This window comes from Medicago sativa, chromosome 8 (genome assembly GCF_051527215.1).
Source record: "Medicago sativa cultivar Bolivia chromosome 8, Bolivia_mono, whole genome shotgun sequence".
NCBI lineage: Eukaryota > Viridiplantae > Streptophyta > Magnoliopsida > Fabales > Fabaceae > Medicago > Medicago sativa.
Genome location: NC_140756.1, coordinates 26,578,945 through 26,641,868, shown reverse-complemented (window position 1 = coordinate 26,641,868; position 62,924 = coordinate 26,578,945). Strand labels below are relative to the sequence as shown.

At 34.1% G+C, this 62,924-nt stretch overlaps 3 protein-coding genes, 2 long non-coding RNA genes and 1 pseudogene across 14 annotated transcripts; 3 read left to right on the top strand and 3 right to left on the bottom strand.

Annotated features, from left to right (window-relative positions):
* Positions 1-2,409: 2,409 nt before the first annotated feature.
* LOC146897972 (protein GAMETE EXPRESSED 3-like) lies at positions 2,410-7,928 on the bottom strand (annotated as a pseudogene). Its single transcript, XR_015021291.1, has 9 exons — positions 7,689-7,928; positions 6,198-6,527; positions 5,855-6,101; positions 4,719-5,003; positions 4,542-4,628; positions 3,998-4,030; positions 3,860-3,919; positions 3,631-3,773; positions 2,410-2,950 (listed from the first exon to the last, which is right to left on the bottom strand). The product of XR_015021291.1 is annotated as a protein GAMETE EXPRESSED 3-like (transcript).
* Positions 7,929-11,619: 3,691 nt separating this feature from the next.
* On the top strand, positions 11,620-15,816 carry LOC146897971 (serine/arginine-rich splicing factor RS40-like). 5 transcript variants are annotated; one of them, XM_085731947.1, is made up of 8 exons: positions 11,620-11,733; positions 11,867-11,986; positions 13,739-13,991; positions 14,163-14,275; positions 14,619-14,857; positions 15,022-15,306; positions 15,411-15,515; positions 15,590-15,816. In XM_085731947.1, the coding sequence occupies exons 3-8, from the start codon at positions 13,919-13,921 to the stop codon at positions 15,624-15,626; spliced, it is 852 nt and encodes a 283-aa protein (XP_085588073.1). In that variant the 5' UTR covers positions 11,620-11,733; positions 11,867-11,986; positions 13,739-13,918; the 3' UTR covers positions 15,627-15,816. The 5 variants fall into 5 exon arrangements, with proteins under 5 accessions (XP_085588073.1, XP_085588072.1, XP_085588074.1 ...); XM_085731946.1 differs by having other exon boundaries at positions 11,857-11,986; XM_085731948.1 differs by having other exon boundaries at positions 11,857-11,986; positions 13,739-13,999.
* A 4,335-nt stretch (positions 15,817-20,151) lies between these two features.
* On the top strand, positions 20,152-24,329 carry LOC146897970 (uncharacterized). 5 transcript variants are annotated; one of them, XM_085732806.1, is made up of 4 exons: positions 20,152-20,526; positions 20,699-20,751; positions 21,240-21,351; positions 22,388-24,329. In XM_085732806.1, exons 3-4 carry the CDS (start codon positions 21,338-21,340, stop codon positions 24,120-24,122), a joined length of 1,749 nt encoding a protein of 582 aa, XP_085588932.1. In that variant the 5' UTR covers positions 20,152-20,526; positions 20,699-20,751; positions 21,240-21,337; the 3' UTR covers positions 24,123-24,329. The 5 variants fall into 5 exon arrangements, with proteins under 5 accessions (XP_085588932.1, XP_085588933.1, XP_085588934.1 ...); XM_085732807.1 differs by lacking the exon at positions 21,240-21,351; XM_085732808.1 differs by lacking the exon at positions 21,240-21,351 and having other exon boundaries at positions 20,651-20,751.
* Positions 24,330-32,237: 7,908 nt separating this feature from the next.
* On the bottom strand, positions 32,238-33,935 carry LOC146897969 (uncharacterized). The gene is made up of 2 exons (XR_015023947.1): positions 33,837-33,935; positions 32,238-32,473 (listed from the first exon to the last, which is right to left on the bottom strand). It is a non-coding gene; the product is annotated as an uncharacterized LOC146897969 (long non-coding RNA).
* Positions 33,936-49,380: 15,445 nt separating this feature from the next.
* Positions 49,381-51,425, top strand: LOC146897968 (uncharacterized). The gene is made up of 3 exons (XM_085736300.1): positions 49,381-50,168; positions 50,262-50,369; positions 50,851-51,425. Exons 1-3 carry the CDS (start codon positions 49,977-49,979, stop codon positions 51,298-51,300), a joined length of 750 nt encoding a protein of 249 aa, XP_085592426.1. The 5' UTR covers positions 49,381-49,976; the 3' UTR covers positions 51,301-51,425.
* Positions 51,426-56,574: 5,149 nt separating this feature from the next.
* Positions 56,575-58,473, bottom strand: LOC146897967 (uncharacterized). The gene is made up of 2 exons (XR_015022679.1): positions 58,349-58,473; positions 56,575-56,797 (listed from the first exon to the last, which is right to left on the bottom strand). It is a non-coding gene; the product is annotated as an uncharacterized LOC146897967 (long non-coding RNA).
* Positions 58,474-62,924: the final 4,451 nt, after the last annotated feature.

The window sequence follows — 62,924 nt, the reverse complement described above, 5'->3', positions numbered from 1 at the left end:
CTTGTTAGTGATTCAATAACAAAATTGGTTTGAAGAACATTAAAAATTTAATTTGGGATTTTGTTGTAAAGAGAGAAGAAAACAAAGTAGAGAAAAGAAACAAGTAAGAAGAAATATGAGTTTCATGGTTGAACAAAAATGGAAGATGAAAAAATGGGTAATAGAAATTCAAGTTTTTTTTTTTATTGATGAAAGTAGGAAGAATTTTACAAAATTTGAGTTGTTATAGGGTTAGAATTTGGAAATTTTGATTTTGATTTTAGAAGAAGATGGAGGTTAACTTAACATAAAGATTCTTGCTATTTTGAGGTGTATTTGAGTAGACAATTCTTCTTTTTGGTTTAAAAATATTTTTTTTGATAATGGAAGAGCAAAATGACATAAAAAAATAGTGGCTTCCAACTAAGTTGGTACTCTACTCTAATCTTTTGTCGAATGCTTATAAATATATATATTTTTTTTACCAAAATGCTTATAAATATTCTTAAAAAAGGAAAAAATTACATAAAAACTTGGGACATAAACCTAACCTAGTAAAACCATGTGGTGTGTATGTCGACCCCAAACGGGTGATACAAAAATTAAAACAACACACAAGTGTACCAACCTCTAATTTTGATTTTTGATTTTAGAAGAAGATGGAGGTTAACTTAACACAAAGATTCATGCTATTTTGAGGTGTATTTGAGTAGACAATTCTTCTTTTTGGTTTAAAAATATTTTTTTATAAGGCAAGAGCAAAATGATATAAAAAATAGTGGCTCCCAACTAAGTTGGTACTCTATTCTAATCTTTTGTCAAATGCTTATAAATATTCTTAAAAAAAGGGAGAAAAAAATACATAAAAACTGGGGGAACATAAACATAACTGAGTAAAACCACACAAGTGTATGTCGACCTCAAATGGGTGATACAAAAATTAAAACCACACACAAGTGCAACAACCTTATGTCAACTCCTTATCAATTGAGGCAACTTCATTAATAAGAATCATAGTAACTACTACAATGTTTATTTTATAAATTATAAAACATTTTCTACAATTTTTATTTTATTTTAGTGGCATTTGGATATTAAGATTGAAAGAGAAAGGAGCCGTTAGTGTCTTGTGAAAAATGTCAAGACCTAGACTTGATTTGTTTTTCATCTTACTTTGAGAGTCGAGCATGTTTTTTTGGTGAATTTTGAGAGTCGAGTATTGTATGATAGGTTAATTTATTTAATTTCTTTTAGGGGAATTTTTTAAAATTTTATTTTATATAGAAAACACATTTAAATAAGTAATTTAATTTACATTTAAATAAACTAGCGAGTTAATAAATCCACGAGATTAAATCTCATTTTAATATTTAATATGACATTTTAGATAATCATGGAGCATAAGTTTAGTGTTTCATATCATTCAGTTCTACTGAACTTTGATCGAGTCTTATGTCTTCAAGATTCAAATACTAGTTAGTAGATTCGAGAAAGAATCAACTATCCGTAGTTTGGTTGTCAGTCTTTGTCTAACCTTCCATCGTCCTAGGAAAATCAATCCACTTTTTTTGAATGGCGAAGAAATTAATCTTCTAATCTCTTATCTGCTAATGTGATAATTATTTTTAGGTGTAAGCAAATACCCCCTACATTACATTATCGATTGGTCCATGATCAGATGATGTGACATAATTGAATTGGATGCGCATAAACAATGTCATCATTGCGTTGTAAAAGCATAAAACTTACTAGTAGAGTCAAAATATGTGTGTGTTTACATCATTTTATTTGATTTTTTAGTAAATAAAAATGTTTACATCATGTACATTGAAAAAATTGAATGTTAATATATATCAAATAGAAGTCGAAACAAAAAAAAAATATCAAATAGAAAGTTGCAAATTTCCTAAACAAAAATAGTTTCGTTCATATCACTTGTCCCATATTATGAAGGCAAGATCTTGATGCTACGGTAAGATTGTTCCCTTGTGACATTTTCTATTGATAAACCCTAAGTTCGGACAAAGAGTTTCTCTTGCGGTCTTCACCATGTATGTTCGGGAATAATAGCCCCTACGACTCATTATTGCAACCAAACGGGGACCGGTCCCGTAGGCCGAAGGTTTGTTTCATGGATTCAATTTTGAAAACAATATTACTCATTGGTAGGGTAAGGTGAACTTTTTTCTCTGCTTTTTTCATGACAAGGGAATCTCTTTTGTATAATTTACCACGTTCTATGATTGTTTTTGCGCAGACATCCTTTAAAATCACTGAGGTTAATATAACATAATGATATACATATTTAAATGCTATCTTCTATCTATTGAGGTTCCTCAAAATATATGCACAATATATACTTCATTTTTTTTGATGAAAAACGTACAGCAATTTTTATTTTATTTTGTCAGACCAGATGGAAGATTTGCATTTACTAGAAATGCTTGAGTGATTGATCCTCTATTTATACACTCTTAGCAATCAATATAATTATAATTTACATTAACAATAAAATTAACAATATTTCTACTTCCTAAGTACATGTATGATACTACTTATATTGCTTGAATTTGAAGTAACCTCTACCATAGGTGTTTTTCCTTTCTCCTTAGCAGATGAATCTAATACCTCCACCATTTCTGTCTCTCCATGGAGAGTCTCCTTCAATGCTGCTTTCACTAGATGCATCACTCATTGTGTGAAACATTGTTAGCTTCTGCTTCTTTGTACCTTGAAATGAGTAGCTTTTTCTTTTTCCAATTTGTAAAGGCAACATAGATTTTGATTTTGAGTTTGATCTGTCCCTTCCTAAACTATAGGTGGTTGATAGTTTCCTCTCTATGTTTTCTTTTTTTCTTACTATATCACCCAACTTTTGGTAAACTTCATTGTCGACTGATTCTTCTGCAGATTTTTTCTCGAGCTCAGAGATCGTCTTAACCAAAGTTTTCTTTTGGAGTTGAAGAGAGCACTGAATGGTCCAAAGGGTATAAATATGTAGGTTTCGAAAGAAGTTAGCGAAGAAAGACAGTCAAATTATTTGAGAATTTCTAAATAGGTTCCTTAATTAAAAAAAGTATGTAACCGAGTTCATGAACTTGTCAATAATTTGTAACTTGGTCTCTATTCTCTAAGCTTTAATTGGGCCGCAAATTTTTTAAATACGTTTGTAGAGGTCCCCAAAATTTTAAATAATTTGTAATTGAGTCCTTGATTTTGAGTGATCCAGTTACAAACCGCTTAAAAGTTTCGGGATCCCATCAAAACTGAAGAACTCAATTACAAATTATTGACAAGTTCAAGGACTTTGTTCTTGTCTAAGAACACGAGTTTGGGTCACCATTGTCGTCAAGGGTTAGTCGTTGTCCTAAATGTGGCAATTTCCTATAGTATTTTTGGGAAATGTGTGAATCTACCATCTCTCTCTTACCTTTTATCTTTTTATAGCGTTGGTTATTCCCCCAATTGGGGAAACTATCGATATTTGACAGTGACAATGATCTAAACTGGTGTTCTTCGACAAGAACCTCAATTATTTTAGTTTGGAAAATTATTTAAAATATTTCAAATAGTTGACCAATGGAGTAATTAAACCTAGCAAGAGTATGGAAAAGGAGGAGAAGAACAAAGACAGAAGGATTTTCGACTTACTCGCTTGTCAAGGAAACTTCCAAGGCCTTGATCTTGAAGTTTCTTTTTTGCCCAAAATGTGCAGCAGAATCTTACAAGTCCAATTATTAGTACCAACAGGAATGACTCAAACAGAAGAAAATATTCTATAGTCCTTTCATTGCCTACCAAGATATAAAATAAAATTGTACTTATAAGTTGTTAAAAATTTATACTCTCACTCTTTTTGATATACGGAGTTGTACGTTACCTGAATAGATATTGACAAGCTTATTCCTTGCTTGAGAGCAGCTAGATGCAAGCTTCTGACCTAAAAAAGTGATAAGAAATTACTTTTACAGAAACGTTTGTGTCTTGTTTAAAAGGAAGGTGTAGAATAGATCTGTACCTGTAGTACGGCATTGCAGCGGCGTGTCAACCTCTGCATTGAATATAAGGACCAAGTTGTTAGTTAGTTCGTTCAGACGAAAGTACTTTGATACTGTTCTTAGAATATATTTTGATTCAGTCTAACATCTACAAGCATATAACTCGCAAAAGTGAAAAATCCGGAAGATTTTGGAACTGTTTGGATAAACAGCCTAATTAAGCGTTTATGGGATAAACACTTATCATATAAGTTCTTGTGTATAAGCTATAAGCTATTTTCGTAAGTTATCCTGGAGAGTTTATAGGAATAAGTTCAAAACAGCTTTTGAACATGTTGTCATAAGCTATTTCAGTAAGCTCTACCAAATAGTTTCACAAGTACTTATGTCATTAGATAAGCTCAAATAAGTCAATCCAAACAAGCTATTTGTGCAATCCAATTTGTTATTCCTTAAACGAATAATAAACTTTCTGCACAATCAATCAGAAAAATCTAATAAACTTTCTGCACCAAATGCCACATAGAAATGTCGAATTATGATTATTTAAGAGTTAACTCTTACTTGAGGCAGCAATGAATGCAAGAAGAATCTCCTCATTCACAACAAATTGACTTAGATCACTCTTGGATAATAGAGTTGAAAGTTTACCTGAATTTAATCAAGAAACACTCGAAAAATAAGAAAGGTTTTTATGCTATAAAACGAGGAAATGACAGAGACAAAAACGAAAACATGTACCAGGATATCCTTCAGACCAATATATTGATCCAGTTGCAGGAACCAACATAGTGAATATTGCAGTTTTTGGTCGAATTGCCGAAACAACAGTATATTCGCCAATACGGTGGCTAACTTTTCCTTCCATCTCTATCTGTGAACTGTAGACAGCAAATCCAGAACAATCAAGAAAAGGACCAACTTGAGCAATAGAGTTCTCAGTATTTCTTCGTGAGAATTTCTTGAGTATTCCGGTTGGCGAAAATGAGTAAAGGAATCCATCCAATGAGCCAATAGATATCCATCCTGATTCATCAAGTATGCTTCAGTAATTTAAGTTGTTTATGTACAATAGTGTCGTGTAATAGTGGCTATAGCGCTATAACGTATCCGAAGTCAAACAAATCGTTTTTGTTCCCTGATACACTACTTAGTGCAAAATGTTGTCAAAGAGAGGCACTTTAGCGCTGTTGTATAGCAGAATATGAAAAACCGCTATTTTTTGCAATATGTCGTTGGTTTTTGAGATACATATTAATGCAAAAGTTCAGAGAAGACTAAGCATTATCATTGAAATAATGCAGTTAAACGATATAAATATGAACGAGATCATGCTGACAAAAAAAAAGGTTATCGGAGAAGAAACTAAAGTAACTTCCATAAGTGAAGAAAAAAATGTACCATAAGCAATTTATTTGCTTCATTCCTAGAAATTTTGAATACTCGCACACAATTAAGTTTTCCTATTAAAAAAATAGGTCTTGTTTGGCCCTAATGCAGATTCTTCAGTTTTATTATTTTTAAAAACCTTAAAATTTTCTTTTTCCCGATATTGTCACTACATCAGCTAGCAGAAATTTAGCGAAACTAAGACAGCGTCAGAGTTTTCATAACAGACTCATAAAAATCCCCTTTGCTATAGCGTTTTCATAACAGACTCATAAAAATCCCCTTTGCTATAGCGTCGCTATTTGAAAACAATGCACTATGCCAAAATATTCTTTCTTGCTGATTTTGTATCACCTACTCATCTGATATTGTTTGTTAAAAAATTGATCTGACTTTACGAAACCATTATCTAACAAATCAATACTAATAATGAAATTAAACTTTGTAGAATTAAAACTAATCTGTATTCTTAAGAGAAATTGGATTACCATTAGAATCAACAACAGGGGCACAGTCAATTTTGCTTAACGGTCCAACACTGCCCTGCCACAAGATATTACCCGAAAAGACATCGAGAGCTAATACAAGAGCTCTTGTTGGAACTGTTACATACAGATGACCATTGTTTCCGGGAGTTATGGTGAAACTATTGTCTAATGAACTAAAATCTTGTATCCATCTAAAGTCACGGCCATGGACTGACAAACAATACAGTTCTCCTTCCGTGTTTGCAATCTGCTATTTGAAAAACATATTCTTGAAAAACATGTGATTGTTTTGTTCCAAAAAAAAATCAAATGTTACAATAAATCAAGGATGAGTAAACCTTACATAAATACTAGCCTCGCATTGATCAAGCACAGGAACTGATGAAAAGTAACAATCTGTAAGGTTTTTCCTGCATCCTTGACGGTAGCCAAACTGGTAAAGCGCAGGTCCTAAACTCCAAAGTAAACGGCCATGTGACAGATATGAAAAGAGTCCTCGATGCTTGACGTTGATGAATACAGTTGAGCTTAATGTGCTTACTGATAGCCCAATAATCTCAGTTTCTGCCTTTTGTCCTGGTTTTGGACCAAAGAAAATTTCTACTGCGGGCTCAGAAATTCCGATATTTCCATAATCAATCTTCAATATTCTATTTTCAGCCACCAAATATATCTGCAAAGGCCTTACATGAATTAATAACCACCATCACTACAACAACAAAAAATAACAATTCTAAACATCGTCGCCCATGACAAATAATAATAATAAAAGCCTCTCCCTTTTTCCACTAGGTGGGATCAAATGCATGGATATTGCTGACTTTGACAACGACTCTGACATGTAGACACCATTAATAATTCAAGATAATAAAAGTAATTGAATGTAACAGTGTGTACCAGTCTCAGACACCGAATATGCATTCAATATGAAGCGTCGAGACTACACATGCCAATTTTCACTGTCATCATATTATATATCATGACAAATACCAAGTTATTGAAAATGTTATCTAGATCGAAGTATAGGAGCTATTCTTTGTACACAATTTACAAATTAACGACAAAATAGAAAACACCCGAATTGATATAGGACTAACCCCAGATTTGATGAAGAACAGTGAACTCTCATACTTAAGAATTAGTCAAATCAATGCAGAGCAGAAATGTATCATGAAATTGGTCAAACATGACCTCCTTCAAATTCCTTTATCCAAACACAGAACCGAACACTAATATGCAGAAAAACAAGAAAGTTCAGAGCAAAAATTTATTTATAAAGATTGATAAATGTGAAGGTAACATGAAACAAAAGCTCATAACATCAGGATTAGGGTCCACATTTCCTAGTCTAATAAAATAATAACTAATAACTAATGGCTCTTACAACCTTTGAAGCACGTATACTCCTCGGATTAGGCGTGTCTTGATGTCGGATATGTATAGACCCAACACCGACACATATGATTACACTGAGTTATGTCATTTTCTCAAATTTTATTGGCGTTGACGTGTCCATGTATGTGTTTGAGTGTGTACTTCATAGCTTACAACCAATAATGGTAGGTTTATGTATCCTAAAAATTGTCTTTTACCATCTTAGATTTAGTCTCCAGCCTAACTCAACCACAGAAAACAAGATTGTGAACTGAGGACTATCCAACCCTTGTAATCATGTGTTGGTGTGTGTAAGATACAAGACATGACACTGACACATTGATACCGGTAATAATTTTACAAATAGGAACAATCACGTGTGTCATTGTCATGTTGGTGTTCGTCAATGAAACATGTTAAAAACCAGACACACCTTTAAACAAAAAAGTGACTTACTTACCTTTCCAATACCACCATGAACAGGTGCCAAACCAACATTACATTTATAGTCAACATGAATAGACCAAACAATGGTACCATTGGTTTCAAAAGCCAAAAAGGTTTTATCAGAACAAACATAAATTCTTCCGTCATCTCCAATAAGATGTTTTGAAAGCCAATGACGTGTAGAGACAGAACACAATGTTGCAGGAACAAACAACAATGTTACAAGGAGAAGAAGTAACAATGTTATTGACATCATCATAGTAAACAACCAATGTTTGTAACAAAACATTGTGACAGTTTTTTTTTTTTAGGGGAACATTGTGACAGTTATAAAGGTGGTTTGTAACTCATATTTTATCCCATACTATTAGTCAAACTCAAATTTATGACTCGTGAGGATAGAGATTCACGGCAGTCTTTTTTTTTTACGCAGGAAACCGTTTGATTAATCGTATGGTTCTTTTTTTTTTTTTTTTTTTTTGAGAGAGAAAGGGGATTATTTCATAATTCATATTACAGGACACGTGGCAAAATATAGTCTATCCCGTGAATCCTTGAGTAGCAATTACCCCCGAAATTGTAAATTTCGTCAATTACACAGCTGAAATTAACAAAACTTCAAATACCCCCTTAAAATTGCATAACGTTAATCAATTTACTCCTCTGTCAAATTATTCTGTTAGTCAACATGACGTTTTGCAAATACCCTCTAAAGTTTTGCACTTTTTTTTTTGAGAGAAAATAACTTATATCATTTCATTAAGAATTAAAGCACTAATACGTGTTGGAGTATCAAAAGTTTTGCACTTATGATTCACAATTCAGTGATAATGCAGTTACTTTTAAGGATAAGAAAAAATATATATAAATTTTCAAGATCAGGGGCATTTTGCACATAAGTGCAAAATTTCACGGGGGTATTTGCAAAACATCATGTTGACTAACAGAAGAATTTGACGGAGGGGGTAAATTGATTAACATTGTGCAATTTCAGGGGGGGTAATTGAAGTTTTGTTAATTTCAGGGGGGTAATTGAAGTTTTGTTAATGTCAGTGCCTACTTTTACCCTACAGATCGATTTACAAAGTTACTCTCGTAGCTAACCAATTGAAAAAAGCATTAAGAACAGGCAGCGAGAACAGGTAGCGGTTTAATTGAAATCTCAACACAATAAAAGAAATAAACTGAATAAATACTATTAATAAATTCCAACAAATTAGAAGGGGTTCATCATGGAACCCTAATCAAGAGATTTAGTTGTTCATGGCAACATACATCATAACAAAACAAAAGAAAAACCTACCCTAGCAAGAATAAAAGGATGAGAAATTTCGTCTTGAATCTCTAATGCTTGACCCTTGCTATGAATCGTCAATATTTTTGAATGAAAATAATAGTGTGCAAGAGTCTTTATTTATAGCGTAAGGTTGTTTAGGGTTTAAGTCGAGAAAACGAGGCTTTTTCCGTTGATCCAGCTTGGAAAACAGGCAAAAAGGAACTTCTGACCTGGTAGCAGGCGCAAGGCGCATGGCAGGAGGCGCAAGGCGCCCGAGGCAGCCTCTCAGGTGCGATTTCTTGCGTTTCTTCTCGTTTTCGATCGTTCTTTCGTCTGAAAACTCTTAGAAACTTGAAATTGTCGTTTGTAACAAGAGAGATAGAGTGAGAGAGAGAGAGAGAGAGAGAGAGAGAGAGAGAGAGAGAGAGAGAGAGAGAGAGAGAGAGAGAGAGACATTGTGATTTATTGTTTGTTTTGGAGATTCAAATTAATGGAAAAGTTTAGAGAAGACTAAGCATTGTCAAAGAAATAATGCAATCAAACGATATAAATATGAACGAGATCATGCAAAAAAAAAAAGAAGGTTTTTGGAGAAGAAACTAAAGTAACTTTCATAAGGCAACATAGGTTAACTGACCGAAAAACGTACTAATCGTAACTAATATTAGTGCAACGGGCGGGGATGCACGGATTTCGGGTCTTCCGGGTGAAAAAGATCAAGCAGAAACAGTTACACATGGTCGATAGCGGTTCCTGGAGTTTCAATATGTCCAAAACCGAACCCTGAGGCTTAAGAGAAATTATTTTATGTGTTGTTTCAATCTTATCTTTCTTTAGTATTGATAGGTTATTCTATTAATAAAATCTTCAACTCACATAAGGCTCAAGGCGCATGCAGACTGCAAAATGGCTCTGCACCTATGTATCTATGTGTCTCCAGCAAAGTGACTTTATACTGGTACATAACTTAACTATTTGTCATTAATAACATTATTTTATTACTTTCATTTACACTAGAGGAAAATCAAACATAAAATAAAAACAACACAACATTGAGTTGAAATAAGGATGGAGAAGCTTTATAAAAAACAGTTGATCCATTTGCTATCATTTGAAGTTTTAACACTGTCCTTTCTTCATTTTTTGGTCGAACAACTTCCCTTTCATATTTTCCATTCCATCTCTCTTGCGTCATGCGAGTACCTGATTTCTTCTTGATGTTCACAGTCAGTAACTAGTCTCTCTCCCTCCGTCGCATTTTTTCTGTCTACTACTACCTTGGTGTGTTGTAGAGTTGTAAGGATCCATTATTTTTGTCAACCTGTTGCAAGTTGCAACCCAACCGAATAATCCGCAACCCGTGATATCTGAAGCATTTATTGGGAAAAAATGAGTCTAATATTATAGTGTTTCGGTACTGGGCATATTGGGTTTTCGGGCCCAAACTCTTCTAATGCTCATCCTTAATACATGGATTCTTCAAATTTAATCTAAATAGTTATAATATTCTTAAAATTAAAAATATATATTTTTTTTGAAGAAGCTAAAAAAAATTAAAAATATATTAATCATAAGCATTAATTTATCATTTTCTAGAAAATTACTCTTTCAAAAAATGTGAAATTTTTTTCTCTCCTATATTTCGTAATAACTCTTCAAAGCTTTCCCTTCCCCTCATCTCCAAATTTCCAAACAAAGCCCAAAGTCTCCAATGCCTTCCCTTCCCTTCCTATCCAAACTCCCAAACAAGGCCAAAGAAACGACGCGTTTTAATCCGGTCTAAGCTATGCCTAGGGGTGGGCATGGTTTGGTTTATGAAGAAAATTGAACCGAACCAAACTGTTTCAACGGTCGGAAAATCAAACCGTTTGAGCTTTGTGAGGAATCGAACTGAACCAAAGTTATGTTCAGTTAACCGTTTTATTGTCGACGAACCGAACCAAACTTAAAATAATATTTTGAACCAAGATGTATTTTCTTATCTTTTTGAGAACCAATTTTTTTTTTTTTAATTTTTTTTATTATAAATTGGAATTGTGCGACAAGTGTTAAGAATTTTTTATCCATTCAAAAATATATCAAGACTATTGGAGAATTAGTCACTTTAGTCCCTAAATGGGAAAGAAGTGGTCACTTTAGTCCTTGAATGCAGAGAAATTTCAAAACAGTCTCTGAATGTAGACTCTGACTAAAGTGACTAACAAAGTCTACATTCAGGGACAAAATTGACTAACAGAGTCTGCATTCAGAGACTAAATTGACTAATAGAGTCTACATTCAGAGACTATTTTGCAATTTATCTGTATTCAGGGACTAAAGTGACGACTTCTTTCCTATTCAGGGATTAAAGTGACTAATCTCCCAAAACTATTTATTAATTCTATTTAAACTATGACCAAATGTATTAACTCTTTTAAGAATTAAATCACATTGGTTAGTAATTTCGTGTGGTTTTACTAGTTTTATTTTACTAATATCAACAAAAACATCAACAAATTCCAATGTTAATGCATGATGAAAGGCAAAATAAAATTTCATTATTAAAATAATATGAAGTTCATGCTTTGCTAATGGTTCGATTCAGGTCAAAACAATTCGGTTCGATTCAAATGAATTATTGGTTCGGTTCGCAAACCGCTTAAATGGTGCAGTTATTTGGTTCATGTTTATTTTTGCCCGTCCCTACTTATGACAGAAGTAACTACTCTCCTTTGCATTTCGTAATTTCCCCCAAATCTCAACCCTAGGGTTTCATTCGCAAACCCTATCTCCCTCCGAAAAGGTACAAATCCTTCAACGGATCATCAGATCCGCCACATCTCCTTCTTCTTCCTCCAACAATTCGTTCAATTTCACCATTTCCGAATCACAATAACCTTTTTTTTTTCTTACTTTGCATTGCAAGTTTGTTGCAGAAGCATTCGTAAAAATGAAGCCAATTTTTTGCGGAAATCTGGATTTTGATGCAAGACAATCTGATGTTGAGAGGCTGTTCAGGAAATATGGGAAGATTGATAGGGTGGACTTGAAGTCTGGTATAACTTTCTTCATCATTTCATTTTTTTTTGTTATAATTTTTGAGTTTGTTTTAAGTTTTAGGTTTAAAGTGCTTTTTTTGTAGCTTAATTAGTTATTTACTATTGAATAAACTATCAAGTTGGTCCTTAAACTGTCACTCTCTCACCAATTTAGGATATGTTTGGATAAACAGCTTATTTGCAGCTTATAGAGTACGCGTTTATCATGATAAGTTAAGAGGTTATGTATAAGTCTGCTTAAGCCATTTTTATAGCAAAAGATAAAATAAAGTTAACTTGTTTTTGTATATGCGATAAGCTGTCATTAACTGTTTATTAGAATAAGGCTATTCAATGCAAAAGTTAACTAAGATTATATTTCCTATTCTAATACTGTTTTCATAAGTTCTCTCAAACAGTCTCACAAAACTTATGCCAGTAGATAAGCTCAAATAAACCAATCCAAACAGGCCCTTAGTCCGTAAACTGTAGAAGTATACTCAGTGGTCGCTAAACTATTATTAATCCATCAAATAAGTCCTTCATTTCCTTTTAAAATAGAAGAGAGAATGATGATTCAGGGACTACCTTGATGGATTAAAAATAATTACGAGACTATTTAGTGTATTTCTATAGTTTTGAGACTAAATTGATGAGAGTGTGATAGTTTAAGGTCCAACTTGATGCTTATTCTTTACTATTAGTCTCTTGGATTGACTTATTTGAGCTTGTCTACTAGCATATGCACTTGTGAAATCAACTTAAAACAAGTCTATAAGCTCTCTAGGATAGCGTATGAAAACAATGTTATAGGTTATAGGACACTGTATGACCTTGTTTTATCTCGTGCTATAGAAATAGCTTATACATACGTACTTATATGATAAGTGTTAATGCTATAAACACTTAATTAAGCTGGTTATCCAAATAGGGTGTAGGTATTCTCTTGCTATGGTTTGTATTTTTAAATTGTAAGTTTGGTATATTGGATGGCCAAGTATTATTTTGGCTGTGATGATTGTGAGCTGTTTTCTTTGCTGTGCTGAATTTGTTGGAGTATTTTGCTTGATTTGTTATGTGGTGGTTGGATAGATTTTGCCCAGATTGCTTTTATAGAGATAGGTAGGTTCCGTTACGAAAAAGCAGATTCACAGATTGGTGACCGGCATTACATGATGGATGCTGGTGTTTGACAAATTTGAAGTCAAGATGAAAGTGTTCTCTTGTGTTGAGTTGCAGTGGGGTTATAGTACTGTTTGGAGAAAGGAAAATTTTATGTACAACCATTGAAAGCGATCATTTTGCAAAGAACTCATTGACCCTTTTTTTGATATCAGTTTGGACTTGTACACAAAATACTTTAAAAAAGAATTAGAGACAGGGCCTAAATCCTACGTGATTGCGAAACTGTTAACATTTCAAATTCAAATTGGTCTTTTATATGCTGCACATTTGGCAAAGGAGAGTGCTAGTAGTGCAATCCTTTTATTTGTATGCTTATGCTAATGCCAAGGATGCTAGTAAAACTGTACAAGCGGTGAATTTTTTTTTTTTTTTTTTTTTTGGCCTTGGCTTTCTGAACCTTTTGTTTTCATCTTGAATTTGAATTGGATCATGCGATTTCCGTCCTCAAATGATTCTTAAAAGGGTCAAGATGGTGCTCTTTGACTTGATACTTGTGAATGGATGTACATTTTCTTTTCCTTTTAAAAGAAAAAAAAACTGTCATTAAAATATGAACCCCCATACTCAACAATTTCTTTGTGGCAGGATTACTTGGATAATATGAATGTCCATGCTCCTCTTAGATGGATGTGCTTCTCTGCATTTCTTTTATAGAATGTGCCCCAGCTTCTCCTTCTTGTATTTTTCCAGAAGAAATAATCTGATCCGCCCTAGCCCTGCCATTCTGCATTCTCTCACTGAGCATTCATTGCTTTTTCGTTCCTCATGACTTTTGCTCACTGTTCAATTTCCGACATGTTTCAACATATGAACCATGATGATTTCACAAATGTGGCAGGTGTTGTGGTACTTCCTTACAGTTTATTTCTGTTTTATGTTGAATTTATCTCTCATACCTGATATCCTGATGCGGCATTCCTCCCTACGCCATCTTGATGAAAGGAGTCTTCAAATAATATTGAACTAAAATTTTTCTGCGTGGTTTTATTTTAACATTCTTGTTTCATAGGTTTTGCTTTTATCTACATGGAAGATGAACGTGATGCCGAGTATGCAATCAGAAGACTTGATCAAACAGAATTTGGTAGAAAGGGGCGCCGAATTCGTGTTGAGTGGACTAAGGTACGCTGTAATAGTGAACTGCATTAGGGATTGCTAAACAATGTTGATTGTTATGACACATCATCATGTACTTATAGCTTGGCATTTGGAGGTCATTTTTGTTATAAATAATTTTGGAAAGCTTTAACACAATTTGTTAGATTATAATGACGGTGTGTGATATTATCATGAGAATTGCTATACTTTTGATGGATGTTCTCATTTATGTGACAGATACGTTTGCATTCAAATGAACTTGTCCTTGTAGCTGCTGCTTATGTTCTTTTCTTAATGAATGATTTTGGAATTATTTAATTTTGGGTATTTTAATATACACATTCTGTTGTTATATTATGATTTTTAGGCAGAACGTGATAATAGAAGGTCTGGTGGTGATTCAAAGAAATCTTCAACTAATACAAAACCATCAAAGACTTTGTTTATCATAAATTTTGATCCTGTTCACACCAGGACAAGGGATTTGGAGAGACACTTTGATCCCTATGGGAAAATAGCAAATTTAAGGATCAGAAGGAATTTCGCCTTTATCCAGTTTGAAACCCAGGAGGAAGCCACTAAAGCTTTGGAAGCAACTAACCTGAGGTTGTAATTACTTTCTGCGTTGTTGAATAGTTATTATTTTTCTCTTTAGAAGTTTTATCCTTTAGAAACATAGTACATTTGACCGCCTTTATGGAGAGGAATGAGGGTAAGGACTAAGGGGCTATATATCTCAATGGCTCAATTGTTTTATATTTGGCGTGCAGCAAGTTTATGGACCGTGTTATCACAGTGGAGTATGCTATAAGGGATGATGATGTCAAAAGGGATGGATACAGTCCTGATAGAAGAGGTCGTGGCTCCCCTGATGGTAGGTATGGTCGTGGCTCTCCTGATGGGAGGTATGGTCGTGGCAGATCCCCAAGTCCTTATCGTAGAGGTAGGGGTAGCCCTGATTATGGTCGTGGATCAAATCCTGCTTCCAGACCAGAACCAAGAGGAAGCCCAAAGTATGAACGAGCTGAAAGCCCAATGAATGGGAGATACGATAGGTATGATCCATTTAATTATTTTTTATTTCTTATTTTTTTTTTTTTTTTTTTGGGTAGTGTAATATAGATCTCATTGTATTTTGGTCATTTTACTTTTCATGCAGCCGGTCACCCCCACCTCGTGGATCAAATCCATCTTCCAGACCAGAAGCAAGAGGAAGCCCCAAATATGAACGAGCTGAAAGCCCAATGAATAGGAGATATGATAGGTATGATCGAATTAAATTGTTTTTTTTTTGGGTAGTTTTATCATCATGTTCTAACTATTTTACTGTTCATGCAGCCGATCTCCCCCACCTCGTGATAGGTCGCGTTCTTGAGGAGTAGCTGAATAGAAACTGTGTGTGAAATTGTTGCTGGACCATTTTTATTTCGTTTCAACTTATGTTAGTCCATTGTTTGGCACCAAGAAAACCCGGACGTATTTTTTGTGTTTACTCTTATGTTTAGTCAGGATTTAATGTGCAATCTGCACATACATTATTATATATTAGATACAGTTATGTTACACATTGCGTTGTGATTTTTCTTTTGAAAAATGATTTATTTAAATCTTAACCAATGGTAATCCTCTTCCTTGTTGCTCGTTCATATATACTGATTGGATCTGTGAGCCTTCTTTAGTGACTTTCACATGTTTAGTCTTGTAGTTGCATCCTTGCTTATTCATATTCCCTAAGAACCGGAGAATTAACGTTAAAAAAAACTCTGGTTATTTTGTTCCTACTTTCTATAATTGCATTTTGTTTATTGTTATTATGCCGAATCCTGGATTTTGCTCAATGGTGTATTTATTTAAGTTTAACTTGGTTGTTAGTTATGGTGCCCTTTGTTCTTTGTTTTATTCTACCGTGCCATGAGCAATATGTTGTGCCAATTATGGAACAATCAGTGGCCAGTAGCATCCATTGAGCTGGATCAACGAGTTGTCTTATTTGCTGTTTGGATTGAATTTTTTATGGCTGGAGTTTGACTTGTCTCAAACTCAAGTTTTGAATCCTCTTTCATATTTTTATGAAAATTAATCGTGTGTTAGAACTTGTTTATATTATTAAACAGTGTCAAAGCATGACCTTTGTCTTTTGCACCCACTAGGTTTGAAAATTTTGGATCTCGAGTTGGTTTACTCTTGTCTTCATTCAAGTGTTTTAAAAATTTCAAATGAATTTGTGCTGTCTTCCACTCCCCTGTCAAGCCAAGCATAGGATTAGATTTTATTTGACAAAGTTAAATATGGCTAGCTTATACTCCTTATATGATATACAATTGTTATTTTAGACAATTGATATTTCTTAAGAAAAATAGTTATGTTGGTTTCTTATTAAACTCGTGAAAACAAAATGCATATTAATCGAACCGGACCAGATTCTGAGAGTCAACCACGACAACATCCTAGAGGCCGGGCCTTGGTGAAGGATCATATAGTCTCTGCTAGAGGAAATATCTAACTTAATGGAAAAATTACTCTCGGAGAGAGTGGGCGATGCGAACGTGTCAATCTTGTTGGATATGCAAACACGTTTAAAAATGAAGATACGGAGAGAAACTTTTTGTTTCCCCTCAAATGGTATAGGTTGGAAAGTACTCTCCACACCCACTTTGAAGATCATAAACTGCAAAAGGAGCCCCACACCTATCTAGTTGCGTTGGCATACTCAAGGATGTTTTTGGTTCCCCCCTATTTATATGCATTTTTCTCCCATTTGATTACTCTATGCATGCACCTCTATTCAAAAAAGGAAAAACTCTATGCATCATGCACTATGTTTTTTTGTTGTTGAAAGGATGCATGCACCATGATAATTATCTCATTGTATAATGTTTCAATAAAACGAATAATGTTTCTTACCCTTATTTTCCCATATATACTCTTTCTCTCTATACACTTGTGTCATGTGTGTCTGTATGTCAAAGCAACGTATTTTTTAATATTAATTTTGATTAAGCTCTACTTTGAAAAGTCTCATTATGTAAATCAAATATACAAAATTTCACACAATTTTAAACAAATTGATAATTCATTTTTTATAATTGAATTTAAACTTATAAAATATACTTTTTTAAGTTTAAAAAGTAAGTTCCCATATTTTGATGTATATCCTTACTAATTTTACCTTCAATATAATAAAGTAAATTTGATTTTACAAAAAAAAATGCATGTGCTAATATTGTATTATTCACGTATGAGTTTATTAATTTAATATTTTATATAAAATTATAGAAATTATGTAGTTTATTGCTAAAATAAGTTGATCCTACTTCATACTCCATATGTTCCTTTTGAAATGTCACATTCGAAGGAAAATTTTGTTTCAATTAAATTGTCGTTTTTGAAGTTCAATAAAACATCAATTATTGATTTGTCAATAATACCCTTAATTATATATTACAAAAAGAAAAATATATGAAATGAGATGATAAATGATCAAGAGTAGTATAGTTTGAAAACTATAAAACGACATTTAAAAATGTGATAACAATTGTTATTTTAGCAAGTAAGTGCATGGGGACATGTAAATGTGTGTGCATGTATATGTTTATATAAAAAATGCAAGTATGCATCTCTCCCTATGTATATGGGCAACATGCATATATGTGTGTGTATGCAATAAAAGAAGTGAAAATGTATTTCTTACTAACATCCATATTCGAACTGTCATCACAAGTCACAACATTGATTGTATCTTCTGTGCTTTTCCCATTCATGTCAATTTGATTTTTGGCATAGAAAATTAACCTTGAACACAAAAATGTCAACAATACCAAAAAGCATGCATGCATGATTTTTTTGGAAGTATTTGTTGTTTCTCCGCCAGTCACGTTACACGGTGTGAAGTTCTACTTTTTATTCACAAATTTTCAAATTTGGAAATCCAACATCATTTCTATTTTCAAGCAATTTCATATTAATTTCACATACGTGTCAAACTCATGATTAACACTTTGTTAAAAATAAAATGGTAGGAAAGAAAATATAAGGGGCGTTTATTTCATAGACTAAAAATTATTACTCAAAATAATTAACACTTTGTTGGCTGAGGGTTTGTCCCGGGGCTTTTTGTAAGTTCATCTTTCGATGTTCTTTTGATGTATCGTGTACGGTTATATTTTGTTTATATATATATAGGGGAGGGATATTTTGACTCCAAGAGTAAGTCAATAAACTTACTCCAAATCCTGACCTTTGATCTTAATATCAATTAATGACTAGGATTGAATAATAGTAATTGTTACGGTGAGGTTTAATTATTTTCTCCACTAGAAAACGGCAAAACCTTATCTTCACAAATCGGCAGAAAACATCATACTCGTGATCAATTGATCATCGTCATAGATCTCTGTTCCATGATTTAAAAACAATTTTCAAAGCATAGTCTCAATTGTTATTCTACTTCTTTTCTTTGGATGAACGCTGAATTCCTAGGCTATCCATAGTTCCAATTGAAAGTGAGAGATGCTTGCGGATGATTATTTTAACCAATAGAATCCATAATTTAAATGAGTCATGCTTATACTATTACATTGAAGGAAGATTCTGAAACTGTTTTGTGATAAAAAAGTTGAAACAATTCAAATTCAAATACCGTGTTATTTGATTTTGTCCCTTATAGAATGAAGCGTAAAAGTGGTTCATGTTAAACAAATTTTAAAGCCGTTAGATTAAGAATAATTGAGGGTTAAAATTTGGAGTAAGTTTAGAGACTTACTCTTGGAGTCAATATATCCCTCCCCATATATATATATATATATATATATATATTGCCATTGTCAAAAAAAAAAAAAAAACTAAGAACAACATACCTAAAACTATAAAGACGAGTTATTTTTAGGTAATTTAAAAAAAATAGTACCTCAAACCCATCACATTTGAGTCAAACCTACTCTAATCAATATCTAAACAACAATTTTGTAACTTAATTCATCGTTAATAATTCTAAAAACAAACATGCAAATCAAATCATAAAAATCTAAATATGGAAATTTTTCCAAATTTTTTAACAATTAAACAAAAAAAACCAATGCAATAGGATAATAAACATTTACTTGATTTTGGGGTAGAAATTGACATTGATTGACACAAAAATGAAGAAAATTGCACTTGAAGCAAGCAAGATCGCACTTGGAGTTTTTGAATATCAATGGTTTTTGTTTCTGAGTTGTAGTTCTATAACGGAACGCTATGTGACTTAAGTCACATTAGCATGTACCAAACGTGAGTTAACTCGTGCTGGTTCAATGTAACTTAAGTCATACTGATGCTACCAAACGTGACTTAAGTCTCTGTACTTTCTATGAGAATGACAAAAGTTAATAGGAGAAGAACAATTTTCCAATTTGAATGATCTTCAAACTCTCGTCATGACCCCAACACACAATAGTAGAACAAGTACAATAAAACCCCACTTGTGTTGTTTGTAAAGAAAAAAACAATCACATACGCTCCCTCCAATTACAAGACAAATTCCTCATCCCCACCATAGAAAAATACATTGCTTCATAAAACTAAAATATGAGTGGCAACTTCGCAATTTCACCACATAAACAATGTCAAACATATTCAAATTCAAAACAGTGAACACAGTTCCAAGATCTTCATAATTATCTATCCACTTCACACACGTGTGATTTCAAACCCATTTTGAAAAGTATTACCCTACCCCACATGACACGTGTCACCTTTCTTCATCCTAGGTAACGTAAGATAATAAAAAAAAACAAAAACCTTAGCATTTTCAAATTTTAACTAATCCCAACGGTAACGTTTTTCTGTCATAAAAACAATCTCAACCGTTCAATCACTGAATCTTCTCCACATTTAAACCCTCTAGCCCAAAATCTACATTCACTTCCATTTTATAGAGAGAGTGAAAAAGTTTGATTTTTGATTCATGGGTTGTGAGTAAATATTGTTATTTGTAATTTGCAATTGTACCCTTTTGGTGTTTGATTCTTAATTATGATATATAAACGTTTCTGATTCTCATAAATCAAAGGTTACGGTTTTGATGAAAATCCAGCTGTATTTTTGATTGATGGGTTTGGAAGCATTTGCATTTTGAAATTGTGATAGTTATAAGCTAAGGTTTTGAAGGTTGGTGAAGTGCTCTCTATAGACATTTTCTGGATTACACAGACAGTGTATCTATGAGTGTGACATTGAGTTTGAAGTTTAAAGATTAAGCTACATAAGCTTGTTTTCTTAGTTACTCATTCATAAAGGTTGGTTCTTTTTCTTCATTTTGTAATTTTTTTTTTTTGCTTTGATTTTGATCACTTTTTACATGAAAGATAACTTTTGTTTTTCCATTCTTCATTCTCTTCTTTTTGTGTATTTTTTTTGTAGCCTATGTTTGAAGAGTTTCTAATTTCTTTCAGTTGATTTGGCTTACAGGAACAGTGAAAGGATCAGTTATTTGAATATTCAGCAAGTCAAGTTTGTTTGAGGTAATTTTATTTAAGCTAATTATTTTAATTTCTCATGGTTGTTTTTATTTTCATGCTCACCTCTACTGAATTACAGTAGTAATAATAATTTTTGGAGTAAATCATTAAATTGGTCTCTATCTTTGTAAGTCATTCTTAAATCAGTCATCGACTCTATTAATATTTCAAATTGGTTCTTGTCTTTCTCATAAGTTTTTCAACTAGGTCCATATCTTTATGTTTTTGACACATGAGGAGGGGCCTAATTGAAAAATAAATCTATTTATGTTTTTGGAGTAAATCTATTTTTGTTTTTGACACACAAGGACAGACACTGGTTTGAAATATTAATAGAGTTGGGGAATCTCTAAATTACTTTCAAATTACTAATTTAAAAGTAATTTAGAGATATGTACCAATTTGATGATTTACTTTAATTTTTGTGATAGATAATTACAATAATTGATTTTTTTTAATTCAGTATCTGATATAATTGATTTTTGTGATAGATAATTACAATAATTGAATACAACTTGTTGATAGAGACTTATTTGTCTTCCCTTCAAAGCAAGGCTTCTCCTTTCTGAGATTGTTTACTCCTTTCTTTATGAGGACAAAGATGTAAATTCACAGCTAAGAACTCTACTTTTCAGCAGCCTCTCTTGTAGAAACAGGAATCCTTGACCATTTGATATCATATCATAACTTTTACATTACCTTTGATACTCTTTCCACCAACCATCTAAAGTTGGTTCAATTACAATTTTACCCTTATAAAGTAATCATTATTACCTTTTGTACAAGTTAATGTATGTGAGGTGGATATTTTTAAGCCTAATGATTTAGATTTGTATAAAAATAAATAATAATAATATCCACCGACGGCTACTTAATGAAATGTATTGTTATTGTTAGTAGTTACACGCCAATTCCTTCATTTTCATCAACAGCCATTCTCATAAACCATACTTTATCATTCATATCAAAATTTAATGATGTGTTTTGGAATTTTCCAAAGGGTATTAAATGATCACTTGCTAAAGTAAGAGAAATACTCATGGGGTGGCATCTTTAGGTACATCACATTTTATTGTCAAGTCATGATGTGAACAAATAAACAAGCTTCTTGTGTGATTATGAGATTCTTTTAAGTTATTTTTGTTGGCCTACTCTTTTGATATTTTTTAGTTTTTAAAACTTGGTATTCGGTCTAAGGACCGACTAATTCGAGAGTCTGATCCTATTGTCCATTTGTAAGGTCCCATCTAAATTTAGAGCAAAATTCTGTATAGACTAGCCTACCAATAGACTCGGGGGATCAAACTTGGGACCTTGGGTACACTCCAAGGTCCCAAGACAATACCAACAGATAAATTCAACTTGTAATCCCTAAAAGCATGCAACTTTATAATTTGTAGGAACCAACAAAAGTTTAGATAATTATAAGGATCAAAAATATATTTTACTCTTTGTATTTTTATGTATAAGAATTTTCTGTTGGAGTCTTGATTTTTAATTTAAGGATTTGATGATAACTACTGCTCCACAACCTTCTTAACTTTCTATATACAAGCAAATAAATTAATATCATTTCCTTTCTACAATTGGTATCTTTGTTTGGTCATTTCTTTGAGCTTGCTTTTCTTCTATTCTACAGCTTTGGTGATCATCATCATTTCTACAACACTACTACAAATTTTCAAACCATGGTGGAAGATAGTATAGTAGCTGTCACAGTTGATACATGTTCAACAGAAGAATGGTTGTTGGACTCACAAGAACTTGTTCCTATTGCTCTTACAAAAGCAAGAGAGGTAAAAGGGTTTCAAGGTAGGTGGAAAATGATCATTTCAAAATTGGAACAAGTTCCATCAAAGCTATCAGATTTATCAAGCCACCCTTGTTTTTCAAAGAATGCACTTTGTAAGGAACAATTGCAGGCTGTGTCAAAGACACTAAGAGAAGCTATTGAATTAGCTGAGTTATGTTTGAAGGAAAAATATGAAGGTAAACTAAGAATGCAAAGTGATCTTGATGCATTAATTGGTAAGCTTGATTTGAATTTAAAGGATTGTAGCTTGTTAACAAAAACTGGTGTACTTGGTGAAGCTACTTTGCAATTCAATGTTTCTGTTTCTATAACAGAATCAGATATTGAAACACATTGCAATATAAAGGAGTTACTCGCACGCCTTCAAATCGGTCATTTGGAATCGAAACACAAAGCTTTGGATAGACTTCATGATATTATGAGAGAAGATGAGAAGAATGTTTTGGCTGCTTTTTGCAGGAGCAATGTTGTTGCTTTGGTTCAGTTGCTTACAGCAACATCAACAAGGATAAGGGAGAAAACAGTTAGTATTATATGCTCTCTTGTTGAATCCGGTGGTAGCTGCGAAAACTGGTTAGTTTCTGAAGGTGTTTTGCCACCACTTATAAGGCTTGTTGAATCAGGTAGTGCTATTGCTAAAGAAAAGGCTATTGTTTCTCTTCAAAGGTTGTCTATGACGGAAGACACAACTCGTGCAATCGTTGGACATGGAGGGGTTCGTCCGTTAGTCGAGCTTTGTCAGGTTGGTGATTCTGTTTCACAATCTGCAGCTGCTTGTACTTTGAAGAATATTTCGGCTGTTCCGGAAGTGAGACAGGTTTTGGCTGAAGAAGGCGTTGTTAAGGTTATGATCAATCTTCTTAACAATGGAATGTTGTTAGGAACTAAAGAGTATGCTGCTGAGTGTTTGCAGAATCTGACTGCAAGCAATGAGAATCTGAGAAGGTCTGTTATATCAGAAGGCGGCGTTCGAAGCATTTTGGCTTATCTTGATGGTCCACTTCCTCAAGAATCTGCTGTTGGTGCATTGAGGAATCTCGTTGCATCGGTTTCCGAGGAAACTCTGGTTTCTCTTGGATTGCTTCCTTGTTTAGTTCATGTTTTGAAATCAGGATCATTAGGTGCGAAACAATGCGCTGCATCGGTTATATGCAGGATTTGTAGCTCAATTGAGATGAAGAAAATGTTAGGTGAAGTTGGTTGCATTCCTCTATTGATCAACATGCTTGAGGGTAAAGCAAACACTGCAAGAGAACTTGCAGCACAAGCAATTGCAAGCTTGATGATTCTGTCGCAAAATCGAAGAGAGGTTAAGAAGGATGATAAAAGTGTGCCGAATTTGGTTCAATTGCTTGATCCTAGTCCACAAAACACTGCGAAAAAATACGCAGTTTGTTGCCTTGGATCACTTTCTTCTTGTAAGAAATGCAAGAGGTTGATGATTTCATATGGAGCAATAGGGTATCTGAAGAAGCTTATTGAGATGGAGATTCCAGGAACTAAAAAGTTGCTTGAAAGATTGGAAAGAGGGAAATTGAGAAGTTTGTTTAGCAGAAAATAATGAAAAAATTCCATGTTTCAACTGTCTTTAGTTTTTGTATCATTAAGCTCTTTCTTTATCACTTTTGCTCTTGTCAATGTTTCTGTTTCATTGTCTGAATGAAACAAGTAGCTTAGAATGTAAAACTGTGGTATGCAACTCCTTTGGTAATTTGTGTAATCAATGTTTAGATTATATATTTAATCAATCTTGTAATCTGTGCATCAATCAATGTTTAGATTTATATATTGTCTCTAATCAGTAAAAACTAAAATCTAATAGTAGTAGATTTATTACTTTGAATTTTGATTGAAAAATTATGAAGCACTGTGATCACATATACCAAAAACGAAATTGACTCTTGCAAAATAAAATATTTGATTGTAACAACATGTGTTGATGTTTGCATCGATAAAGAGTGATTAAAACAGTTGACTTCCCAAAATCGTCTATAATATGTTCTTATTTTGAGTGATTTAAATAAAATATTCGACATATGTATAGAAAAAAATTGATAAGGCAGACATTTTATTGAATGAGTTTCATAATGATAATGATACATATATAGTATTTTCTCAGATTTCAACATGAAACACCAGTGGTCTAGTGGTAGAATATTACCCTGCCACGTTACACCACGGTACAGACCCGGGTTTGATTCCCGGCTGGTGCAATTTCTGAAGGAGCTATGATGACAATGTTTGTGGTGTTGGTTAACATCACCTATCCTGAAATACTGGATGACAAATATGCCCTTGAGCTCCTTCCTTTTGCTTTTTTTTTTTTTTTCATTTTGACATATTCCTCCTCCGATAAGTAATGTGATACATTTTTCTTCCTCTCCAATGCAGGAAAGTTTTTGATGTATCTTGTGTTCATGTTCCTCACATTTACCTATTTCACTTTTTACGGCATAATGGCTATTGGTGTTACACCAACCCAACACCTCGCGGCTGTAACTTCTACTGCATTTTACTCTATGGAATCTTGTCACAGGTTTTATGGTTCCAAAACCGGTGAGTAAAATAAATGAAAGTATTACAAGGATCCTCATTAATATTACTCTTTCTCAAGGTTTTAAATACAGGAACGTTACCGCGATATCGGCCGTTACAAAATGGTAAAGGCAGCCACCGATACCGTTATTTGCCGTTTTAAGGTTGAGAAGAAAAATCACACTGAAATGCCGTTACGTAACGCCGTTACAACCGTGAAACACCGTTACAGCCGTGAAACCCACCGTTACAACCGCGAAATCCGCCGTTACAGCCAAGAAACATAGTTAAGGACGCAAAAACTTTAAATCTGTTTCTTCTCTTCAGCTTCATCATTCAATCTTCATTGCCTCCTCTAAGTAATTTCACTCCCACTCTTAATTTGGGTGTTGTTCTGTAAATTTGTAACAGATATGAGATGACTCAGATGAGATTTTAGAGGGGAGAAATGGGACTTTAATTGATTTGATTGTGTCTTTGTGTGAAATTTGTGGATGAGAGTTTGGAATTTAGAGCTGTGGCTCCTTGCTTCTGTTTTGTGAGAAAGAATTGAGAAAGAAGAAGAACCTAGCTAGAAAGAAGAAGATGAGGTGAGAGTGAGAGGAGTTGGGCATGGTTGGGTTAGGTTAGGTGAGGGAATCCCAAACTAATGAATACCCACTAACTTATTGACTTTTAATAAGATTTGTAGTTTTATGGAATATTACAATTAATTCACACCGCGACGACCGCAACAGGTAACGCAACATCCGTAATAGCCCGAAACTGTGAAAACCTTAACGCGACCGCGACCGCAACCGTTACCGTTATTTAAAACCTTGCTCTTTCTATTATGCCTTTAACTATTTATCACTCTTTCATTTTTTAATTGTTTAATTTATCTTTTCCATACAATTTATTAAGGAAAATTTTATAAAACAACTTATAGTATCACTTCACCATACAAAATTTATTACATTTCTTAATATACGCGTGAAATGTCCAAAGCATTATATAATTTAAGACGGAGGGAATATATGTTTATGATCAGGACATTAAAAGTAGGAAACATAATTTTCAAATACCCACTATCTAATAGAGAGAGAGAGAGAGGAAAGTAATAAAGATGTACAAATATATATAATTGGTCTTAATGTATTGTTGTGTAAAGTGTTATATATATATATATATATATATATATATATATATATATATATATATATATATATATATATATATATATATAGGGATTTGCTAGAACACACCCACTAGTTTTTATGTGGGAGTGTTTTAGCAAGCTACACCTTAAGGTGTATTTAACTACTTTTTAGTTATAACTTGCTAAAACACACCTTCTAAAAAATAAGTGGGTGTATCCTAGCAAATGCCTATAGGAGTTGCTAACATACACCCACTTATTTTTTAGAAGGTGTGTTTTAGCAACATTCACCTTAAGGTGTATTTAACAACTTTTTAGTTATATTTTTGCTAAAACACACCTTAATAAAATCTAGTGGGTGTATCCTAGCAAACCCCATATATATATATATATATATATATATATATATATATATATATATATATATATAGGGTTTTGTTAGAAGACACCTTTTATGAAGGTGTCTTTTAGCAAATTATTCTATGAGCATTTGCTAAAAGACACCAACTAATTTTTATGAAGGTGTCTTTTAGCAAAGTTATAACTAAAAAGTGAAAATTACACCTTGAGGTGTGAATTGCTAAAGACACCTTCATGGGTGGCTTCTAACAAAACTCATATATATATATATATATATATATATATATATATATATATATATATATATATGGGTTATGTTACAAGACACCTTCATAAAAAGTAGTGTGGTGTCTTTTATCAAGTCACACCTCAAGGTGTGATTTTCACTTTTTTAGTTATAACTTTGATAAAAGACACCTTCATAAAAAGTAGTTGGTGTCTTTTAACAAATGCTCATAGAGTAACTTGATAAAAGACACCTTCACAAAAGGTGTCTTCTATCATAACCCTATATATATATATATAGAAATGAGATTCATTTTAAATCATAAAGAAATGTCAGCAATATTCAATTGTTTCTTGTTATTAACTCATGAAAGGGCACTCAATATAGTAGTATAAGTGAAGATAAAAATAACATAATTCATTCAATATCAAAACAAAGTACATAGAGCACAAGAAACCTGTGCGACACACAAAACACACATGCAATAATCAAAGCATTTTTGGGTCTTATTTAGAAGATGAATCAAACTACAGCAAGGAACGACTTAGCTATCCCATAGTTTGATAAATGACCCGAATTATTAAACATATAGAGATAGTGGATATGATAAGTTTAATTACCGGCCACATAGAGCTTGTAATTAATTATTACTGAGGATATCTAGTGGAATTTTCTCATAGTCATTAATTAGCATTCCAAATGAAAATGCCACTGAGTGCTTTATCCTTGAGGAGATCGGTGCAAGTCTTACGGAAGACATCTAGTGAAACATTACCTCCGTCACGTGGATCGGTGCTTGCTCCTACTAGGAGTTTTTGAAGAGCGTATTCCCTTGCGAGACTACAAAAGAGGTTTAAAAAGTCAGTCTCTGTGGGGATAGGCTGCATGTAGAATTGGTAGTCAACCCGATTAATATCGTCTCTGATTGTAGTATTTGTCATTTTCATGGGATGGAGCAATGGACACTCAATTAATAACGTCCCCAACATAGTTGGAGAAATCATTTTCATCATTGGTACTGATGTGCTCATAGTTAATATCAATGCCATCAAAGTTGTTTTGTTGGATGATCGTTTTGAGCGAATCGACGGCATTATCACACCAGTATTCTTTTTCAATAGGAGAGAAAGGATTTTTTTTTTTTTTTTGGTAGTGAGAGAAATGATATTTAGTATGGTGATCAATATCACGACCACCAAAGCTAATTATCACCTTGACATTGGGATACTTGTGCTTGATATCCTTCACACTTTGTATACCGCAGATATCAAGATCCCAATCGGCATAGAAATTTCCGGTGCCTTTTCCATCTTCGTTGTAAGTCTCATGGGCAAAGGTCAAAATGACATGGAAATCGATTTTGTTGTAGTCAATATCAGGGAATATAAAAGATTTTGGGTATGGTTTCACGCCAATGTATTCTCGAAAAAGAGCCACCGGGCTGTGGATGTTGTTGTGTACCTTAAGTACTTTAGAGACCTTGAGATTGTTTCTGGTTTTTCATGGGAAGCTGCGGCACTAACTCACTTGTATAAGGAGCTCAACAATGCTGCACGTTGTAACACCAGTCAGGTGGCAGGATACCTGACTTTGTTGTAGGTATAAATTTAAAACTATGTTTTATTTTTTTAAATTTAAGTGTATGTAGTTTGTATATATAAACTTGTGTTGTCTTTGGTGCAGGCTTGGGTGTTTCACCACTTCCCAGGTATAGGAAGCAATGATGTCTGGGAAGGATATTTAGAGAATCAGTACCCACGCGCGATGTTTTTTTACCACTGTCTGGTTTAGGTACATTAGACAACTACAGAACTCATCTGGATGCGCTGGATTTGACGAGGGTTGTCATGGCCCCCACTACAAGAAATCTGTTCATTTGCCAGGGATTTTGACAAGGCCTTGAAACCCCTGGCAAATTTCTGAGGAGCAAAGCCAGGGGCCGCCCCTGGGAAAATGACTTCAAGAAAAGTGGGACACTGTTCACGTAAAACAGGGGTTTGACCCTGGCAAAATGAAACAACCCCTGGCAAATTGCAAGCGGGAAAATTGAAATTTAAATTGAGACAAGAGCACATGGGAGTGGCAGAGAGTGCAGACCATTTGTTTACTTTTTCACTCTTTTATTGCTTAATTTTTATTTTTTTATTGAAACAAATACACACCACACACGTTATCTTTCCTTCATTTTTTTGTATTCATTGATTTGGTGGACCATACAAATACACACATTACAACATTTTATTTTATCACTTGTTATCTCTCCGAAGTCCAAAGAACACAAGTCCAAAACTCATAAAGCTTACCATTCTTCCTTCTTCCTTCTTATAACCGAACCACCATTTTAGGCGCGAATCTGAGCCCCATTTTCACTGATCAAACAAAATAAGATCGTTTTCTTCATCCCCTCAACAAGAGCTTTCTATTGGTCCCTTTCGTTTCAACAAAGGAGAATTTTTTGCGTGACCCATTCCCCAGCCGCCGTGCAATCATACATAGCCACCGCGCCGGAGTTTGCAGCTCCATTATTGGGTTCTCTTTGTTCATGTTAAGCCATCTATTATTTAGCTTACTCATTTAGTTCTTTAGTTTTTCTATTTTGTTGTTGAAGACCAAAACTTATGTTTTTTGTTTAATATGAAAAATCTGTTTTTTTGATATAGATTTAGCTACCTTGTTTAATTTCATCATCGTGTTTATTCTGTAAATCTATAGCAAAAAGACCAAATTTTCATTAATCCTTAATTTCTCCTTATATTCCAAATCCGAAAATTAACAAACCATTGAATCAACTGCTCATTTTGATCTTCTCTTGTTAAAGTTTTTGATATGGAGTGAAGTGTCTTTGCTGAAGTTTTAAAGGGCCAAGTTTGTTATTTGTGATTGTTACCACTGTTATTGATAATACATAAATCAATGTATTAATTAAGGGCCGACTGATATTGCTTGAAATGCTTGTTAAAAAAAAGTCATATTGATTGAAATGAGGAAAGCCTTATCTATGGCTTTTAAATTGTTTAAATCCATTTTGACTTGAAAATAACCATCTATGAAGCTGGTATATTTTTTTAGTTACAGTAGCTTAAGGTTCATCAAGATGGCTTTAAGGAATAATCTGTGCTAAAAAACAATTTAAAAAAAATTCGATTTTTTAATTAATTTAAATACAAATTATTAATTAAAATTATTTTTTTAATATTTAATTAATTAAATAAATAATCGGTTTTATAAATAATTTTTAAAAAAAAAAAAAAATAATATACACTTTGCCAGGGGTTAAACCCCTCACTAGTCCTTGGTATTTTGCGGATCTGATTTGACCTTCCATCAGTCAGTCAGTGCGTCAGTCAATGCGTCAGTCAGTTGCAGAAAAAAGTGAGGGATTTTGCCAGGGGTTATGACAGGGCAAAAGTCAGGCCATATACCAGGGATTGTGCCCCTCGTTTTTGTCCCAGGGGTGTAACCCCTGGCAAAATGTTTGCGACGAGTGCTTTTGCCATTGCTTCCGCCCCTGGGAAATTCCCTCACAAACGTCCCTTTTCCCAGGGATTCTGTCCTTTTGACAAGGGTTTTGCCCCTGGCAAAAGGTAATGTTTCTTGTAGTGCCCATATGGAGCGCACCGTCAGGCACGTCCGTTTCAGCAGGGCAGCCTTTACTCTGGATGGCTGAGATGCGGAGACCGCATGGTGAGATATCTGCCGGAGAGGGTGCTTCGTCAGTTTGGGTGGGTTCAGACCATACCGAGACATCCCCTTGAGAGTGCACCTACTAGTGTTAATTTGGCGGAGATCACAAACCGCTTTCGGCATGCACTTGATTATGCGTTGACACCTCAGATGTTGGGAGAGACTGCAGTTCATTATGTGGAGGCAGTAGATGGATATATCGAGTGGTTTTACCGGGTGTCTCATCCACGCATGATTCTTCCAGACATGCCGGTACCGATGCCGAGGCCACCAGAGCATGAGGTCCTTGATGCGCGAGCTGCTCAGGAGGATGGAGACCTTGGGTACTTACAACTTAGCGGAATGATGAGCCGCATCAGAGACCATATCTATGCTGTGATGAGAAGTGGTCTGGTGCCGAAAGGGACTGAGGAATGGCAGCATTTGGAGGGTGCGTTGAAAGAGATGCTGTAACGCCCTCTTTAATTATTTGATTTATGTATTGAGTCTAGAAATATATTTAAAGGATTTATATGATTTTATGTGATGTGAATATTTATGTGATATGTTGTGGTTTTATTAAGGGACTTATTTTATTATTTAATAGAATAAGATTTGAAAACAGAATATATATTGAGATGTGGGGCTGTTTTATGAAAATAGAAAGAGTAGTGGCATAAGAGTAAATAAGATAGTTGGAGGGTTATAAATATGAGAAGCTGGGTTGGAATAGTTTTTACGTAGAAACAATTTTGTGAGAAGAGTAGCCGCCGAAAAGGGAGAAAACAAGAGAAGAGAGAAGAACCAAGTGAGAAGACCAGATCTTGTGAGTTTTGTTCATCTGAATTAAGGTAAGGGTGATGCTAACTCTCAATGAATATAGTATATGATTCTGATTTGTGTTTAGCAAGGGTTGTGGTTGAACTTAGGATTTGAAATTAGGTTTTGATTAGTGATTTTGAATTAAAAGTGTAAAAACCATGTGAAAATTATGCAGAGATTGTGTACAGGTCGTAGGTATAATCATATAACACTTATGTAATCAGTTTTGGGGATTGAATTGGGGAAAATTGGGACTTTTGGTGAAAAACCGCATAATCCCGTAGTCTGACCTAACGCAACTCGCCATAGCGAGTAAACTGACTCGCCTCGCGAGAAAAGCAAGTTCATCGCTTGCCCCGCGAGCAAGATCGCTCGCCGTAGCGAGTAACCCATTTTCATGAGCTCGCCTCGCGAGTAAGATAGCTCGCCTAAGCGAGCAAAACACCCGTTCTGCCAAGTTTAGATTTCATGAGCTCGCCTCGCGAGCAAGGTAGCTCGCCTCAGCGAGTAAAATGCCCATTCTGCCGAAGTTGTATTTTCGTGTAATTGTGACGTATTCTGTTAGATTGGGTTCCTTGGCCTATTATTATTGATTATATGTGACTGTATTGCTTACTGAGAACATGATTACTTATTGACTGTTGATATATTTATGTAAAGCCATGTGAAAATATAATGTGTCGATGAATTCTTGTGGTTAAGAGTCGTTATGTCATAATTGACAAAGTTGTGGAGTATGTCGTAATTATTTACGTACAAGTGATGTTGTTGTTGATGTTGTCGTTGATGTTGTCGTCTGTAACACCCCGATCCCATAACAACGTAATATTAATTATAATAATCAGAGTAAATCATACAACGGAGTGTCACACTGCTTTTCGAAATTTCATAAATAGAAAATAACTATTTATTTTAACCAACATTTATAATATCTTAAAAACTGCAGCGGAATAATTCTTTTAGAAAATATAATTCAACATCAATGTAATTCTTAGCACAAAGGCCTCAAGATAATAAACATTATTTTCAACAACGATAAACTCCAACAACAAGTCTTTTCAAAATATGATACATAAAAGATATGAAGAAAACATTCGCGACGATCCCCATCCTAATATGTATCAGAGCCCTAGACACTTGAGCCAACCAACCTACAAGCCATCATTACCTGCAAGTTACCCATACGAAGGGCAACATTTTCAAGCAGAAGGGGTGAGAAACTTATCCAATAATAATAATATATAATTCATCAAAATAATGAAAACAACAAGACGTATCATAACATGCATCATTAATATTGTATATAAAAGCATACGTATGGCAACAACATAATCATCTTCAGCAACATGATCAGCAACAACAACAATTTCGTTATCGACAACGACACCGACAACTCGACAATGCGACTCTTAACAACTTTAACAACTTAAATCATCTTGAAACTCCTTGATATGCAAACGCATGTGGTACCATTCAACAACGTAAATGAGCGTAATTAGGCTCTTCAACATGTGAGCATAAAGCTGTCGGGCTTAAAGCCCCCAACGTAGTTTGAGCACAAAGGCTGCCGGGCCTAAAGCCCCCAACTTTAATGAGCACAAGGCTGCCGGGCCTAAAGCCCCCAACTTTAATGAGCACAAGGCTGCCGGGCCTGAAGCCCCCAACTTTAATGAGTATGCAATGGACTCAACTAGTGTATATCAACATACAACTACACAGCATCTACGACAACGACAATGTGCATAATTTACTATGACTCACTCCCCAACTTGGACGACTCAACGACACAATAACACCAAACAACGGAATTCATCGACATAGCACATATACATTAATTGATTACATTCATATCAAACCAAAACATTCTTCAAAACAATCGAGTTTGATCAGTAAGACATAAGCCAAATACTCGTAAAACACTTCAACTGAGTCCCTAATACTTAAGTTTGAAGTTGGGAAACCAACCATAAGTTTTTGGACTAACTCGGAATTAGTATGCTGAGTTTTTCTTAAGTTTTCTCAAGACCCATCTGGACTATTTACATCATAACTCAAAATCTACAAATAATTTTCTAGTCACTCCAAAGCCATTAGGAAGCTAACTCAATTATCTACAACTTTCATGTTTACATCGAAAGCTAATTCAAAACAGAAACGGGTGAAAAAGACGCAAGAACGCGAAACAGAAAATGCTGTCATTGGACAATTTCGCTAATAGCGAAAATGTTCCAGAGAGTTTCGCTAATAGCGAATTTCTGGCGAGTTTTTCATCTACTGTTACGATTTTAACACCATTTTCACCCCAAAAACCCAATTTCTGATCCCCTAATCACCCAAAATGAATTAGAACAATGTTTACAGGTTCTATATACAACATAGCAACCAAAACAACATAGAAACATGCATCAAACAACACAATTCGTCATAATTTCCTCAATTAACATAAAACTTCTAACCCTAAAACCAAGAACAACAATTCATCAAATTTCAGAATTATATACCATGATTATTGAAAGGAATCTCACCCTTACCTTATCTCAGCAAATTCTACAGCAAAAATTGGTTGGATCCTCTCTTCCTAGCTCTTCTCCTAGCTTTCTCTTCCTTCTCTCCAAAACCAGTTTTTCTAGAGGTTTCACGTGAAATGTTTTTGTTTCTGACTTTCTGTTTTTACTGTAAACTAAAACCTCTCTTTTCTCTTAACTCCCTTAATTTCTATTAATTCCTCATTATTCCCCTTAAACCAAAATAAACACTATTTCTATATTATTTCTATTTCTCTTACTATCTTATCAAATAATAAAACAATATTCATTCAAATAAAACACAACTCCATAAATCATATAATAAAATAGCATCACAACATATATCACATAAAATCATATAAAATATATATTTCACATAAAATCATATATATAACAAATAAAGTCATATAAAAATATTCACACATCTACTAAAAATAATAGAATTAAAATGGGGCGTTACATCGTCGATGTTGTTGAGTTGTATGTCGGTATACACAATTGTTGAGTCCATTGCATACTCATAAGTCGTTGGGGGCTCATGCCCTGGAATGTTTATCATTCAACTTGTTGGGGGCTTATGCCCTGGAATGCTTTGTCATTCAAATTGTTCGGGCCTTATGCCCTGGAATGCTTTGTCATTCAAATTGTTCGGGGCTTATGCCCTAGAATGTTTATCATTCAAATGTTGGGGGCTTATGCCCTGGAATGCTTATCATTCAAACGCGTTAGTTGGTACCACATGCATATTGCATATGTCATTGTTGTTGTTGGTAGTTATGCATTTGTCGTCGTTGTTGTCGAAGTTTGAGTTGTCGATGTCTTGTTGTCGTTGTTGGTGGTTGTTGCATTTGTCGTCGTTGTTGTCGTCATTTGAGTTGTCGGTGTTGTTGCTGTTGTTGTGACGTTGACGTTGTTGCTACTAATGAAGCATGAATATTATCATTGATTTGCTATTGAGGTTGCTATAAATGAAGCATGAATATTATCATTGAATTGTTGTTGATGTTGCTATTAATTAAGCATGAGTATTATCGTTGATTATCCGTTGATGTGCTATTATCAAGCATGAATATTATTGTAGATTAATTGTTGAATTGATGTTGTTAAATGCAATTGATGGATTATATATCTATATTTATTGTTTGTGAATCTCACCCCTTCTGCTTGAAAATTGTTGCCTCTATACATGGGTAACTTGCAGGTAACAATGCTTAGTAGAAGTGGTGGATCAAATGTCTTAGGGCTCTGATACGTAACGGGATGAGAATTTTGTTGTTGTGTCTTTCATTCCTTATGTATCAAATTTTGGAACATATTGTTGGATGTTTTTATTATTGTTGAATAATTACCTTTGAGATTATTTATATTGAGGCCTTTGTGCCAGATTTTGTTGAAGTTGTTTGATGTGAGATGATTTAAATAATTTATTCCGCTGCAAAGTATTGATATATTTATCAGGTTGATTATTAAATAGCGTTTATCCTATTTAAAGAATTTTTGAAAAGCAATGTGATATTCCCGTTGTTGTTGAACTCTGATTTATTCTATATTATTTATATGTTGGGAAAACGGGGTGTTACAGGTGCATGATGGGAAAGTTTACCGTCGTCGAGGAGCTACTGAGGGTGGCAGGGTTGCCAGAGGTGGCAGAGGTGGTTGCAGGGGTGGTGGTAGAGGTGGCGGTGGTACGGGTGTAGTTATTAGGGGCTGATAGTATTTTATGTAATTTTAATGTTTGAATATTTTGGATAATTATGTTATGTACCATTTGGATAATTATGTTTTATTAAAGTTTGCAAATTATATTGTGTTGTTAATTTTGATGTTATAATTTAATTTTTTGGTTTGCATATGGTCAAAGGCAAAAAAAAATTGACTGAATCAGCTCTAAAACAGAGGCTCAACCAAAACAGATGGCTTCTACCTCTGTACTGATGCAGTCTGGATTTTTTAATCCGGACAGGATTATCACTTTCCGGATTATACAATCTGGAACCATCGTTCACCACCCCCTTTTGTTGACTTTCAACGGGGTGATTTACACTTTTCGGATTATATAATCCGGAAGTTATCTACAATTTTCGGATTATATAATCTGAATCAATATATTCATAAATGACATCATCATCCATCAGGATGGATGAAGTGCCAAAATACACGAATAAATCCGAAATTTATATTCCAGAATGGGTTCGGATTATATAATCCGGACTAGGGGTATTTTGGGAAAAAAAGGGGCGCGCGAGGAAAACCACAGGGTGGGAAAAGTAAATCTCTAAGGTTTAGGTATCATGTCATGTGCATTTGTCTAATAATTTTTTTCATCGTGGAGAAATATGCATATACAGTATAATATATATCAAGAGCATAGTCCCTCAATAATCTATGTCCCTTCGGAATAAATAGTATTTTTAAGGTCCCTTTTGAGGTCTAATGTTCCTTCAAAAATTAAGAATGATCTAAAAATTATATTCTTCAATTCTTGGAGAAGTTAAAATGGTCGTGACACCATATTTGAGTGATTGAAATACCATATTGACATCATAATATTATAGTAAAGTGGTCACAGTACCATAATTACTTGGTTTCAGTATTAAAAGAGTGGTCTAATACCATATTCGAGTTGTAATTCTCGAACAGTAACTAATCGCAGAGTTGTAGTTGAACTTGTTTTATCCTTGAGACGGCGTGGTTGATTTTGGACAGTGCCACGAAACGTCTTAATCAAACAAAGTGACTTATCTTGACTCACCCTAGTATTAACTTCCATAGATGAAAAAATATTTTTCAAAATAGACTTTGGAAATGCAAATACAATAGTTTGGAAATCCAAAACCAATTTTAAAAAAAGACAAGTATCACCGATAATTTATTACTACTATCAACTTTTTTAATTTTCCTTGATTTTGCCAAGGAGTTCAATATTTATCAAAATATACAGATCTCGATAAATTATGTCATAAACGAAATGCTATGGAACTGGAAAAAAAAGTTCAACGTTGGTGATATTTTTATATAAAATATAGCGCTATATGTCAAAAATGATAATGAGGATCGTGAATCAGAGTCTATTAAGGATTATAGACAATAAAATAATTGACTTAATGGATGCCTTTTCACTACTAGAAAAATCGGATTTTGCGACGGAATTTTGTGAGGTTATGTATTCCGTCGCAAATTGTGACGGATTTTGTGAGGGTAAATGTTAAGATGTCATTAGCGACAGGTTTTGTGAGGGTTTCTATCGTCGCTTCATATCCGTCACAAATTCCGTCAGAGTTCTTCGCTTCATTGTCAAAAATGATAATGAGGATCGTGAATCAGAATCTATTAAGGATTATAGACAATACAATAATTGACTTAATAGATGCCTTTTCACTACTAGAAAAATCGGATTTTGCGACGGAATTTTGTGAGGTTATGTATTCCGTCGCAAATTGTGACGGATTTTGTGAGGGTAAATGTTAAGATGTCATTAGCGACAGGTTTTGTGAGGGTTTCTATCGTCGCTTCATATCCGTCACAAATTCCGTCAGAGTTCTGAGCTTTCCTAGATTTGTGAGGAATTTTGCTACGGTTTCATTCCTTCTCTAACTAGTCTGTCACAACTTCCGTCGAAGGTTCCACTAATGCTTAGCGACGTTTTTGTATTCCGTCACAAAGAAATCTCGCGTGTATAATTGATGTACCAAAAGATTAAATACATTCAATAATAATACATTCAATAATATTTGACATTGCTGAGACTTGAACCGGTGACCTTCAGCTGAAAATATTTGACATAGCTGAGACTTGAACCGGTGACCTTCAGCTGAAAATCAAGGCAACTTACCACCAAGCCATATGCTTACTCTTTTGTTTTAATTAGTACTATATTAGAACATTTTTTTAAAAGCTTTCATTTTCTTCCATTGACAAACGGACTTGAAACCCAAGTTGCGGTTTATGATGGGAAAACCCCTATCCCACCACTGATAAACTATTTTTATTTAATTTTTATTTTATTTTATTTTTTGCTCAAAAAAAACTCTTTATTTTGAATGGTTTAGATTCATGAGAGCTACTATTATTTTACTGAAACCGAACGGGAGGGGTACTTGACTACTTCTATGTTCATTTATAAATTCGGAATCCCAACATAAAAACCTGATAACGCAACAACAAATTAAAAAAACTACTAAATCTTTTCTATGACTTTAATAATCACCTAAACTCCTTTATCATTTCCGTTCTGTCATTTATAACAAAATGACTAAAGTATTAATCTTTATAATTTAAGAGAGTAGAATTTTTAATTTTTAAAATTCAAGAGACCAAAATAAAATGAAAAAACTTAATAAACGTCAAAGTTCTTGCACAAAAAATAAACTTATATAAATAAATAAATTGGTCCCCCTCATAAAAATATTTTTGGTTCCGTCACTTATCATAAACACGTATTTACATCTTGGTTGGTAGTTATATGAATATTAATAAAAAAATGTATTATTGTTTTAAAAAATTATCTAATAAACCTTATGTAGTGCTATTCAGAAACACAGTTTTCATCATATGTCTCTCTTTTCTCTCTCATTCAACATGGTATCGGAGCCTCCTCCAATATTCATTGGGTCACCGACTATGAGGTTTCCACTATCGGACTACCCACAGTTTATATTCACGTTCTAGATGTCTAGTCATATGCGTGATACGGTGTGTTAAAGAGTCTTCCATCGAATAAAATATAACTTGACAATGTGTTTATAAATAGGGGCAATCCTCAAATGCGGAATATTAATTTTTTAAAAAATAATTAATATAGTTTAGTTTACACTTTTGTAATTAAAATGTATCATGCGAAGTGATTAAAAAAATCTTATGACTCACTAGGCTCAATAAAATATAAATATTTTGATTTTAATCTTTATAGAATTTTATAAATTTTTTGTTTTGACATTTTATAAAAACGAGTCTGTTACTTGGTAAGAACACACTTTTTTTTTTTTGGGTCAAGAGAACACACTTATTTTAATAATAGAAATTTAAAATATCTAAAAATTAAAGACATATTATTATTGTATAAAAACTAAGCTTTGTAAAGACTATAAAACAATTATTTAATAAGCAAATGTAATACGGTGCTGAAAGTAGTACAAAAGTTACAATCATGAAATCTAAGTCATCTAATGTTTAACTATGAATATTACCTTCCATTTGTTTGATTAGTTTTTTTAATAACGATTCAATTTGGTCTCTACTAATTTTTTTGCGGTCCAATTCATTGACTCATAGAAAAAAAATGTCGAAATAAGTCTCTCAAACTTTTATATGGGGATAAAGTAGTTCTAATGTTATAATGAGTCAAAATCATGACAGGGACCATCGAAACCCAAACTCTTTCTTTCTTTCAACTCAAAAACAAATTTTCAAACCGAAAATGCCAGTCCCTGCTTCCATCATCGCCACCTAAATGCAACCTTTTTCTTTCATTGTCTCATTTTCTTTGACCCATTTCAACCATAACACTTCATTTCACCTTGATCTTCAAAACAATGCACCACATTGTTACATACCAAATACCAATTCAGTTGTAGTTTAGTTTTACTTTATTATAGATCTGACCCATCTTCCAGAATCTAAAAAAGACATCATTTTGATTTATGGGTTTTGGTTTCTAAGGTGTTTGGAAGTTTTTTCTTGTTGTGGGTCATATCTTGTTTCCCTCAAGTCACAAATTGCAATCAATCTCTCAAACCATAGATTCCAGGTAATTTTTACTTTAATTTTTGAACAATTCTGTTGGTTTGCCATCTCATTCAATCTCCTTCTTCATTGTCATTAATTCTTCTTCCTCTCTGGTTCCTCTAAAAAATTGTCAATTTTTATTATTTCTTAATCTCAGAGACTGAACTTCACAGTGACTGGAACTCTGCAATGATATGAAAGCTGTAATGTTAGTTCTCTAAAACAATGATTATGAGTATTGATTGATTATTTTAATTTTGTTTATTATGATTTAGTCTGCCCTATAGAGAAGGTGTCGTGGACCATGAACCCAGGCCTTATGTTGTTATTAGGAAAGAAGAGAAATGAGAGTAAAATGATTTGTTATTGATGAAGTGATCATTACAACTGGTATATATACAAAACTGTAAGTGCATGGTAACCTATCATAAGCATGCAATATATGATAAGAACCCTAACAGTTGTAACTTGCTCAGCAAGGAATGGCAAACTAAGTGATATTATGATCACTGTGTAATATCCCCCCACAAGTTGGAGGTTGATAGATGTTAATCAAGCCTAACTTGGATAGTAAAGCATGAAATGTCTTTGGAAGCAAAGCTTTTGTAAAGAAATCAGCTACTTGGTCTTGTGAAGAAACTGGTAGCAGCTTAAGTATGCCAGAATGCAGCTTCTCTCTGATCAAATGGCAATCAATTTCTAAGTGTTTTGTGCGCTCATGAAACACAGGGTTAGAGGCAATGTGAATGGCACTCTGATTGTCACAATAAAGCACAGGAAGCTTGGTACAAGATACATGCAAATCTCTGAGAAGGTACAGAATCCACTGAAGCTCACAAGTAGCAGATGCAAGAGCTCTATATTCAGCCTCAGAAGAAGATCTGGATACAGTGATCTGCTTCTTTGTCCTCCATGAAATGAGAGAGCTTCCTAAAAAGAAACACTGACCAGAAATTGATTTTCTAGTGTCAAGACAGCCAGCCCAATCTACATCTGAAAATCCTTGGAGGGCAAGAGAAGTGTTCCTGGGAAAGAACAAACCATTGCCTGGACAACCCTTGAGGTATTTTAAGACTCTGAGAGCTGCATGGTGATGAACTTGAGTTGGTTTAGAGAGAAATTGACTCAGTTGCTGGGTGATGAAAGTAATGTCTGGCCTGGTAGTGTTAAGATATAGCAGTCTACCTACTAATCTTCTATATGCAGGAATATCATCATAGAGAGGGCCAGAATCATGATGAAGCTTAACTGATGAATCTGAAGGAGTGGATACAGGTTTGGAACCTATAGTACCTGAATCATCAAGTAAGTCCAAGCAATACTTTCTCTGACATAGAGAAATCCCTGATTTGGAATGTGCAACTTCAATGCCTAAGAAGTATTTTAACTGACCCAAATCCTTGATTTTAAACAATGAATCCAAAACACATTTGATGTGAGTGAATTCCTGAAGAGAATTGCCTGCAAGTATGATGTCATCCATATAAACCAAAAGAATAGTAAATGAGGATGATGTTTTCTTCACAAACAAGGAATGATCAGAGGTTGCCTGAATGTAATCATGTTGCATGAGAGTGGAAGTTAATCTTTCATACCACTTCCTACTGGCCTGTTTCAAACCATACAAGGACTTCTGCAGTTTACAAACTTGATTTGGTTTATCAGTCTTAATGCCAGGTGGAACAATCATGTATACATCTTCTTGAAGTTCACCATGAAGAAAGGCATTATTAACATCAAGCTGATGAATGTGCCAGTTATGAATTGAAGATAAAGCAATGACCAGTCTCACAGTTGTAAGCTTGGCAACTGGAGAATATGTGTCAAAGTAATCCAAACCTTCAATTTGATTGTATCCTTTGGCCACAAGCCTAGCTTTGTATCTCTCAATTGAACCATCAGCATGAAACTTGATTTTATATATCCATCTGCAACCAATAGGCTTGACATTTGGAGGTAAATCCACAAGCTTCCAAGTACCAGTTTTCTCAAGAGCTTGAAGTTCAGCTTGCATAGCATTCTTCCAACAATCAAATTTACTTGCCTCAGCATATGATGTGGGCTCAGATTGAGAGTGAAGGGTCATAACAAAAGAAGAATGAGTATTAGATAACATGTGATGAGAAACATAATGTGAAATGGGATATGTGGATGCATGAATGTTATTGCAAACATAATCTTGCAAATAAGAAGGAGTAGTAATATTTCTGGTAGAATGTCTGGGAACAAAAGGAACAACAGGTGAAGAGGAAGGGACAGATTCAACAATGGGAGAAGGCTGTGAAGAAGAAGTAGTAGTAGGTGGAGAAACAATGTCATCAAAAATGGGAGGTTGTGAAGGAAAAGTATCAACAGAAGGAGAAGGAGAATGATGAGAGAAATACTCCCAATCAGGTGAAGTAGAAGAGGGTGAATGAGGATAAGGGATGTGATTTTCATGGAAAGTCACATGCCTAGAGACAAAAATTTCTATGGAATGGAGATCATATAATGTGAAACCTTTATAACCTGCCTTGTAACCCAAGAAAATGGATTTTCTAGCTCTAGGTTGTAACTTTGTTCTATGAGATTGTAAGGTGGAAGCATAACAAAGGCATCCAAAAACTTTGAACAAAGAAATGTTAGGAAGTTTATGATGAAGCATGAAATAAGGGGAGTGATTTTGTAATATAGGTGTAGGAACTCTATTAATAAGGAAAACTGCATGATGAATAGCATAAGACCAAAAAGAGGGTGGAAGTTTGGATTGATACAATAAGGCTCTTCCAACATTTAAAATATGTTGATGTTTTCTTTCAACCCTACCATTTTGTTGTGGGGTTTCAACACAAGATTTTTGATGAATAATACCATGAGATGCATAAAATGAAGGTAAATTGAATTCAGGACCATTATCAGATCTTATGAACTTGGGGGTTGTATGAAAATGATTTTTAATCATGAGAATGAAGTTCTGGACATGACTAGATACTTCAGATTTGGTTTTAAGAAGAATAACCCAAAGGAATCTGCTATGGTCATCTAAAATGGTAAGAAAGTACCTATGTCCATGCACATAAGTGACAGATAAAGGACCCCAAATGTCCATATATATAAGCTCAAAATTGATAGAAGCATATGAAGAACTAGAGATAAAAGGTAAATGCTTATGCTTGGCAAAGTGACAAAGATCACAAGTATCTTTATTATTGAAAGTAATATCAGGATACAAAAGAGACATTTTGGAAAGTCTTTGATTAGACAAATGACCAAGTCTAAAGTGCCACAAGGCATCATTGGGTACAAAATGATCATTTTTATTACAACTGAAAGGTAAAATAACATTGCAAGAAGCACTAGAAACAGAAGGTGACTCAATATTTGAAACCTTGCATGAAGGATAAAACTTGTACAAGCCATCCACTTGTTTAGCCAAACCAATCATCTTCAAAGACTGTGTGTCCTGTATAATACATTTGTCAAGATAAAATTGAAAGAAACAAGACAATGATTCACATACTTTGGCTACAGAAATGAGGTTGAGTTTAAAATGAGGTGAATAAAGAACATGATGCAAGGTAAACTTGGAATTGAAAGAGACAGTACCAGCATGATAAGCTAATACCAAATTACCATTAGGTAAAGAGACATACATAGGTTTGATTCTATAAAATGAACTGAAATATGAAAGATCACAACAAATATGCTCATTTGCACCTGAGTCAATGAGCCAAAAGGAAGGTTTACTTGTGGAAGAAGAAACAGAAGCAGATATACCTGCAGAAGCATCAGGTGTTGCAATGCTGGTGGAAGTGACATGATTTGAAGTAGCTTGTGAAGGAGGAGATGCTGAAACAACTAAATTTGATTGTTGTAGCATGGATACAAGCTGAGCAAGCTGCTCTTGAGAGAAACCAGCAGATGAAGAACTTGCAGAAGCACCTGAACCAGAAGAAGATGAAGTACCAGTTTCCATATCTTCTTGACAAGCAGCATTTGCATTGGCACGAGGCATGGATCTATTGTTAACATTGGGGTAACCATGCTTCATGTAACAAAAATCCACAGTATGATTTGTACGGTTGCAGAAAGTACAAAACCTAGTTGGTTTATTACCATAGGAACCTTTACCACGCCCTTGAGGTTTCCTTGATTCAGAAGCATTAATTTGAATAGAGGAATCTTCAGAAACACTTAATGAAGTGAGAGAAGCATGATTACTCTCCTCTTGAACAACCAAAGAGTAAACCTTGTTCAAAGAAGGAAGAGGATCAAGAAGAAGAACTTGAGTTCTCACCACAGAAAACTGATCATTCAAACCAGTTAAAAACTGCATTATTTGATCTTCATTTCTATGATACTTAGCAGTTCTTGAAGCAACACAACGACAGGGATGAACACAAACACAGTTAGGGATTGGTCTGTGTGAAGATAACTCTTCCCAAAGAGATTTCATTTCAGTGAAATACTCTAAAACACTCTTAGAACCTTGCTTCAAGTTGTTAATTGATGAACGCAAATTTGCAATACGAATACGATCAACTTTAGAAAATCTTTCTTTCAGATCAAGCCATACCTCAAGAGCAGTGTCACAAAACACAATAGTTGGTGCAATAGATTCTGACACCGAATTGATGAGCCAAGATTGAACCAGATGATTACATTGTTCCCAAGCTGAACGGTTCAAATCATCTTCATCAGGCATTGGAATTGAGCCATTGATGAAACCTAATTTGTTCTTCGTTCCTAAAGAACGCTCAACAGTGCGGCTCCATGCAATGTAATTGGAACCAGTGAGCTTAGGAGTAATAGAAAGAGAATTAGGATTCTCACTAGGATGAACGAAGTAAACAGATTCAGTATCAGGAGATGAAGTACGAGGCGCCATGGAAATTCAGAGAAGAATTCAAGTTGCAGAAAAACAGAGTATGAAGAAGCTTCAATGAAGAAGATGAAGAGAAACGAGAAATTGGTGCAACTGTGAAAATGAACGGCGTAATAAGGTTGAAACAACCACAAGAAGCAAGAATCACGGTGGAAAACAAGAATCAACACCGGAAAGAACAAGAATCAACGATCAAAATGATGATCGGAGAAGAAAATGCAGCGGAGAAAAACGGTTACAAAACCGTTATTGGATCGTAACAACCTTTCTCCTATGGAGAAGAGGCGCATGATACCATATTAGGAAAGAAGAGAAATGAGAGTAAAATGATTTGTTATTGATGAAGTGATCATTACAACCGGTATATATACAAAACTGTAAGTGCATGGTAACCTATCATAAGCATGCAATATATGATAAGAACCCTAACAGTTGTAACTTGCTCAGCAAGGAATGGCAAACTAAGTGATATTATGATCACTGTGTAATAGTTGTTGCAAAAGGGACACACTCACACGAATAATGGTATATCGTTTATGATTTTTTTATTATATTGTCATCAACTTTTTCTTTTAATAAATGGTTTATATAATGCTGATAAGTAGAAGTTTATTCGGACATTGTAATTGATAGAATAGAAATGGTAGGACTCTTTTGAAACAATGTTGTGATTAAATTATTTTCCTCTTATAAATAACAAATCAAAACCCAATGAACAATTATTCAGTCTCTAAAATTGTAGTTGAAGGGTAATTTGGTTCTTGAATTAACATATCCTGATAATATTAGGCATTTTTGGATTCTTCAATTTTGTTCCAGATCATAAGCTATTCTTATTCTTCTTAAGTACTTGAACTTAGCGATAACTTTGAAATTTGGTTAATTAAAATCAATAATCAAACAGGGTTATATGTTATTCTGCTCAAGTACTTCGAAATATTTACTTATTTATATTTCAAATTTGACATGGGTTAATGACATATTACTTACAGATTCTCATGAAAATATCGTTCTCTATGTTCATCAGATATAACTAAATTAACAGTGGGAGGGCTGAGATGCTCTTCTTAAATTTCTTTCTTCCATATATCAACAAAGAGAAGAATTTGAAGCTACTTATAAGGTTATTGTTATATTTTTTTCTTACCTTATTCTTGCAGTTTTGGTGTGAAATGGAGTACGAACATCAATTAATTTTGACGGGTTCGATTGCAGAAACTAAATAGTGAAAAAAGTCATTGTAAAGGCTATTTCAGATATACTGTCAATTGTTAAATCATGAAGCTTGTACAAAGAAGAGGGCAAATCACTTGCTTAGTACAATTTTTGAAGGTAAAGTAAAAATGAAGAAGCTAGAAAGTTGCCTCTTATGGTATTGTTTTATGTTAGTGATTATTATTGAGATCTTTATTCATATTTTTAGTTAGTACCTATCTTATATTATTTTGTGGCAGTGATGTTGCTTGTTGAGGTTCAACATTAGAAAGAAGCTAATTTGTTTCTCCAATTCGTAGCTGTAGAACGGAGCTAATTTTACTTTGTTGTCTCTAGCATTATTTCAATCTTAGTCGCCATTATATCTTTGGTTAAATTTTCATTTGCATGTATGACTTTAGCAGTTTGTTTTAAACTCATGTCATTTTGTTTTGCCTTGTGTTCGTGATTAAACTAATTTCTTACGAGTTTGAGGTCTTTTACAAGATCAGTCTTTTTCACATTTTCGATTATAATTTCCAACTGGGTGGGGATTGTTTTGTATCATATCAGATTATAGTCCCCAAAATGGATTCCATAGAAAGCTGGCCATTAATCACTTTGAAAAAATGATTCAGTAACTGTTATTTTGTTGTTCGTGTTGAAATTAAAGGTCACCAAACAACCTGTAAATGTTTTGGGAATTTGTATTTTTTAGCTGTTGTCTTTTCTTCAACTTTAACTCAATATATGTTTTGTAAAGCAGTTGTGTTAGCAGTTTTGTTTTATACTTTTAAGCTTTTCAACTATGTTGTTGTCATGTTTTATTAAGCATAAATGTTTCACCATGTAACAGGGTTCGGCTGAAGTTGTCTACTTTCACTTTTCAACGTCCAATGTCCAAGTTTCCTCATTTTACTCCAACGACACATAAGGATAATATTGTCGGACAAGGAGATACTTTTTTGCCACCAGAGTTGTGCTTGGATTGCATACACGGCTACAAGGTATTGGTTGGACATGTTTTGCTGTGTCATGAGTTGCCTTGCTCATTTGTTGGATTGATATGCCTAATTTTAAAACTGGATGCAGTTAGGATTTGTCATGAAGCAGCATGTCATTTGCAGGAATTCAAGGATAATCTTATTGTTACGAATGTGTAATTTCAGGCATGTTACAAGATGACTGGTATCTATGCTACTCAAGTGCAACCTGTTTCGAGAAATGTAGTTTTTCATCCGCTCTCTGTTAAAATTAGAAAACCTGAAATTTTTGAGGGCATGTGGGGTCGCGTAAAAGGTGGTAATTACAAGGGGGATTTAGCAGAGGTATTGCATGAGTAACATGTGGATAGAAATGATGGCTCCTGTTTTCTCAAGAGCCGCTTGGCGTTGTGTCTGGTACATGATTCAGGTACACCACTTTGTTTCATCAGTGCGATTGCGGAAGCATTGCTTTGTAAAACACATTGTTTGAGGGAATGTCTATTTGGACACTTTGTTTCACCCTGGACGGAGTACATATTTATTTGTGAATGGTGAAAATTGATGTTCATATCTAAACTACTAGATCAAAATAGGCAGCAAGTGTCAACTATTTTTTTGTTTCCTCTAATGGTTCAAATTCTGTTGAAATCTTCAATCACTTATTTACTTTTTTGTTTGGGTATTCCAGGCCTAGAGGTGGTCGAGGTGGAGGTCCTGCCTTGCTGAATCGTGGCGCCGGGTAAGTTTCTGAGATCAGTAGTGATGAGTATTTTGTTTATTTTTTTAGTGAAATCTGTAAATTTAACTTGTTACCTATTAACTGAACTCCTCGTTTGTTATCCATCTTCGAAGAAAAAAAATCTCTTTTAAAAGCAAAATAATCACTTTTATATCAGTTTCTTATAAAAAAAAAATTACTTTTTTTAAAACAAAGAGAGAATCTAAAAGAAAAACCTAACAAATGCTTAAAATCATAAGCCTTTTTTCAGTAGCTTATTAGAAAACTACGTAGACAAGAAATTAGCCAAAGAGGCTCCTTTACACAATAAACCAAATCTAAATCAAAGAGGTGGTAAATACGTAGAACAGATTTAAGGCTATATGAAGAAAAGTAAATTTCACCAACTATAGAAAAGCAAAGTTATGGCTAAGCAATACGTAATTCTCAAAAAGAAGATAAACTAATGCAATACTAAACATAAAATGTTTTTATGTTGTACTAGACTAGACAGTGTCATTGATTCAAAGTTGGAAACTTTGATTCAAAGTTAATCTTTATTTCAAATCTAAAATCAAAATAATATAGGTTTCAATAAAATTTAGGAAGAAGTTTTCTTAACATCTTCCTAATCACAGGTTGAAACTCGTGTTGTGAAGATTCTTCTCCTTCTGGAAATTTGTTCAAATCAAATTCGCAATCTGCTTCATCGTTTAAATCAAAATCCCATAACACTCTTGGTAAATTCTTTTCTTCTTCGTTGCCATTTTTTTCTTGTATCTTCTTAAACACAACTTCAACCATATCTTGAAAAATTTTCAACTCAAATTGATACTCTTCCTCGGTTAAATCATGATCCATTAGAACTTTTGATGAAACTTCTCCTTCTTCGTTGCAAATTTTTTCTTGTATCTTGTCGAATGAATCTTCAACTATTTCTCCTTCTCCTTCACTTTTTTCAAACGAATCTTCCACTCTTTCTTCTTTTTGAATATTCATAGAGTCCTTTATTTTTGCCATCATATTTGTTATTCTAATTTGCACTTAAATTTTTAACAACATTATAGTCTTATTTATATTTTCTACTCTCACTATTATATGTAACAAAAGTTTGTTATAAAAAAAAAAAAAACAAACTTGAATTTTTCAGATGCGGATGTTTCATTATTATAGGTAACAAATTACGTTAATCTTTTAACAATAATATAACAAATATAAAATTTATTCAAAAAACAATAATAACAAATATAATAAAAATTCTTTATTCAAAAATATATAATAATTTATTTTATCTTTTCAATAACACAAACAATAGAACATTCCTGCTCCCAATTATATACTGTGATAGATTATTATTATTATTATTATTATTATTATTATTATTATTATTATTATTATTATTATTATTATTATTATTATTATTATTATTATTACTACTACTACTACTACTACTACTACTACTATTATTATTATATAAATAACAAAACACCACTTTCTCCCTCAAATCGTTCATTATTATTATAACAAACAGATACATAACAAAACTCGAAGTTTTTCCTCATTCACCCAACAATCAACAATCGCTCATACCAAAATCCATTCATCCTTCATCAATCTAACTCCAAAACAGGTCCCCCAATCGGTTCCTAATCTAATTTCCCCTCTGTAATTTCCAAATTCATTTGCCCTAAATCTTCACTTCATCAATCTAATTCCCAAAACCTTCACTCATCAGTTCACTTCGATCAGCTTATTGCTAATCTTACTTTGCTGCCGCAAACAGGTTCCTAAATCCTTCACTTCGCTCGGCTCGTTGCTCGCTTAGCTCATCTCACTTGGCTGCTGCAAACAGGTTCCAGACTCTTTTTCTCCTTCTCCTGTTTTTATGTATGCACAATTTGAATGCCCATCTATTAAGGTTTTGATTTTTCTTTCTGGGATTTTGTCAATTTGTTTGTGATTTGGGTTGTTTTATAGATTTATATGTTTTAGTTAGTGAAGATTTTTTTGCTGTCTTTTACACCAAAAAAAATGATATAGCCAATTAACATATATACAGCCCTTAGGTGATGTTGTTTTTGGATTGGTACTAACTATAGCTTCTCCAGTGGAGCATCACCCTTTTCTTAATCTCTTTTTACATGAAATCAAGGAAATTATATGCACTTAACTACCATCCTTAATAAGTGTGAAAAAAAGTACTTCTGCTTATACTTGAGTATGAAGTGAGTCCATGATTCCCTTATTATAGAATTCTAATGCATCAATTTTGTGACAAACTCCCAGTAGAATCGTAACTACTAACTTCTTTAGTCAAACTTCTATTAAACTTTGAAATAGTAGCCATATCTTATTGAATCCTGTTGGGTTTGAAGGTTCGCAGACATCTAGTCGTAATTTATGATTTTTTTATTTACTTTTTTTAGACTTTTTATACTAGTACATATCAAAATACTGCAAATTTAGATACACAATAACATTTTAACATGTCTAAAATAATTGATGCTTACTTTTCAAATGCTATATTATAGCCATGTCCGGTTTATCCTATATTATTTACATTGCTTGTATTGCAGAGGATATATAAGTGGCTTCCTGAGCATGAGCAAGACATAGAGAAGACTTATCATCATAAGGCATCTGATGGGTACCAAAATACAATGTATCGGGTACGAAAAGGAATAGACAAAGGCGAATGGATCCCTATTCAATTGCGTGAAAAATTGGAACAAAATTGGGAAGATAGTAAATGGAAGGACAAGGCAGAAGTTAATAAGAAAAATAGAAGATCCTCTAATGGTCCATTGCACACTTGTGGGTCAATTCCAACAATCGAGCATTCTAAAAGATTAGTAAGTAAACAAATTTTATCTGCAGTAAAGCATAGTGATATAAATTAACCATAATACTAATCTATTTATTTATTTATTTATTCTGTACTATAGAAAACTGACTCAAACATGACTCCAAGCCGCTGGGAGGTGTATATAAAGACACACAAAATGAAAGGCGATCCATCAAAGTGGGTATCCTCCAAATCTCAAATGGTTGCGGTAAGTTACAATTCGATGAGATTATCATTTCCAGCCTTTTGTCAAATAAACATAAACAATTGAAAATTTTCTAGAATTAGTTATATCCTTTGGTGGACTTTGTATGCTTGTGGAAAGTCAAGGTAATTGGAAAAACTTTAAAATTAGTATTTATAACTTTCCTCATGTGTATTGATGCATGCTGCTACACTATAACTCTGCCATCATGTGCTATAATTGTTTTTGGTTATCTAATCATGTTTATTGTTGTATGTTACCTGCTTTTGTGCCATAGTTTTTAATGTTATGCATGCTTATTATTGTTCATCAGGTTTTGACATCTGAACATGATGATCTTATGTTTCTTCACTTGGAAAGAAGTCATGATAACTTAGTTATTAATTAAAAGCTAGTTTTAATTTGTTTAAGTTGTTATTGGTTATATATGAATTTAATTTTATATTTTTGTACGTAATAATTAAGACGAACTCTAATTTTGTAGGATGAATATGAAAGACAGATTTTTGAAAGGAACTCACAGCAAACAGAGGGGGATGATGTGTCTAATGACCATCAGTCAGATAACTTCATCTTCTTGGACGTAGTTGGAGAAGTCGACAAGAAAGGACGCATATATGGTTTGGGGACAGTGGCAGGAAAATACAAGCCTTCGTTATCCAGATCATCTGACGGCATCTCACAATCTGAATATGAGCATATGGGGACTGCAATATCTAAAATGTCAGCTGAAAACATGGAACTCAAGGAGTGGTTGAAGACTAATGAGGAATTAATTCGTGCATCACAGGAGGAGTCATGTTTAGCTCGAGAGCACTCACAACAGTCACAGGAGGATTCGCGATTGCTCCGAGAGCAGTTCCAGAAATTCATGGAGTCTTTTCAACAAGGCCATTCACATCTACCTCCTTATCGACCTCATCGTTCGAGTTAGGATCAACATTTGTGTCCACTTACTTGATTATTTATCATATTATTGAGAATTTTAGTATAACTTTTAATTTAAAGTAAATGTTCTAATACTATTTAGTAATTATTTCAATATATTTTCATGCAAAAGATAAGTAGTGTGGTTTTTGTGAGCGCAACCTAAAAGGTTTTTTTCATCAAATATTAATGTGATTTTTATCATATCTTATCATATTAATGTATTTTATATTGTAATTTTTCATCACCTTTTTTATATTCCAAAAGTGTTTTGAGAAGAAATTGAGAAATTTCCTAATCTAATTTTTAGAGGGAAAAAAAAAGCTTCCTATTTGCGACGGAATTTTAAAGTCACAAAAGTTTTGTCTTGCCCAGTAGCGTCCGTTTTGTTGCGACGGTAGAGAAATTCCCAGAAATTTTACGACGGAAGTATTCTCTCAGAAATTTGCAACGGTTTTATCCCTCAGAAATTTGTGACGGATAACTAAAACGTCGGTATTTTGTGACGGAAAACTGGGTGACACATCCATATTATGAGAGGTTTTGCGACGGATTTTTGGGGTTTGCGACCGGTTGTCAACCACAGCAATGAGTGACGGAATTGATTTTCCCTCGCTAATGTTTTCCGACCCCCATTATTACCACGGATTCCTTCCGCGTCGTAAAATCCATCAGAAAATCGTTTGCTACGGAGTTTTACCTATTTTGCGACGGAAAACAGCCGTCGCTAAATCTGAGTTTTCTAGTAGTGTTTATCCAAAATTAAACTAGCTTTGCAAAGCGAATGATTTTTGGACCAGTACTCCATACATCTGAATAACTGAAAATAAAATGAGAATCATGAATTATTTATATATATGTCGGGTTTATTGTTCAAGAGTATTGCTGAAAACCTACTATTAATTTTGAAGGGTCGTATTCACTTGAAGTGAATTCAATTAGATTATCAAACTTGATTAAGTCTATCACCACTTGAAAGCCACGATCTATCTATATACAAAGTACATCTTACAATATATTTATATCACTCACTTGATATTTTGATAAAATTCCCCGAAGGAATTATTTTATCGAGGAATACAATTCATCATATTCTTGAAGAGATTATTTAATCAACTTAAAATAATTAAACATGTAGAATATTTTCTTAGGAGAGATATGAAAATGATATCATTTGTCCATTTTGAAATAAATCTGAGAACTCCTGAAGAGTTTTTGAAAGATGATTTATTATAGAAAAGATATTGCGATGAAACATGTAGGAATGATAAATATTTATGAGATTACAAGTCGAGTATTTGAAGAATAACAATCTTTTAAGTCATGAAACTTATATAGCAAAGTGCTAAAATCGTTATATATGGGAAAATCCAATTTGTTGTACACTTCAATGGTTGTAACGTCATTAGCTGTTGACAATGATTGTCTGAGAACTTGAGTAAATAAATAAGAACTAATTGGTCCTGAATTACCATATTTTAGTTCAATTGAGGGGCAATAATATACCTTGATAAATATTCATATTATCATATATATTATTTATTTTAGATATGCAGGTTATTTGTCTGTTATTCACATTGTGTTTGATTGAGTTCTGTTATTCAAAACAAAAAAAAAACCTTGTGGTTTGTCTTCAAGAAGAATGAATGCAACAATCTTTTATGAATATAATATCATGCTCATTGCTCAGGTGAAAGGATGGTACATTAAGGGAGACGGAACAAAAGAATATTTTGCAAAGTTCTTTTTCACATATGATCTTCGTAAGAGTGGTGATCTAAACATTCAACAAATTTGTTCGTGTGATAATCATGAATACCTTTTACAAAGTAACTCCCAAGTAAAAATTTTGAGCAACTGGTACACAATTTTAGTATTCTTCGTCTCATATATGATTGTTTAGTTGAGGGGAAGAAATAAATATATTCTGGAATCTTTTTTCCTTCACCATGGTTTTGTCCCATTGAGTTTTCTTGGTAAGGTTTTGAACAAGGCAGATATAAGATATTGTACACTTTTTGCTTCACTAGGATTATTTTTTCCTACAAGGTTATTTTTTTTTCTTAGTGAAGTTTTAATGAGGCATATCATGATCGACATCCAAGGGGTGTTATGCAAAAAAAAAACTTAATGGATGTCCATTCTTAATCTCCACCTTCCTATAAACCCCATTAATGAATGGATGGTTAGTGGTCCTTAATTGCTTTGACCATTCAATTGTTCATTTGTGTCCTATAAATAAGACTCGTATTTTAGTGTAATGATACCTTTGTAAAGAGAATAATACAAAAACTTTCATCTTCTCTATTTTGATCATCTTCTCTATATTTTATCTTGTCATTTAGTTTATTTTATAACACGTAATGAGCAAGTGAATGATAAAAAATAATTAAGATCCATTTGATGTTTCCAAGTACATCAATTATTTCCTTACCAAAAAAACCCTATTTATTTTACTTTTTTTTCAATAAAAAATAAATATTAGGTTGAAAACATAAAATAACTCTGTCTCTTAATGGATAAAATTGTACAAACAATATGAACTACAAACAAATTTAATATTACTATCAACTTTTTTAATTACCGTGATTTTGCCAAGGAGTTCTATATTTACGGACGGAGGTAGTGTACTTTTTTTAACGTTATATAAACATTGTTGTGGCTTTGTGGCTTCAATGTCGTGTTATTGGTTCATATATGTAGACATGCTATACTACTCCCTCCGTCCCAAATTATAAGTCGCTTTGGAAAAAAATTGTTCCAAACTATAAGTCGTTTTACAATATCAATGAAATATTAATGTTACTTTTTCTATTATGCCTTTAACTATTTATCACTCTTTTATTTTTCAGTTGTTTAATTTATCTTTTTCATACCATTTATTAAGGACAATTTTATAAAACAACTTATAATATATGTTCACCATACAAAATTTATTACATTTCTAACTACGTGTGAAACGTTCAAAACATTATATAATTTAAGACGGAGGGAGTATATCTTTATGGGGAGTGGATCATCTCCAGTGGAGATCACTCCTGTTTTCTGCAGTGCCCCACTATCCACCTTTAATTACACTCTCTCTCCTTTTTTTTTATATTACAAACACATTATCTCACCTATTTAATAGAAGGCCGAGATTACACATGAGAGAAAACCACATGAGATAATCTCCTTCCCATGTTTATGATTAGGACATTAAAAGTAGGAAAATAATTTTCAAATACCCATTGTCTAATATACCAATAGAGAGAGAGAACCAGATTGATAGATTGATGATGTGATAGGAGAAGATATATATAGAGAAAATGAGTTGTTGACTGAGTGTTAGGAAAGTAATAAGGATATACTCCCTCCGTTCCATAATAACTGAGTCATTTGCAAAAAAATATTGTCCCAGAAAAATTGATCCATTTCACTTTTCAATACAATATTAATTACTTTTTTCCAATTATACACTAATTAATATTACTTTTACCACTCCTAATTCAATATATTCTACTTTGCATTTATGATAAAGAAGAATGCACCAATAGTTGATAAGGGCACTCAAAACCTGTAACATCCCGCGTATTAGGAATTAACGTAATATCTGAAAATGATAAAATGCGCACGTTTAAGGAAATGGGCATTCATGGAATTTCATGTGTGGAAGATATTTATGAAGATTAGGACCAACATAAATCATTATGCTTATGACTTTCTCTCTCTAGGTTAACAACAACTTTGAGCTCTTCCCTCTCTCTAGGAACTCGGTTCCTTTCTTCTTCTTCAACACTCAAGTTCTTTGAATCTTTAGGCAAGAGTTTAGGCAAAGAGTTAAGCATATTGGAGCAAGCTATTCAACTAGTTTCCTTTCTCCCTTGAAGTAGTGATTCTAGGGTTTTGTGGTTAGAAAATTGAAACCAACATCAACCTTTTCCAAGGTGAGTTCTTAGATAGTTTTTCCTTCCTTTGGGTTGTGAAGATACTTGTAAGAAATCATGATTTATGCTAAGCTAAGTATTAGGGTTTTAGTACCCCATTTGTATCATTTATGATCAAAACATGTTAATGATGCCATGTAATTTATTTCCAGCTGTTTTTATGTGTCCTAGAAGTGTCAGGTACCTTAAGATGCTTGAAATTGAGGTTTTTATGAAAAATCACGTTTTCTGCAGAATTCTGGACTGCTACAGTTCGCCTGGCGGAATTTAGCTCGCCATGGCGAGCTGGGGATCAGGGCTCTCTGGAATAGCTCGCCTTTTAGCTAGCCATGGCGAAAAATTTCGCCTGGCGGAATATTTGGCCTGGCAGAATATTTGGCCATGGCGAAATTGACTGCACAGCATGTGTTGTCAATTCGTGTTGTGGCCAGCATGGGCTATCCGAGGCTCGATCTTGCAGTACCTTATTAAACTATGAAACCCCTCAATTCTAAGTGTTTAAAGTACAATTTCAAACAAGGTTTTAAACAAGGATAAGGCATGGCAAAACACTAACAATGTTTGATGATAAATGATATGTGAGAGATATATCAAGTTATGTTCGGGTAGCAAGCACATACTTAGCGGGAAAGGAATGAACTAGAGCCTCGACTAGTTGTCGAGAATTATTATGTTAGACTTGAATGTTTAGGTATGCTATATGTGAAGAATATTTTACACGCCAATGAACAAGCATGAATATGTATGTATATGAATATGATTAATATAAGATGTAGGTGCTCGTGTTTCTTGACATCCACATTAGGGGGATGCAAGAGGTTCTCGATCTAAGGAGAATGGTTCAAGCCGTAAGGGACCCGCACGACACTGAGGGAGTCCGATGTACGTACATCGGTCATGTATGGGATAGTTCTCGGGGTTACTCCACCCGGGACTCTCCGTAAAACGAATCAAGATAATGTTGTTTGACTCACGCTAACATAATGACTTGTTGAATATGACATGCATGAATACGATTATGTTAAACATAAGCGAGTATTGGAATAGTACATGAAATGAATGTTATGCCGAAGACGACCTAGGTTTCCTTATTCGTCCGGTATAGGGTTGTGTCATGAGTTATAGCATAGGCTTCGGTGCGATTAATGTACCTTAGCAAAGCGGTTCTAGGATCCCTTGACCGCCATGACACGTATTGTAACACCCCGTTCTCAAAACAACGTAATATTAATAAATAAAATCAGAGTAATCACACAACGGAGTGTCACACTACTTTTCAAAATTTCATAAATAGAAAATATCTAATTATTTAAATACCAACATTTAGAATATCTTAATAAACTGCAACGGAATAGTTCTTTAAAAATATAATTTCAACCAAATCCTACGTCAACGAAATTATTGGCACAAAGGCCTCAACGTAATAGACATTATCCTCAACAATAATAAACCCAACAACGAGGTCTTTTCAAAATATGATACATAAAAGAAATGAAGAAGACATTCGCGACGATCCCCATCCTAATATGTATCAGAGCCCTAGACACTTGAGCCAATCAACCTACAAGCCATCATTACCTGCACATTACCCACGGTCGAGGCAACATATACGCAGAAGGGGTGAGAAACTTATCCAATAATAATAATATATAATTCATCAAATTAATGAAAATAACAATATATCACAACATGCATCATTAATAATGTATATAAATAAATACATAAGCAACAACATAATCATTTTCCGCAACACAGAGCAGCAACAACAACAACTTCATTATCAACAACTACACCGACAACTCGACAATGCGACAACAACAACTTGACAATGCGACAACGACAACAACTAATGCATCATGCAGGTGGTACCAATCTACGCGCGTTGAATGCTAAGCATTCCAGGGCATTAGCCCCCAACAATTTGGATGGTTAAAGCATCCCAGGGCATAAGCCCCCAATAGGTGAATGATAAACATTCCAGGGCATAAGCCCCCAACGGGTTGAATGATGAACATTCCAGGGCATAAGCCCCCAACAGATGTGAGTATGCAAATGGACTCAACTTGTGTATATCAACATACAACTTCAACAGCGACTACAACAACAACATATGTGCCTAAAACAGTTATGACACACTCCCCAACTTCGACATCGGATGATACAACGACATCAACAACAGAAATCAACAACATAGCATATATATAAATCCATTACATTCATCTCAAAGTCTAAAACATCCCCCAAAAGCAATTAAGTTTTGATCAATAGAACATAAGTCAAATATCCATAAAACACCTCAACTAAATCCCTAACACTTAAGTTTGAAGTTGGGAAACCAACCATAAGTTTTTGGACTAACTTGGGATTAGTTATGCTAAGTTTTCTTAAGGTTTTCTGAAGACCCACTTGGACTATTTTCATCATAACTCAAAAACTATGAATCATTTTCATGTCAAACCAAAACCATTAGAAATCTAACTCAAATATCTACAACTTTTTTGTTTACACCGAAAGCTAATTCAACACGGAAAGGGGCGAAAAAGACACAGGAACGCAACAATCGAAGTTCTGACAGCACGCAACGAAAACAGAACAAGCAGTCACCCATGAGGGGCTGCCTTGCTGCGCCCAGGCGTGGAAAACTGCGCCCAGGCATGGGAAGGCAGTAGCCCACCTGCGACGCAGCTCTGTGCAGTCCCATTTTTTCGGTTTCACCGTTTCGTCCGTAAAAACCTAACCGTTACTCCGAATCCGATTCCGTTTTCGCCTACGCGTTCTATTCGACAAATCCTATCATATTTTACTGAAAAATCATATTTTTAAATCTCCAAAACAGCTTATCCTAGATTCACTTATTTCTCAAAAACACTTAAAATCACTTTTTCTCAGAATCTCAACTTTTCATCAACCCAATTTCTGATCACCCAAACCCCGAAGTGATTTGCAACAATGTTTATAGGTTCTATGGGAAACATAGCAGTCAGAACAACATAGAAAACATGCATCCTCAACATAATTCATTTCATTATAGCAACCTAGCATAACTTTCTAACCCTAAAATCAAGAATACAACAATTCATCCAATTTCAGAATTATACATATTATTAGTGAAAGGAATCCCACCCTTACCTTATCTCAGCAAATTCTACAGCAAAAAATGGTTGGATTCTCTCTTCCTAGCTCTTCTCCTAGCTTCCTCTTCCTTCTCTCAAAACCAGTTTCTAAAGTTTTTACGTGAAAATGTTTCTGCCTCCTTTTCTTTCTTTTTTTTTTCCTCCCAAAAACTATAACCTCCCCTCTTTTCATTTAACTCCCACTAAACTCACATAATTACTATTTAATTCCCTTTAATTAAAATAAATAATAATTCTATATTATTTCTATTTCTCATATTATTTCCTCAAATAATAAAACAATATTCATTCAAATAAAACACAACTCCATAAATCATATAATAAAATAGAATTACACCATATATCACATAAAATCACACAAAACATATGTTTCACATGAAATCACACACACACACACACACACACACACACACACACACACACACACACATATATATATATATATATATATCAAATAAAGTCATATAAAAATATTCACACGTCTACTAAAAATAATTAAATAAAAATGGGGCGTTACACGTATGATATAGTAAAGCCTATAACATGTTATGGAGAATCTAAGACGGATTCTAGTGAGCACCTCCGTCTAGATAAAATGTCCACACACGTATAATCAACCGGCAGGTTGTATTCTAGTCACGTGGTAACCGTAGGCTTTTTCCCCAAGGTTATCACTAGCCTAGGGCTAGGAAGAACTCACTGAGGCATTATGTCTCATCCAACTCCTTATTTGTTCAGGTCCACAGGTTTCACGAGATAAAGGTAAAGAAAAGGTCTTGGAGTGATCGTGTCTTCTTGGAGCTTTCATGGTGTGGATTAAGGATGCATATGTTACATTATAAGTCGTGTTGTCATATATTTTGTATTATGTACTTTGTTGTGACAAAAGTTTGGTGTAATAATGTAACATAACAACTTTGGAATGTTCTTGTATTTAGACTCAAGACTTATAGTCGTTTCTATTATTGTATAAGTAATGTATCCAATATCACTTTTGGCACTCTTTTGAATATTCTAGATATTTTCAAATATGGGTGTTACAATTGGTATCAGAGCAGGTCGATTCAGATCGTGCCTTGGGTCATTAATAATACAATTCAAGTAGTTGTTCTTTTTGAGTTTAGGATAATTGTCCTCATTGTTATATTTGGTTGAAACTGATCACTTTGACTTAAATATGACAGTTAGAGCGATAATGTTTGGAGCGCGAAGGGGACGAGGCCGGCCAAGAGTTAATCAGAATATGGAGGAGAATGTTAACCCTGATGCTCAGATGTGGGCACAATTGATGCAACAGAATCAACAGATGATGCAAATGATGCAGCAGCAGATCCAGCAGAATGCTCAGACCCAACAGTAGTGGGTTGCAGCTATGCAGCAAGGTCCGGGAGTGCATAATCCACATCCACCGCCTCCAGTTGTGGGAAACCTAGCTTTCCGAGAATATAATCGAAACCACCCTCCAGAGTTTGATGGTAGTGGTGAGTCACCTGAAGCTAAGAGGTGGATCAAGCATATGGAAAAGATTTTTCTTATGGCCAACTGTACCGAGGAAGAGAAGGTGGTTTTTGCAACTAATCAGTTCCGAGGTGCGGCACAGGATTGGTGGGAAACCGCTCAACGTAGGATGGTGACCAATGGAATAGCAGTGAACTGGGAGAATTTTAAGCAAGTAATGAAAGAAAAGTATCTTCCCTTGACCTTCAAGGTCAGGAAAGAACAAGAATTTCTCCACTTGAGGCAGGGTCAGATCGGTGACGGAGTTCACCAAGAAGTTCGAGGAATTATCTCATTACTCCACTCATAATGAGTATGCGGCTAATGAGATGTGGAAAGTTAATCAGTATAGGCATGCTTTGAGGGGAGATATCTACGCCGTGGTCATCCAACAAAGGTTGACAAATTTTGATGAGATGGTGCATAACAGTTTGGAAGCCGAAAGAGGTTTTGATAGGGCGGTTAGGGAAGGTTCTAGGCCAGGAGGAAGGAGCAGAGGTAACTTTGCCGACAGGTATCACGATAAGCTGAAGCCTAAGGGATCTCCAACTAGAGGAAAGTACACAGGACCACCTAGAACTTATCCAACTTGCAGGAATTATGTAATATCCCGCCTGACAGCATCGGTATATTAACCGTTGATCATGTCAGATGAATTTAATTCATGGAAAGTAGGTTATTGGAAATATGTATGACAGGTCAGCACAATGCGAATAAAGTATCAGCGACGTTTAAAACACGTTTATGGCAAGGGCAAAATGGTAATTGCACGTCTAAAGGATATTTATTTGTGTTGGGCACAAAATATCTCATTTCTCCCTTGTGTTTCTCTCTCTAGGGTTGAGAGAAAGTTTTGCTCTCCCTTCTCTCTAACCCATCGCCCTCTTCCTCTCTTTTCCTCCATTAATCCTTTGCAAATCTTCTTCCCTCAAGACAAGGCTTTAACTTATGTTTCTTTAAGATCATGGAGAAGGAAGCAAGTTGAGTTTTGATGAGTCTCTTTCCCTCTCATCTTCACGCCACCCTCTCTCTCTTTTCCTCTCCACAAATCTTTCATGGAACTTCATCCTCTCATGGTAAGCTTCCAAACTTGTTCCTTTATGATCATTTAAGCTTAAGGAAGTATGGATTATGTTTGATATCTTCTATTCCTCTTCTTGAAGAAGTGATTGGAGAACTAGGGTTTGGTATATGGTGAAGATGGATTCTAAATTGGTACAAGGTATAGTCTCCACAAGATCAAGGTAATAATATTAAGTTTGAATGGATTAATATCTTTACCCTTCCTCACCAAGAATTCCTTTTGATTCCAAGTTTTGAATATGTGTTTTGAGGGTAAAGTTGGAGTATGGTTTTGAGTTTGAAATGGTGTCTTGGTTTGCAAGAAAAGGGTGACAAGTTTGAATGGTATGAGCAAGGAAGCAAAGGGAGCACAACTAAGGTTTTGGGCATTGTTTTATCTTGGTTTTCGGGTGTCAAACATAGATTACGTTTGAACCTTTTCAACCGGTGATATCTTATTTTTTCTTGGGAAGGGAAAAAGTAAGCAAAACCCTTGAGAATCGAGGTCCGGGAGTTGTTTTCGCTACAGGAAGGTGTTAGGCACCCATAACGACTATAGTATCCTATAGGAACCGTCTTTAATTTCTACGTGCGCTCTTTATTTTTAAATGCTATTTGAAAAATGATATTAAGCCTAAGAGTGTTCTAAGTGAAGAATTGGAGGGAGAAGAATGTTTTTGGATTTTTATTTTAGTTGAATTGAAGGAATTTTGTTCCTTGCCTACGTACCCGTTTAAGGGATCAAATCCACCGTAGTTCTCTTCCAAAAATGTTTTTGTTTTTGTTGGTTGATTTTAAGTTTGAAAATTGGAGTTTTGAAGAATGGAGATTGAGAGGCCTTAAAGGCATAAGATTGAAAAAAAGTGAGGTTTGATTAGTTATCTTACAAAAGAAGTCAAGTATGATTAAAGTTCATTGAAATTTGATTAAGAAAATAAAAGGGAAAATTACAATGGGATTTTGATCCCAAGGTTTATTAGGAAAAAGATTTGAGTGATGCTATTCATATTTTTTTGGAAAATTGATTTTTCTAAGTATAAAGCCTAAACATTCATCTAAACATACAATCCTTGTTGTATCTTGGTTTTCGGGTGTCAAACATTGATTACGTTTGAACCTTTTAAACCGGTGATATCTTATTTTTTCTTGGGAAGGGAAAAAGTAAGCAAAACCCTTGAGAATCGAGGTCCGGGAGTTGTTTTCGCTACGGGAAGGTGTTAGGCACCCATAACGACTATAGTAACCTATAGGAACCGTCTTTAACTTCTACGCGCGCGCTTTATTTTTAAATGCTATTTTGAAAATGTTTATTAAACCTAAGAATGTTCTAAGTGGAGAATTGGAGGGAGAAGAATGTGTTTGAATTTTTATTTTAGTTGAATTGAAGGAATTTTGTTCCTTGCCTACGTACCCGTTTAAGGGATCAAATCCACCGTAGTTCTCTTTCAAAAATGTTTTTGTTTTTGTTGGTTGATTTTAAGTTTGAAGATTGGAGTTTGAAGAATAGAAAGAGGCCTCAAGGGCATGAGATTGGAAAATTGTGAGGTTGAATTAGTCATTTGCAAAAACAAGTCAAAATATGATTATTTTCATTGGATTTTTGATTAAGAAAATAAAGGGAAAATTCAATGGGATGTTGGATCCCAAGGTTTATTTGGAAAAGATTTGAGTGAAGTTGTTCACATTTGTTTGGAAAATTGGTTTTTTTCTAAGTATAAGTCCTAGGCATTCATCTAAACATACAATCCTAAACATACATCTAAACATGCATATTCTAGCTATAGTAGTGTGTGTGCATGTGTCGGTGCTTGTGTCAGTGTACATCTTTAGAGTCCATAGTCCTTTACATCATACCCTAGATACATTCTACGGCCTCTTTGCCAAGAAAATTAAAAGCATGAAAGTAAAATATTACAAAATTCCTAAATGTTTACATTCTAACTTTGGTACAAATTAAATTGCAAGAAGAATAGAGATGAAGATGGGATGAAATGGAGATGCTTATGAAATGA

Bases quoted from the DNA above. Each gene is read 5' to 3' on its own strand.
- LOC146897971 (XM_085731945.1), top strand. From the start codon at position 11,881: ATGAAGCCAATTTTTTGCGGAAATCTGGATTTTGATGCAAGACAATCT. The intron at 15,307-15,410 runs GTATGATCCATT...CTTTTCATGCAG, and splicing joins ATGAATGGGAGATACGATAG to CCGGTCACCCCCACCTCGTG. The intron at 15,516-15,589 runs GTATGATCGAAT...CTGTTCATGCAG, and splicing joins ATGAATAGGAGATATGATAG to CCGATCTCCCCCACCTCGTG.
- LOC146897968 (XM_085736300.1), top strand. From the start codon at position 49,977: ATGTATCGGGTACGAAAAGGAATAGACAAAGGCGAATGGATCCCTATT. The intron at 50,169-50,261 runs GTAAGTAAACAA...TCTGTACTATAG, and splicing joins TCGAGCATTCTAAAAGATTA to AAAACTGACTCAAACATGAC. The intron at 50,370-50,850 runs GTAAGTTACAAT...CTAATTTTGTAG, and splicing joins CCAAATCTCAAATGGTTGCG to GATGAATATGAAAGACAGAT.